This window comes from Betta splendens, chromosome 11 (genome assembly GCF_900634795.4).
Source record: "Betta splendens chromosome 11, fBetSpl5.4, whole genome shotgun sequence".
NCBI lineage: Eukaryota > Metazoa > Chordata > Actinopteri > Anabantiformes > Osphronemidae > Betta > Betta splendens.
Window position 1 is genome coordinate 609,803 of NC_040891.2, and position 60,781 is coordinate 670,583.

Consider the following 60,781-nt stretch of genomic DNA (forward strand, 5'->3'; position numbering starts at 1 on the left):
TTTATTTGAGCGGTACTATTTTCTCTAGACTCCATGTATATTAATAATCTTATTCTCCCATACATCAGACACATCACCCATCGTGGCCGTGCTCTTACATTCGAGCAGGATCTTTGTGTTGCGTTACGTTTTTTTTTTTTACAAACGGTAGTTTTCTTTTTAACGTTGGAGATGCTGAGCATGTTAGTAAAGCGACTGTATATAGAATAGTTCGACCTCAAGCGATTTCCTTGCCACAAAATCCTCAGAGCCATCTAAGAGAAGTTTCACAGGATTGCAGGTATGTGGTATTTAATTCATTTCTGTAAGGTTAATCTGAAAAATGATGATCAGTTAATAACATCTTGCTGTGACCTCTGGAAATAAACTAAGAAATGCACAGGTGCACTGACTACTCTTTGTAATTGTCAAAGACTACATCACCATACTGTCAGGCCCCGGTTCTGTTTTCAGTTTTATTTTGTAACTCTTCCGGTTTCTGTTCACGTTCACTGTTTTATTTTGTAGCACTTCCCTTTCGCGTCACGCCACAGCAGTCCCCGCTTCACCTCCGGTTTTCAGTTACGCACCTGTGTCTCATCTGGTTAGCCCCCGTTCCACGTCTCGGTCTCATTACACACACACCTGTCTAGAATCTGTAATCACTCACCTGTGTATTTAACCACCACCAGTTCCCATAGCCCCCTGCCAGACCGTTGTATGCTAGTCATCACCTTCCAGCGCTTCGTTATCCTGCCTGCATGTTCCTTGATCCTGTTTTTGTTTCGTGACTCCTGATTCCCGTCTACTCCCGAACTGTACCGTCGCCTGGAAAGATCTAATGATACCGACCTGACCGCCCGACGCCGAGATAGCCCGCTCCTTACCGGTACTGTAAACTTTGTCGTCCTGTTACCGAACCTCTGCCTGCCCCTGGACCTGATTCAGCCTGCTCCGTCTGTACCGATATCTGTGACCTATTGGGTATGACCCGGACCGTCTGTTATATCGAAAACTGGATTAAACCTTTAAATACTACTATCTGTCTGAGATCTCTGCGCTGTGCATGTGGGTCCTTTCTCTGCCGTTCCATGACAGAACGATCTGGCCAGACTTGGACCCAGCCAGCACCCAGGGCTGTTACGTTTTTTTCTTTTCCCTTTTTTCTATGTTTACGCGCCTCCGTGCATAACCGTGCACCGGAGCGATGGAGTTTTTTCCCCCGAGTTTACCGGAGGATATCCGCGGGGATTTCCAGCGACTGGCGAACAAATACGCGGAAGCGCCCAGCGTTGATGCACGTCTCCGTCTGGTGAAGCTGGCGCTCGAGATTTTGGAGGACGAATGGTGGTGGCTTGAGTATCCCGGGGTGCAGGCGTTCTATGACCGACTCCGGCAGATGAAGAGGGGTCTGGCACGCGCTCTGCGCGCATCGTCCGCCTGTGCTGCCGCAGCTGCTCCCGCCGCCGTTCCCCCGGCGGTTCTCGTTCCTGTCACCGCTCCGGCGGCTCACGTTCCGGTTCCGGTCGCCGCTCCGGCGGCTAATGCCTCTACTCCTGTTGTCGCTCCAGCAGATCCTGTTTCCGTTCCTGTCGCCACTTCGGCGGTTCACGTCTCAGTTCCTGCCGCCGCTCCGGCGCCTCCAACCCAAGCTCCAAACGCCGCCCCCTCTGTTCGCCACTCGGACCCAGCTACAGAGACCCAGCCCCCGCCGCTCTCAGCGCCTCCGACGACGGTCAGCCGCAGGCGCTCTGGACGACGTCGGCGAGGGCGCGGTTCCAGAGTCCTGGGCTCCGAGACCTCGGTCGTGGTGACCGAGCAGCTCCCTTCTCCGGCAGGGGACTCCCGTGGTTCCCCCACTGACTGTGTCACGCCTATAGCAGTCTGCCCCTGGACCTGATTCAGCCTGCTCCGTCTGTACCGATATCTGTGACCTATTGTGTATGACCCGGACTGTCTGTTATATCGAGAACTGGATTAAACCTTTAAATTCTACTATCTGTCTGAGATCTCTGTGCTGTGCACGTGGGTCCTTTCTTTGCCGTTCCGTGACACATACTGTAACTGACGTATCATTGTTTACACCACCAAGATCACATGTGATGCTGTACATATTATAACAAACGTGAAGGCCAAGTGGCCCAGCTCTGGTCATGACTCATGAATATATTGTGAGTCAACCCTAAGTAACAGGCTGCACTGTGGTAAGTACATGTATGCCCTATACACTTATTTCAATGCATGCACTACACACTCACGGGAGCACTTCTATGCAGCACTAATGTAATGTGAACTTTCTTCTAGGAGAGATTGACGGCTTTCTGCTGGAGATAGGGGTTACCGATGCCAACCCACACTACTGACCACTTACCCAGAACCTGAAGCAGGCCCCCAGCAGCGTTTTAATGTGGCACTGCAGAACAAGAGCCCGGGTGGAAATGACCATAGGCCGATTGAAAGCACGTCACCTCAGGGTAAGACCTGAGAGGCATGTGACATTAATGTGGCATGTGTTGTTCTCCACAATATTGCAATTATTAGAGGGGAGCAACACCCTGCCCTACAAATATAAGACCCTGAGGAAGACTCCTTCCATCATGGTAATCTGCAGGGTGGATGGACAGTCAGAGATGTGATTTGCCGTAATGTCTCAATCAACCATCACCACCACCAATAAAAGAAACTGAATAAATGCAAATCATAATTTATTTGGTTTTCTTCATTTACTAAAAATACAAAGGCAATTGTTAGATTTTATGATTATTCCAATAATTCACACAATTCACCTTTAACTATACACTGATCTCCAGCTTTTGTTTGAGAATTTCAATTTCTAGATCTGTCTTTTCAATCTGGCGGTCCAAGTATAACATTTCCTTGAGATTTAGTTTATACAACTCTGTAACCGGTAACTGAAAATACAAAAGATTTAGAGTTACAAAACATAGTTCCTCATTACTCTTACAGAATTGAACTCTGGCATTCACTGAACATCACTGAACTGTGTGCATCTGTGCCGCAGAATGTGACGGACCCTCCTCCTACTGTTCTTCCACAAGCGTGCAAGCGCGATCAGAGCGTTTAAGTCACTGGGCAGATCTCTCGCCGCTAGGCAGTTTTTGACGCGCCGGGAGAGGCCGCGAATGAATACGTCACCCAACGCAGTGGCATCCCAACCGGCCTCCGCCGCCAGGGTCCGGAACTCAATGGCATACTTGGCGGTGGATCTTCCACCCTGCCGGATGTTCACCAGCCGCTGTGCCGCTTCGCGCCCCGGGGTGACCTCCTGGAATATCTGTTTTAGCGCCACCGAAAAGGTGGCGAAAGTGGACACACAGGGAGAGCCATTTTGCCACTCCGCTGTCGCCCACGCCTCCGCGTCTCCCGTCAGGTGCGAAATGGCGTACGCCACTCAGGATCGCTCCGTGGGGAATGCAGGCGAATGCAATTCGAAATGGATCTCACACTGCGTGAGAAAGGCGCAACAGTCTCCAGACTCACCCGAGAACCGCGTAGGTGCTCCCAGTCTGGTCTCTGGAGCTGCAGACAGGGGAGCCGCCGCGGCCAAGATTGCTGCCGCCGGTGCGGTGACCTGGATCGGCGTCGCTTCTCCAGCTGATCCCTGGGTCAATCGGTTCACCGCCTCCGTCAATCCCGCTACCGCGTTCTCCTGCCGAAGCGCACATTCGGCTAACTTCTGGAGCGCCGCATTTATCTTCTCCTCCTGCTCGGTGAGTCGCTGCCCCTGAGCCAGGAGCTGTGCCCGGAGGTTCTCTGCACTGGCTGGGTCCATTTCTGGCCAGATTGTTCTGTCAGACTTGGGCAGGTGTCGGACCCACATGCACAGTACACAGGAGTATTGAGGAGTGAATCAGGGTTTATTGCACAAACGTTGTCAATCAGTCCAGGTCATACACGGAATGGCTCAGCATTAGGTACAGGAAAGGAACAGATGAGATCAGGTCCAGGAGGCAGGCAATCGTTCGGTACACAGAGAAACTCAGCGACGGTACAGGTAAGGGCTAGACAAACTCACTGGTCAGACGGTCGGGCAAAGGTCAATATCCAAGCGAAGGTACTGTGACGGGTTAGGCAGGAATTGGCGGTCAGAAGCAGGCAAGATCAATAACATGAGACAATCGACTAGAACGCTGGATAGTGGTACGATGACTCGACAATCTGGCGTCTGACTGTGGGCTGAGGTGGTGCTTAAGTACTGAGTATAATAGCTAATTATTGTCAGGTGTGCATGGTGAACCGGGATGAGAACAGCTGAGATGAAAACAGGAAGTCCTTTCAGACTAAAACAGGAAATGACATGAAACGTGACACACAGCATCAGCTTGATTAAGATCAAAGTCTAAGAATGTTCAGTTCTGGGTCTAATCAACAAGTGCAGAATGCATGGTTGCTATACAGAGTCAGAAACGAACACAAGAAGCATTAAAGTACAATTTTTCCATTACACCATAAAACAAAAAACAGGGTCTATGTGAATAATGAGTCCATGACAGGCGGATGCAGAGTCCGGATTTTTCCTTATGGAGGGTGGTGGCGAGGAGAGTCTCGGCCGCGCAACCGCGCAGCCGCCAGGCCGAGATGGCACATTCTGTGCCCCAAGACAAGGCTGGAGTTCTAGGGGGGCGGCGTCTTAACAAGACGCACACGGTGGTGCTTTCCAGGCGGGCGACGCTCCAGTAGACAGGGGAGGCGCACTGGTCAGCGACGACCGAGGCCGCACCATGGCAGCGCCTACCCTGCCACCGGATGCGTCCAGGGCGAGACCACCCATTGAGCAGACGAGACATAAGCCCGCGGGGTGCCGGAACCAAGGAGCAGGACAGACGTGGGACTAGAACCAGAGACGAGGGCAGGTGTGGTGACAGAACCAAAACCAGAGACGAGGACAGACGAGATGCCGGAGCCAGGACCAGAGATGATAGTAGACGAGACGATGGAACCAGGACCACAGACGCAGACAGATGAGACGACGGAACCAGGACCAGAGACGCAGACAGACGAGATGACGGAACCAGGACCAGAGGCAACGACAGACGAGAAGACGGAATCAGGACCAGAGATGACGACAGACGAGGCGTCAGGACCCGAGACGTCTCCAGACGTGAAGCCTTGGCGGACGCCGTTGGTGCTGGACCATCAGGAATTGAGGCAGTTGTGGACAGGGCAGGGGCACCAGGATTCGGACTGCCAGGGATGAACCCAGCTGTGGTCCCCTGCGCACCCCCACATCCTTCAGGTCGGAGCCCCAGGTCGGCGGACGCCACCCTGGACCCCTAGACCCTGCTGCCGAGACTGGAGCGGCCCCTTCAGGAGGGCCCACAGGAACTACAGCAGGAGCGACCCCTGGAGGGCTGACGAGAACTAGAGCAGGAGCGACCCCTGGAGGGCTGACGGGAACTAGAGCAGGAGCGACCCCTGGAGGGCCAACGGGAACTAGAGCAGGAGTGACCTCTTTGTGGTCGATGGGAACTAGAGCAGGAACGATCTCTCCGTGGTTGATGGGAACTCGAGCAGGAGGGATCTCTCCGTGGTCGACGGGAACTAGAGCAGGAGCGACCTCTTCGTGGTCGACGGGAACTAGAGCAGGAGTGACCTCTCCGTGGTCGACGGGAACTAGAGCAGGAGCAACCTTTTTGTGGTCAACGGGAACTAAAGCAGGAGCGACCTCTTCGTGGTCGACAGGAGCAGGAGCGACCTCTTCGTGGTTGGCAGGAGCAATAGCGACCTCTTCGTGGTCGGCAGGAGCAATAGCGACCTCTTCGTGGTCGGCGGGAGCATGAGCGACCTCTTCGTGGTCGGCAGGAGCAGGAGCAGGAACAACCGCTCCAGGGCCGACAAGAGCAGGAACAACCACTTCGGGCCGACAAGAGGAGTGTGGGTGCCGACAGGGGCGCAGACTAAGGCGTAGACTGTGACGCAGGAACCAATGCAGCCTGTGACGCAGGAACCAATGCAGCCTATGACTTAGGGGCTAATACAGGCTGAGGCGGAAGAGTTGATGCAGGCTGAGGCGGAAGAGTTGATGCAGGCTAGGGTAGAAGAGTTGATGCAGGCTGAGACACAGGAGTTGATGCAGGCTGAGACGCAGGAGTTGATGCAGGCTGAGACGAAGAAGTTGATGCAGGCTGAGACTCAGGAACTGAAGCAGGCTGGGACGCAGGGGCTGAAACAGGCTGGGATGCAGGAGCTGAAGCAGGCTGGAACGCAGTGGCTGAAGCAGGCTCTGACTGCGGCTCAGTGAATCCCAGGGCCTCACGCAGTGCGGGTTGTCTGATGGCGAGCGCAGTTGCTTCACAGAAGAGGTTGTCTTTGATATCTGGGTCGGACGTTGCCTCGGCAGAGTTTAAGTAGTGGGCGAACAGGATCAGGACTGGAGGTGCACATAGGGAACGGATCCTCTGGAAGATGCTGTCCGGGATGCCTGCGATGGAGGTAGGGATGTTGTCTGGTGGACCGAGGAGGCCCTCTGCTGGAGGAGAGGGTTGCTTGGTTACAGAGGCCGGGCCCTCTGGGGCCTGGTCCTTGGATCCGTGCTTTCGCCGGCGGCGTCCGGAACGCCGACGACTGGATGTGGACTCCATCTCCTCACCCGCCGTGGCTGAAGCAGAGGATGGGGCCAGGGCATGAACTTGATCAAACTGGACGGCCTCTGGGATGTGAGCTCGGCTCGACTGAGCGGCGACAAGAGAATGAGCTTGGCTCGACTGAGCGGCAACAGGAGAGTGAGCTTGGCTCGACTGAGCGGCGACAGAGGAGCGAGCTTGGCTCGACTGAGGGGCAACAGGAACGTGAGCTTGGATTGCCTGAGCGGCAACAGGGACGTGAGCTTGGTTTGCCTGAGCGGCGACAGGAACAGAAGCAGGAGCAGATTGATCAGCGACAGGAACGGGAGCTGGAGCCGATTGATCAGTGACAGGAACGGGAGCATGACCAGACTGAGCGGCGACAGGAACGGGAGCTGGAGCCGATTGATCAACGACAGGAACGGGAGATTGTGGTGATGAGACGGCAGCGGGAACAGCTGGAGATACACCGGCAGGTGCCGCGCGCAGCGTGCGTACCAGATCCCTCCGCACTGACTTGAGCCCCTCGAAAAGCGCCTGTACTCCGGGGTAATTACGCCACCAGAATTCCTCCTCCAGGATAGCGATTGCCGTCTTTACGGTACAGAGCCGACCTCTTGGGCTGGATGCCTCCGCGTATTGCTGGGCGAGCTCCGCGAAGCACCAGCGGAGGTCCCCCAGCAAGCCCAGGCAGAAAAACGCCATTGCCTTCACTTTCGTTCTTACGTGTACACACCAAAAAAAAATTCCTCAAGCAGGAAAAACAGGGTGCCGGCTGGGTCCAAGGCTTGGCTCGATCGATCAAATGATTTACCTGTGTGAAAACATTACACCCATGTTGAAAATGCTGCTGCACTGTTATACTTTGCATGCTATTTAGTTATTTAATATGTCAAATGTTAAAGTCAGGTAATCTACACCCATGGTATGATCGTGCCTTACCTGTTTGATTTATGCTTTTGGAAGTGGGATGTGCAAGAGGATTTGTGCACAAAATACAACTGAAACCAGATGCCATTCCCATACAGCAAAAGCTAAGGAGACTTCCCTTTTCAGTACGACAAGCTGTAGCTGAGGAACTTCAAGATCTTTAAATCAAGGGCATTATTGAGCGCATCGATGCATCACCCATCGTCGTGACGTGACGGAGGAAAGCCACGCATATGCGTTGACCTTAGAGAACCTAACAAATCCATTGTTTGTGACTGCTACCCCTTACCTCTATGGGGTGCCGAATGTAAAAGGAGCACCTATAACTAGTTTTCTCACATTTAACTAAATGACACAACATGTTTTCTCACATTTAGTTAAATGTGCAAAAGTCTAAATGTAAATGTTAAATGTTAAATGTAAATGTAAATGTAAATGTAAATGTAAATGTAAATGTAAATGTAAATGTTAAATGTTAAATGTAAATGTTAAATGATCACCGAGTGCAAGACTGAATATTTATGAATGTGCAAGTAGACTCCACCCCTACCCTCAAACAGCGCTGGTCTCAGATCAGAGACGCAAACTCAAACACCTTAAACAGTGCACGCAAACCCCGCCCACATCTGACCTGGAAACTTTTGTTTTTAGCCTAAACGTAACTTCGGCTAGCTAATATAGTTAGCCAACTAATTCTCCACCGGCGCCACAGAAATATTCTATTCAAACCTACTTAACTCCCCATCAATGGTGTTTACGACAGAACAGCAGTTTGAAGCGGAGCCTCAGCCCGCACACCTGCCGTTACAGCCCGTTCAATCTCTGCAAACAGGAGGGAGTCGGAGCTGACGGCCATCATGGCAGTCCCACACTCAGGGCTTCATCACCTCCTATGGGACCGTGGGTTACCCGTGACATCTCCTCAAGCCTGTCAGACAAGGCTGTCACCATATTCACCAAGTGTTCAGTCTGTCTGCAAATGTTATCCCTCAGTCTCTTGTCTTCCTCCGAACGGGCTGAGATCTTACTAGTCAGTCATGCAATCCGGGCATCCGAACGGGCTGAGATGTTACTAATCAGTACCTCCATCCGGGTCAACCTCTGATGCATATCATCCGAACGAGCTGAGATGTTACTTGTCAGTCCATCAATCCGGGCCAACCTCTGGTGTAATTCCGTCAGCTGAATAACCATGGCCCCATCAGCGTGTGTAGCTTCACGGCGGGTGGACACGCCAATGAGCCGGCCGCAGATTATCCAATCCTTCCAATCTTCCGATAAAGCAGGGCACCACCAAAGCCAATCATGAAAAGCCCTGTTATCAAAGTCCAAAATATGAATAGATTCTCTGCATCCTCGATGGACAGAGGCTCCAGACACACAGGGCACCAAGAATCCCACGCGTCCTGCACGTAGCCGGGTGGAAGAATCCCCAAGGGGCAGTGGTTCTCCCGGAGATTCTTTTCTTTGTGAGAACATTTTGTCCAATGCGCTATAACTGCATTTCTCACTCACGAGGGCCTTTTCCATTTCTGCCATGTCCCATTTGGCCTGGCTTCAGCTCCTTCGGCATTCCAGAAGATGATGTTCATTATACTGTCTAGATTCCCAGGAGTACAAGCCTACTTGGATGACATCATACGTTATGGCACCACCCAGCAGGATCACGATGTCAACCTACAGAGAGTGCAAGCCTTAAATGAAGCAGGTCTTAAATTGAACATGCGTAAATGTACAATGTTCAATCAGACTTCTCGGTCTTTCTTAGGACATACAATATCCAAGCAGGGACTTCATCCAGACAAAGAATGAGTCAGTGCAGTAGCGCATGCACCTGCTCAACATGATCCAGGATCCCTGAGATCCTTCATTGGTCTCGCATTCTGGTACAGTAAGTTCATTCCAAACTTTGCTACTGCTGTTGAAACATTACGTGCCAAGCTTAGCCAAGAGTCTACTAATCTGAACTTTTGGACTGCTGATGCTGAGTCTAGTTTTACTGAAATAAAAGACCGATACTCGAAAGTCCTGCTTTGGCACCCTGAGCTGCCTACTTAGGTTACAACTGATCCTTCAAACTATGGTTTGGGTGCTGTACTTACACAGCTTCATCCAGACAACACAGAGACGACTTTTGCCTTTGCATAATACTAATTACCACAAATTGCACATAATTGCCTTCATTTAATGAGTCAGAGGGCGAGTCAGGAAGTGAGGGATCAAGGATAGCTCTGGCTGTGCTGCGTGTGGCGCCTGGGCAGTAGTAATGCGGTCCCTGGGTCTTGGCTGTCTCTTCCTGACTGGGGGTTGTGGGGGGTGGTGGGATGGGTAGCAGAGCCAGTTGGGAACCTGCTTCCCAACTACATTTCTCCACATTCATCCACTTAGGTCTGCAAGGGGCGTCCTGCTGATGGAGGGACCGGGGCTACCGGGAAGTAGTTCTGTCCCTTCCAAGTGGGATGCTCTGCAGTTTTAATTGCATTAGTCATACACACTTGTCCAGGAATCTGGGGGCTCCTTCCGGGGGGGCCAGTGGATGGAGCCTTCACATTGATGACTCTGTCTGCTGGACCCCTCGGAGAATTGGCTATCTCCCAAAGTTCCTCATACTTAGCCACATACACATACATTTAGGGCCGGGGGTGGGCTCTTTCACTGGGGCCTGGGGCTGAGGCCAGTTGTGGCCTCGCCCACTGGCCCTGGTGGAGAGATCACCACCCAGTTTTAACTGCAAAAAGACATTTAGGGTGAGGGGGGGCACTGTCCGGGGGACACACTGTCAGCCAGCGGTCGTGCTCCTGGAGGTGTCACCCACCTTCAGTGCACTTTAGTTCCACACACTCATGTCCAAGCTGGGTTGCAGGGTTCTGGGGTACCTTTTCAGCTGCCCTCTGCCTCCCCTGGGTTGGGGGGGTTGGGCGGGGCTCGGGAGGAGCTGCGGTCCGTGCCTGGGGCCACATGGACAGCAGGCCGGAGACCTATCCTCCCCACGAATGTGATCAAGCAAATGGTGTGGGTGCGAGAATGTATCTGAGAGTGCATTGGTTCACGTATGATTGACTAGTTTGTTGTGAGAGAGTTTATGGTGTCTGTGTGTTGATGTGATGATGTGTGTTGTACATGTGGGTGGGTGTATGCGTCTGTGTTTGTGTGAGTTTGTATGCGTGTGGTGCGGTTGGAGTGTGGGGGTACGGTTTTCCGCCCAGGGTACGATGATGGTCTGCCTGGGTGGTCTCTTTTCTGCTGACCCCCACCAATTGCTGGCCTTGTGCTGCAGGCCAGTGTGGTGCCAGGGAATGAGGTCGGGCCGATGGGGTAGGCCCCGCTCCGCTCGTGTAGGGGTGGTGGACTGGGGGCAGGCCCCACTCTGGGCGAGGGGGCATCTCCCTACGGACCATGGGTCCTCGGGCTCTACTCTTTCAGGCCGACCCTCCCGCCGGGGGGGAGTGTTTGCCCCTGGCGAACAGCGTTGACCCCCGGTGGCCCACTCTGACCTCTGGTGCTGTCTCTGTGGCTGCTGCAGCTCTGACTGGGGAGCTCTGTGTGGGCGGCTTGGGTTGCAACACCTGCCTTCCTGGAACTGAAGGTGTGTGGGCTCCTTGGCTGCTAGGATTCTTTCCTCTGCTTGTTGGATGGGCGTAGTGGCCAAGCCCCTCACATCACCCTGGCTTCCACAAGTGGCATTGTTCATGCACCAAAGTCTGCCTCACCCTTTGGGTGAATATTATCAAGCTACAGCCTTACTAACCTTGTAGTGGGACACTTTCCAAATCCAACTGTAAGTATTACTGATACTTATCACTACCAATATCAATAATGTGTGAATATGGAAATTGTGGTGTTGTATGTCATGTCATTATTAAGTAGTATGGGATATGTATAACAATGCACATATGTATGTATATGATATGTATATGTTTGTATGAGTATGTGCACATACCTTAACACTATTATTGGTATTAGTATTAATCTCCAAGGTAAACCACAGTACAAAAGTTGGTTAGTTATGAATGTGTTAGCTTAAGGTACATCCCTGCTTCTTATTTATTTTGCTCTGATTGTTTACTTAACAGATTTGCTTGGTTTCAGCAGCTGGTTGCACCCCTTGTCAAACATCTTACACCCTGCAGTTATGTGCTGGATCGTCTCGGTCACGATCTGGGTCTTGGGTCTAGTTATTTCCGGTTTTATTTTGGTAGCACTCCCGGTTTCTGTTTCTGTTTCGGCTTTACTTCCTGCTATGTCACTCCACAGCTGTTCCCTGCCATTACCGGTCATTACCCACACCTGCATGCGATCAGTAATCAGCTCAGTATATTTAAGCACCACCTCTCACTCTAGCAAACTGCCAGATCGTTATTTGTGTGCTTACCGTTGTTCCCAGTTCGCTGTTCCTGTCCGTCCGTGTTTTGTGTACCCCGTTCTCTGCTCTGCACGTTACCGAACTCGTTCGCCTGCCTGACCACGATTCTCCGCCTGTCGAATTGGTACTGTATGCTGGATTTTGTGTATGAACCTTGCCTGTTCCTGACGCTGCCTCTGCCTAATACCTGGAATAAACCACCGTCTGATCACCGTCAACCTGTGTTTTGCTGTGCATTTGGGTCCTCATCCGAGCGTTCCTTGACAGAACGATCTGGCCAGACTTGGACCCAGCCAGCACTCAGCCGTCGCCCAGGTCAGTGACTGTTTTGTTTCTTGGTTTTTTTGGCGGCGAGTCTCCTTCACCTGCGAGGAAGTATGGAGTTCACCTGCGCCGAGCTACCCAGCGACCTACGCGTTTATTTTCAAATCCTCGCGGAGGATTACCGACGGGCGGTTAACCCGAGGAACCAGTGCAGCGCCGTGGAGGTGGCGATATTGACGCTGGAGGACGATGACAGCGTGTTGGAGCGCCCCAGTGTTCGTCGCCTCTATGAGCGGCTGTGCGAGCTAAGCGACGCGCTCCGCACCACGCCAGCGCCGGTCGCACCGCCGAAGGTTTCGGTTTCCTCCTCCCAGCCCCGTCGCACCGTTGTGTCTGCACCAACCTGCCCAGCTCCATGTTTGTTCCGCTGGGAGGATTTCCTGCACTCATGCGGTCCCCAGTCCCCAGTTCAGCCGTGTGTTGCCCAGTCCCCAGTTCAGCCGTGTGTTGCCCAGTCCCCAGTTCAGCCGTGTGTTGCCCAGTCTCCAGTCCAGCCGCGAGCCGTTCAGTCTCCAGTCCAGCCGCGAGCCGTTCAGTCTCCAGTCCAGCCGCGAGCTGTTCAGTCTCCAGTCCAGCCGCGAGCTGTTCAGTCTCCAGTCCAGCCGCGAGCTGTTCAGTCTCCAGTCCAGCCGCGAGCTGTTCAGTCTCCAGTCCAGCCGAGTCCTGTTCAGTCTCCAGTCCAGCCGAGTCCTGTTCAGTCTCCAGTCCAGCCGAGCCCAGTCCCGGTTCCAGTTCAGTCGAGCCCAGTCCCGGTTCCAGTTCAGTCGAGCCCAGTCCCGGTTCCAGTTCAGTCGAGCCCAGCCCCGGTTCCAGTTCAGTCGAGCCCAGTCCGGGTCTCAGCCCAGTCGAGCCCAGTCCAGTCGAGCCCAGTCCAGTCGAGCCCAGTCCAGTCGAGCCCTGTCCAGTCGAGCTCTGTCCCAGTTCAGTCCAGTCACGCGCAGGTCTTATCCCAGTCAGAGGACTCCACCTGTCGAACGGGTGCTGTGCACACCCGATCAGGCCCGACGTCTCCTCCGTCGAGCTCGGCAGCTGTAAGCAGTCATGCCGGCTCCGGAGGGGACGCCGTCCCAGTTCCTGTCGGCCATGTTGCGGCCGTTCCTGTCGGCCATGTTGCGGCCGTTCCTGTCGGCCATGTTGCGGCCGTTCTAGTCCCTGTTCCTGTTCCTGTCGGCCATATTGAGGCCGTTCCAGTCCCTGTTCTTGTTCCTGTCGGCCATGTTGAGGCCGTTCCAGTTGGCCATGTTGCGGCCGTTCCAGTCCCCGTTCCTGTTCCTGTCGGTCATGTTGAGGCCGTTCCAGTCCCTGTTCCTGTTCCTGTCGGCCATTTTGAGGCCGTTCCTGTCGGCCATGTTGCGGCCGTCCCCGTTCCTGTTCCTGTCGGCCAAGTTGAGGTCGTTCCTGTTTCTGTCGGCCAAGTAGATGCCGTTCCTGTCCCTGTCGGCCAAGTAGATGCCGTTCCTGTCCCTGTCGGCCAAGTAGATGCCGTTCCTGTCCCTGTCGGCCAAGTAGATGCCGTTCCTGTCCCTGTCGGCCAAGTAGATGCCGTTCCTGTCCCTGTCAGTCTTGGGGTGGCAGTCCCGGCGGACCTCCAGGAGGAGGTCGCGCCAGCTGCAGTCCCCGCGCACCTCCAGGAGGAGGTCGCGCCAGCTGCAGTCCCCGCGCACCTCCAGGAGGAGGTCGCGCCAGCTGCAGTCCCCGCGCACCTCCAGGAGGAGGTCGCGCCAGCTGCAGTCCCCGCGCACCTCCAGGAGGAGGTCGCGCCAGCTGCAGTCCCGCGCACCTCCAGGAGGAGGTCGCGCCAGCTGCAGTCCCCGCGCACCTCCAGGAGGAGGTCGCGCCAGCTGCAGTCCCCGCGCACCTCCAGGAGGAGGTCGCGCCAGCTGCAGTCCCCGCGTACCTCCAGGAGGGGGTCGCGCCAGCTGCAGTCCCGGCGGACCTCCAGGAGGGGGTCGCGCCCGTCGCAGTCCCGGCGGACCTCCAGGAGGGGGTCGCGCCCGTCGCAGTCCCGGCGGACCTCCAGGAGGGGGTCGCGCCCGTCGCAGTCCCGGCGGACCTCCAGGAGGGGGTCGCGCCCGTCGCAGTCCCGGCGGACCTCCAGGAGGGGGTCGCGCCCGTCATAGTTCCGGCCGCACCTGCATCGGTTCCTGGCGGCTCGGCCGCACCTGCATCGGTTCCTGGCGGCTCGGCCGCACCTGCATCGGTTCCTGGCGGCTCGGCCGCACCTGCATCGGTTCCTGGCGGCTCGGCCGCACCTGCATCGGTCCCTGGCGGCTCGGCCGCACCTGCATCGGTTCCTGGCGGCTCGGCCGCACCTGCATCGGTTCCTGGCGGCTCGGCCGCACCTGCATCGGTTCCTGGCGGCTCGGCCACACCTGCATCGGTTCCTGGCGGCTCGGCCGCACCTGCATCGGTTCCTGGCGGCCCGGCGCTGACCGCGTTGCCACGTCTGTTCTCGCTTCGGCAGCTGGACTGGTGGCCTCGCCCTCGGCGCTTCCGGCCGTTTGGGTGGCGCTGCCTCCTGCGGCGACGTCCACCTCGACCCCTCGGTCTCCAGGATCGGCGTCGTCCTGGAGGACGTCGCCGTTCGGGGGGGTCCCCGTGGACGCTGGCCCAGCCCAAGGGCGCTGGGGGTGCCCTCCTGCCTCAGCGGCGGTTGAGCAGGATCTCGCCGCGTCCCCACCCTCCGTGAGGGACTCCCTGGACTCTGTGTTTTACCTGGTCGTGGACTTTGTTTTTGCCTTGTGGACATTCATGTTGGGTTCTCGTGATCATGAGACCCGTTTTTGTTTTGGTTTTTCTGGTTTGAGGCCCGTCCTTGTTTTGGGTTTTTGGTGGGTTCTCTGGTCTGTGTTCGGGCATGGGTTTTGTTTGCTGGGGGTTCCCGTTTTGCCCTCCCCCGGTCCGCCCTCCGCCCGCCCTGTCTGTGTTCTGTGCGGGTTGTTTTTGGTTCTGTCCCTCCGCCAGTCCTCCCTCCGCCCGCCCTGCTCGGGTTTGGTTTTTTTTGTTTCGTTTTTTTTTTGTCGTCTGGAACCTGCCCTTGGGAGGGGGGTACTGTCACGATCTGGGTCTTGGGTCTAGTTATTTCCGGTTTTATTTTGGTAGCACTCCCGGTTTCTGTTTCTGTTTCGGCTTTACTTCCTGCTATGTCACTCCACAGCTGTTCCCTGCCATTACCGGTCATTACCCACACCTGCATGCGATCAGTAATCAGCTCAGTATATTTAAGCACCACCTCTCACTCTAGCAAACTGCCAGATCGTTGTTTGTGTGCTTACCGTTGTTCCCAGTTCGCTGTTCCTGTCCGTCCGTGTTTTGTGTACCCCGTTCTCTGCTCTGCACGTTACCGAACTCGTTCGCCTGCCTGACCACGATTCTCCGCCTGTCGAATTGGTACTGTATGCTGGATTTCGTGTATGAACCTTGCCTGTTCCTGACGCTGCCTCTGCCTAATACCTGGAATAAACCACCGTCTGATCACCGTCAACCTGTGTTTTGCTGTGCATTTGGGTCCTCATCCGAGCGTTCCTTGACAGTCTCAGGGGCCTCTTTGCACAGTCTACACCTTGGGTCTTGTCTGGTGTGGTTGATCTGGGCTTCTATGGCTCTGGTGCCCAGGGCCTGCTCCTGTGCAGCCAGGATGAGTGCCTCTGTGCTGTCCCTAAGCCCGGCCCTTTCAAGCCATTGGTAGGATTTGTTGAGATCAGCCACTTCAGTTATGTTCCGGTGGTATATCCCATGTAAGGGCTTGTCCTCCCATGATGGTCCCTCTTCCAGCATCTCATCCTCTGTTCTCCACTGCCTGAGACATTCACTCAGCACGTCATCTGTCGGGGCCTTATCCTTGATGTACTTATGGATCTTGGATGTTTCATCCCGGATAGGGGCTCTCACGCTCACTAGTCCTCGGCCTCCTTCCTTGCGGCTAGCGTACAGTCTCAGGGTGCTGGATTTGGGGTGGAACCCTCCATGCATGGTGAGGAGCTTTCGTGTCTTAACATCTGTGGTCTGTATCTCTTCCTTTGGCCACCTTATTCTTCCCGCAGGGTATCTGATCACTGGCAGGGCATAGCTGTTTATTGCCAGGGATTTGTTCTTGCCATTGAGCTGGCTTCTTAGGACTTGCCTTACTCGTTGGAGGTATTTGGCTGTTGCCGCATTCCTTGTTGCCTGTTCAAGGTTGCCGTTCGCCTGTGGTATTCCAAGGTACTTGTAATTGTCCTCAATGTCTGCTATTGTTCCTTCTGGGAGTGAGACCCCTTCTGTGTGGATTACCTTGCCTCTCTTTGTCACCATCCTCCCTCAGTTTAGTTTTATAGCGCCAAATCACAACAAAGGTTATCTAACGTTTAAGACCTTTCATAACTAAACTCAACAAATCACACATACAGCAAGCCTTTCATTGTAATAATTAGAATTTAACAACATCAGTGGAGAGGAAAAACTACCTTCCTAACAAGGAAGGATCCTCCAGCAGAACCAGGCTGAAAGTGGCCGGCCAACTGCCTCGACCAGTTGGGGTGAGGGGATAGAGAGAGGGAAAAGCACAGCAACAACAAACAAGCAACAACAGGACACAGGCAGGATGGTTGGACCAGGGACTGGACACAGGCAGGATGGTTGGACCAGGGACTGGATACAGGCAGAATGGCAGCTGCCCATCAAAGACACAGCTCTGAGTTCAATTATACCTGTAGATGAGGACAGAGTGGGAGAAAGGGGGGGGGGGGGGGGGGGGGGCACAACTACTGAAAAGAAACTGACAATGTTAGTTAAACATGGAATATTTATGGATAGAAGAGTTAGAAGGAAATAGAGGACCTTGTGTATAAATAATCAGCTCTGAGACTGAAGTGTTTTGCTGGGAGCATAAGGAACTGAGGTCTATAAGATAAGTAGGAGCTTTATCATTGAGTGCTTTGTAGGTGTGTAGGAGAATTTTAAATTCTATCCTACATTTTACAGGCAGCCAGTGCAGAGAAGTCAATGTAGGAGAAATATGATCTCTCTTTCTAAGTCCCATCAGAACTGTGGCTGCAGCATTTTGAATTAGCTGGAGGCCTTTTAAGGAGCTGTTAGGACATGCTATGAGTAAGGAGTTACAGTAGTCCAGCCTAGAAGTAATAAATGCATGAATCAGTTTCTATAGCTATCATAGCTATAATTCTAAGATGAAAATATGTGGTTCTTGAGATTTGTTTAATATACAATGAGAAAAAGAGATCCTGGTCAAAGATGACACCAAGGGTTCTCACAGTAGAATCTGAAGCTAATTTATGCAATCCAGGGTGGCTATCTGACTCAATAGTGTCTCTCTGTGACTTTTAGGCCGAACGATAAGAATTTCAGTTTTCTCTGAATTTAGTTGGAGGAAGTTTTTGGACATCTGGGATTTGATGTCTTTTAAACAACTTTGAATTTTAAATAGTTTATCTGTTTCATTTGGTTCTAAAGACATATAGCTATGTATCATCTGCATAACAATGCAAATTTATAGAATGTTTCCTAATAATCTCTAGAGGAGACATATAGTATAGACTGAACAAAATTGGACCAAGCACAGAACCCTGCGGTACTCCATAGCTAATTCTTGTGAATATTGAAGATTTGTAGTTAACATGAACAAAGTGGAATCTGTTTAACAAATAGGATTTAAACCATCCCGGTGCCATTCCTTTAATTCCAATTCTATGTTCTAGTCTCTCTAATAGAATGTTATGATCAATTGTATCAAATGCAACACTAAGATCTAATAGGACAAGGACAGAAACCAGACCATTGTCTGAAGCTAAGAGAAGATCATTAGTGACTCTAACCAAAGCTGTTTCTGTGGTATGATGTTTTTTTAAATCCTGGTTGAAAATCTTTATACAGGTTATTTCTACTCAGGTGGTCAGATTAGCCTATAGTTGGCTATTTCTCCAGGGTCCAGAGTAGGTTTTTTTCAATAAAGGTTTGACCACAGCCACCTTAAAAGCCTGTGGTACATATTGCCTAAATGTAAAGATTGGTTGATTTAATTTAATATGGACGATCTGATTAAAGGCAAAACTTCTTTAAGTAATCTGGTTGGGATTGGGTCTAAAAGACATGTGGACGACTTGGAGGAGTTGATTATTAAGGTTAACTCCATATGAGTTATGGAGAAGAAGCTGTCTAGGCAAGTTGATGGATTTGGAGGAAGACGCTGATCAATGTTTTCTCTAATGGTGATAATTTTATTAGTAAATTTAAAGTTGATGGGTCTAGAGGGTGATTTCTGTCCTTTTGAGGAAGACACTGATCAATGTTTTCTCTAATGGTGATAATTTTATTAGTGAAGTAGTTCATAAAGTCATTGCTGCTGAGATTTAAGGGGATACTTTGCTCAACACAGCTATGACTCTTAGTCAGCCTGGCTACAGTGGTGAAAAGAAACCTGGGGTTGTTTTTGTTTTCCTCAATTAAGGAGAAATAATATGTTTTTCTAGCAGCACAAAGTATATATTATTAGACTGTCCTTCCATGCTTTGCAGTTTAGATTTATTTTGTGGGATCGCCACTGCCTTTCTAGTTTTTGGGTCCTGTGCTTTAGGCTGCGGATCTCTGAGTTATACCATAGAGTTACAGTAAGCTCCTCTGATTCACTGACTTTTTCTTCAAAGGTCAGGGATTCCTTTTGGCTGATGCAGCCCGACACATACGCTTCCTTATAAACACAGTTTGGTGCGCCAGACAGTGACTGATACAGGAAGTGTATCGATCAGGTGACTTTTCCAAACGCAATATGTGCACCAACACGGGGTTTCGCTCTATGAGCTCAACACGTGCGCCGACTCATCAGTGTTGTCGGACCCATCACCCACACCTTTAAAAATGTCAAAAACAATGGTGAAGCTACCCAGGGACCCAGTGCTCGATAGTGCTCTAGGGTTAATAGACACTATTGTTTTTACCCAGCAGGTAAATAAACCCACTCATTGTTTTAATCATACCCTCAATCTTGTCCTACTGACATATGGGGTTGAGATTGATAATTCAATAGTCCTTGCCCCAAACCCTGTTATCTCACAATTTCTTCTTAACTTTTGAATTTGCCATAATTGACCTTGCAGCAGCTGGAAAAAAATGTTGCCATAGAAGATGTTTATCAGAGGATGCTGTTTCCAGATTCAAGCAGATAATTATTTTGCCTCATTGTTATGTAACTACACAGAGGAGAACAGTCATCTTAATGCTTATGAACAGGTTGATTGTCTTGAAGACGATGCTGCAGCCTTTCTACGTACAATATTAGACACAGTGGCTCCTTTGAAGAAGAAGTCAGTGAATCGGAGGAGGTTACTTTAACTCTACACTGAAAAAAAGGGATAACGGGGTTGTATACTTTACAAGTATGCTTCTTATATATGATACACAATATATTCATTTTTTCCATGTATCAATCTTTAAAATCATATTAAATCAAGGCAGATGTAAAACTAACAAATATCAATTATGTTAGCAAGACTGAAGGTACTTGTGTTTTGTATTGAAAACCCGCCCCCTCGTCTGGACGTTGGAGGGAGAATTACACCTGTTGATTGTCGCCGTCTGCCATCTTTTCACTCGCATCGGGAAGTCTGAGGCTGTCTTCAAGTTGCTTTTAAGGTAAATAAATGATTTATGAAATACCTTTTTTACTGAGTTTGTCGTATGCCGCATACATAAGGCCGAGCAAAAGTCATTATTCAGTATTAACAGTTGATTTGAGAATATAAACGAAATAGCGTTAAGCTAACGCAGATGTTAGCTTACTTTATCTTTGTAATGTGTGTTCTTAGTTCTTGAAATGGTACAGCATGCGAGTTTTGTGTTCAGAATTTGTGCGTCACAGCAAGTAATGTTACATGAACTTTAGTATTATTGCCATCATACGTTAAAACAATTTTGAACGCGCCCCCCGCGAAAGTTCTACAAGTACAGTAGTTAATTTCAGCGTGTATTATACACATTATTCAAGTGTACGCCATTGTAGTGGTCCCCCAGTAGAAACAATCAAGACAGACAAGGATCAGGCAGGCTCAGAGTCGGAGGTCAGAACGAGAAACACGATACACATCAAGGCTAAACTAGGAACGCTGGAAAGTGGTGATCTCACGCAACAATCTGGCAACTGGAGTCTGTGAGGGGTGAATGCTATATATCGGTGTTGATTAGTAAACTGCTAACAGGTGTGCTAAGTGATCCGGGGACTGAACAGAGACACAGGAAGTATACAAAATAAAACAGGAAGTCCTTTCAGTGTGAAGGGCGGGTGACAAGCCCGGACGTGACATCTGTAAGTATAATAAAGGTGAATCCACTGTGTATGCAGCTTTATTAGCAGAGTCCTTGTAACATAGCCTAGCAGAGACTGCTTGGTCTCCAGGTAGACGCAGCTTCTTTGCCTCCTTAGAGCTGCAGAGCGGTCTTGGCGCGTGGGAACAACCTGTCGCAATAATTCTGTGTTTCCAGTAGGACTCCCGGTATAAATGCAGCTTTGTTTTATGCTTGACTTGCCTCCTCACTGGCTCTTTTACGCTGTGCAAAGACACTTTAGAAAGACGTTTTTGTTTGCTTGGGGAGTTCAACTTAGCTGTAATGTATTACGCGTTACCGGTCTGAGCAGGAGGCGGAACGGGTTGCAGGTAAAACACTTGACCGCGGCAAGCGTCGACTGAGCCACAGGTGGATTTAGCTGAGAGATTCTGGTAATTAATATAAAACGCATTAAATGAAATGGAAATAACGTAAGTTAAGTATACTTTCACAGCCTGTTGGTTGGGAACCCCCGCGCTATAGGAACGCCTTTTGGTTTTATTAAAGGAAAACAATATAAAAAATATACTGAAATCTGTGCACAATTGATAAGATGGCAGCGCCAGCGACGCTTGTGTCAGCCAACAGCTGCTGCAGAAAGACACTGAACTGTGTCACCCTGGTGCTGAAAATGGGGAATTTATCATGTTTTCTAAAACGTTTTTAAGGGTAATAAAAAATGCATTTATGTCTCAACTTTAAATTGCATATTGTAATTTTATTACTTATTATTTCTTTTTCAGATGAATGCCGAGTTTAAGTGCATTACCATCATGCCTCTGCAGTCCAGGTTTCTCTCACAACTAGAGGTCTTATCTGACAAACTCCAGAACCTGTTTGAGAAGTGGCCAGGTTGGAAGAAAACTGAAGAGTATTATAGGCACCATGTCAGAAGTAAGAATGCATCCTCGAAATAAAGTACTCAGTTTTACATTTTGGAGAAGAAAAATTCTTCTACCCTAACTTGCTGTGTTTACCTTGTCACTAGGTGGATGATGTTGATCTTGCAAAAGAGTGTTTTCTAAAGTGACTGTGTCACAATCCGGTTCTAGTTCTGCTTTTATTTTGTAAGGACTTAGTTTGTCATCCATGTCATCATGTTTTGGTTCCAGTTTCAATTTCCTGTTTTATTTTGGTAGTACCCCCGGTTTTCTGTTTCTGTTCTAGCTTCACTTCCTGTTTACGTATGTCACAGCTGTCCCCGTTTCCACCGTTATTATCCACACCTGCAATTCATTAGTAATCAGTTCACCGTAGATTTAAGCACCACATCGCACCCCAGTACCTCGCCAGATTGTTAGTTCATGTTTGTGTGTCTACGCGCCAGCATTCGGCCAAGTAAGTCGTTTGTGTATCAAACTTGTTTCTTGTTTTGACCATGTCCTGTCTGCTCCCACTCGGTGCCTGTTGACTCAGTTATGTGTATGGAACCCAGCCTGGATTTTGACTGCCTTGCTCACTCCCAGTCTGTGCCGTGGCTATCATTCTTGCAACTCGTGTACCGACCTCTGCCTGTCCAACCAAGACCTTTAATAAATCCTCCGATACCTCACATCGTGTCTGCGCTGTGCGTTTGGGTCCTCCACCGTGTGTTTCCTGACAGACTGTAGGTCTATCTCAGTGAGGACCCACAAAATCTGTTGAGAAAGGACATGGTTCTATAAATACTATATTTCCTTATTGTAAGTTGTGATTTTGCCTTGTGTTCTCTATCATAACTCGTTCTGATGCATAACTCAACATAATGTATAAAAAAAACAACAGTGGTGAAGATGCATATTCATATACTGTACCTGACTCATTCAATAAATATGGATAAAATTAGGGTCTCAATAATGTCCTTTTAAAAACGGATAAATGAGTGGGATGGAAACCCTGAACTTCGTACAAACTATTTGAAAATAGCTTAATCTCATCCAGCTGCAAGATCAAAACTGCATCTTAAGCAGTACTAATAATACCAAGTTGTATCATCCTATTCCTAAAACAAGGACAAACAATATCAGGCTTTGGAGATACATAACACAAATGTAAGCACAAATGTATTTAATATGTTTCATAATAATTTATTTTATTTTGTGACTATACAGGTAGAAGACAAAGCTTTCACCCAAAGTGCTATTGAGGCGATCACTGTTGGACTCTGTCATCAAAGAACTACAGTACTGTACATGTTTGTGATACCACAGAGGACATTGGTATTGTTCTTGAAGGCCAGACAGTATTACAATTTGGGGGGACATTTGAATATTGGAAAATGAGAAACAGCTATTATTACTCAGATTTCAGGTTGTGATGTTGTTTGGGGACACTAAATTCTTCTCTGTCCACAGAATACTTGGTTCCTAAATGCTGTTTCACGTTCTGATGTTAAATGCGAATTGTTTATTGCAATCTTCTTATGAGATGTTCTAGATATTGTACTGAACTGCAAAAATCCTTTGACGTAATTCTTTGTTGTATAAATGCACTGAAGTGCAGTTGTATGATGCAAGGTATTTGCAGGTGGATATTGTGTTTGTGTGGACATATGTTAGAATGTACCAGATGTACCAAGCTGTCTGCCTTTTAATATAGACATTTTGCTACTAACCTTGTTTGGTGTGGTGTTGTTGTATTTATGCGGCTACATGCTGCTGCAGTTATGCAGTAATTAGAGAGAGATTCATGTGTATTTAACATAATTTGATTTAATCTATTTCATATAAATAAAAAACTTAATTTTATATGATAAAATGATGTATATTTATCAAATAAAATTAATGAGAAAATTATGTAGGTTTAACACAAGATTTTATAATATACCTAAAATAAACTAAACGTCTTACATCTACATAAATAAGTCATGTATGTTTAACATATAAAAATACAGTACTTCTAACCTAAATGTGTCATTTGAAGTAAACATAACTTAAATACGTGCAACCGATGTCCATATTTTTTCATGTAAATCCAACCAAATTTTTTTTTCAGTGTATGGTATAACTTAGAGATCCGCAGCCTAAAGCACAGGACCCAAAAACTAGAAAGGCAGTGGCGTTCCCACAAAATAAATCTAAACTGCATAGCATGGAAGGACAGTCTAATAATATATACTTTGTGCTGCTAGAAAAACACATTATTCGAGGTTGAAGAGTCATAGCTGTGTTGAGCAAACTAACCCCTTAAATCTCAGCAGCAATGACTTTATGAACTACTTTACTAATAAAATTATCACCATTAGAGAAAACATTGATCAGCGTCTTCCTCCAAATCCATCAACTTTAAATTTACCAAGTCCTTACCTAGACAGCTTTTTTCATTTGCTACGTTGGCGCCAGCAGCTGTTATCGTGTGTCTGTTGTTAATGTGTTGTCAGATCTTACATTTAACTCTTCTTTTGTGTCGTGTTTGTGACACGGGCACTTCAACCTTGTGCGGAAGCGGAGCAGCGTCTCGTTCATACGTTTGCTCTAGTTCTACATATAAGCAGCTGTGGTGGAAATTTTCCATAAAGAAGTAGATGAGAGAGAGTTGTCCTTTTGTGCAATTTATTGAAATAATAAAGAAAATAAAAATAATGGGGAAAGCAAATAAAAAGCATGGATGTTGATCGTGCACATCAACAAACCAAAAACCAGCTGGGGAGATCAGTGCACACACCACGAAGGTGTGATGCAAAGAGCCCACGATCCTCAAGTTGTTTCTGCCTTTTAGCTTCTCTGTCTGACTAGGGTGGAATGTCTTTCTAACCCAATCAAATTACATGCACCATCTCCTCCCTGTCGCAGTGTGTGTGAAGATTTTTACTTTCTCACACCTGCATCGCTGACGTCCAACTATCTGTGAGAAAGGAGCACCGAGTCTCAACAGACAGAGACACAACTCCCCGACCTTGGGTTTGGGAGCTAGAGTTGAGAGTCTATCAGGCAGAGACAACCATTGAACAATCTAGGTGAAATGTCAAATGCATACAGTAAGACAAAACATAAGATATTAATTGCAGAACATAAGTCATAACTCGTATAATAACTGCATAGAAATAAGGAAGAGACATAGAAATAAAGAAGAGACAATTTTTGCCATAACACTCCCCCCTTTTGATTACACATTAATCAACCACTAAGAAGAAAAATTGTCAACATCACATTCTGTAATAATAAAAGATCCTTGCAAATGAAACAATAAGGGTATTAACTCATCAAGATTCAAAATACACCTTCACATAAAATGCAAGTAACTTAGGGACAAAAGATTGGGAGCAGTTTTTGGTGGGTAGTTATACAAGAATAACCTCTGTATGAGCATGTGAAGAAAATAAGTCAATAATCATATTTGTATCAGATTATATTTTGTGATCAGATAGCCTAAGACAATCGTCAAAGTTATTAAGTGAATTAGAGTTGGGATTTTTGAACATAGTGCATTGTGTCATTTGATACGAGTGTTGCTGAGGTCGCACGCATGATGAGACCTCTAACCAGTGGGATAACGCAAAAACCAAACAAGAGAATCACAGCCATCTCAATGATAAAGGAAACAGCTGTGGACATGAGAACAGATTTCCATTTTCCAGACATTTCGTCTAGCCAATTCCAAGAGGAAAGAACCTATACCAGAGTTAGCTGAGATTCTGAAGGCCGTGTAGCGCCTTCGCCACAATACCATTAGAATCAGTGTTATTCAGGATGTAAGTACAACATGCGTCTCCAAACATAACACAACCGCCTTTTTTCTCTGCTAACAACGTGTCTACGGCCATTCAATTGTAATGTAATAAAGACAATTAATGTATGATAGCCATAGGTTTCCGGTGGGGTTCTGTTTCATATAATCTTAAGATAGATTTCATACTTTCGGATCTTTAATTGTACATTTGGGTCTAGAGCGAATAGGAGATTCAGGGATTTAACCAGAATGATGATGCATATTTCCGCTCGTGTTGTCTTAATAGATAGATAAAAACTAATTGTAGCAGTGAATAAAGTGATTGTGAGCAAATTAAACACCAAGTCAATAATCAGAGTAACAAAATAAGGTCTAACACAACATGGTTACAATTGATGTCTCGTAACAATCTGCTTCTTCTTATTGAACAGTAGCGTTAGATTGTTTCCAACCTGTGTGTTGATGTAATGCCAGTTCGTTGGAGTTCTTCAGGTTGTGATCAGCTGATCACAGAGACTTCGTTATCACCGCCAGGTTTCCTCCCAATGTCCTCTGAGTCACTGTCACTCCCGTGATGTGAAGAGTCTACACGTCGTCCAGCGTCGGCAACTCAAGGCTGCTCGTGTGTGTGTTTTCTCAGGAACGTGTGTGTAGATGTATGGTCTGATAGTGTGATTCATCGGCGCAGCTTCAGGCGGCGCTTGGCTCACACCTTTAGCTGAACGGTCAACGCAGCCTCGCCTCAGTGCGTGTGTGAGCACAGCGAGGGTCGTTCTTCTTAATTCTTTTCGTCAGTGGTGGTTTTCTCGTGTGGTGTAGATGTAGATGGAGGGTCGTCTGTTGGATCCGGGACCTTCTTGCAGTGGAGTGGATCCAAGTCGCTCTCTCTGCGATCTTTACAGCCGTGTGGGTCGTCAGAAGGACCTGGAAGTGGCCTCGCCACCGTTTGGAGTCCCAGTGCTTCCTCCTGAACTCCTTAACGATCACCCAGTGCCCTGGTTGGATGGTGTAATGGTCCTGTCGCCTGCTTTCACCTGTTGGGAAATCTGAATTATGGGGAAAAGGTGTTTGGGCGGCACGGCGTGTCATCAGGCCCAAACCAGACTCCATGGCTACAGGTGGAACCATGCGTCAGCCAGAGTCTGCGTTCCTGTGAGGTAGAAAATGTTTAAAGCACAGGGAGATAGGAAGGAAAGGATAGAGAGAGTTGGAGAGAGGAAACAAGGATGAGGAGAGGAAACGAGGATCAGGAGAGGGAGGGGTTCTCGTCCTTCGCAGCAGCGTCTGCAGCTGCATGTCGGCAGAAACAAAGTCGTCACTGATGATGTAAAAACAGCATTAGCTGTAGGTGGCAGGACAGTGTCCAGCAAAGCAGAACCTAATCATGATGTGAGATAGGTTTGCAATTAGACTTCAAAAAAGCTTCCTATGCTTCCACAGAGCGTCTGTGGAGTCCGTGTAGATGGTAACAGACTCTCCTTCTGCTCGTTTACTAGCTTCAGTCAATGTGATTGTAGTATATTTATGTATCATATCATGTATTATTATATAGGTAGTGAACAATCTGTTCGGGTCAGGTTAAGATGCAGTGACTGTTCCTCAACCCTTGCAGTTTCGCAGGGTCGTTGTCTGGGGAGCATCTGGGATAGACTCCAGGAAACAGACATTTACATTTACTTTTAGCAGTAAAATTGATCATTGCTTATGAGAGAAGTACAGAGAGTAGATGGGTTCGTGTGGGGTGGGGTGTGAAAGAGTTTGCTTAAACTGGGTTCGTAGAATCTGGGTTCGCAGAATCTGTTGCGTAAACTGTTTATTCGAGCTGTTCCTAAGGAAATATTCAAAATGTCACGCCGACCTGGGAAAGGAACTGGGAGGTTGATGGTGGGCCAGATGAAGCTGGAGCTGGACAGATAACACGGCCCAGCGCCAGGACTTTCCAAGTAGCCGAGAAAAACATCTACACGTCCTTATTTGGACATGTGGAAAGATTTTAGGTGGTGGTTAAAAGCAGGCCTTCACAGGCTGGGGTTTTCAGAGCGCTTCGCAGAGGGTCCGCTGGTAGCACACAGCGGACCCTTTCCGACCTCTCGGTTCTCTCTGCAGAGGAACAAGCAGGTGAATTCGGTCTCTGCCTCTCTTGTTATTACTCTTTTGTAATCATTATATGATTGTTTTAATTTGTCATGTATAATAAATTTGTATGCTATTGATTTAAACTTCAAAGTTGAGTTCTTGTGAAATCTCTGTCGTGGTTGAGAATAGAAATACACGACATGATCAACTCTGCAGCCTGAGCAGAGTAGTGTCTTAGCAAAGAGCCAGACTTCAAGACGGCCTCTTGATAGTAACGTTCAGCATGTTGAGCAAGGTGGTGTTGCATCTAAGCCATCGGGCTGTAGAAAGATGTGATGTTTTCCAAAAGAATCAAAGACACAGTATGAGGACAAAGAACAGAAGTCGTACAACCTGATCTCTCATCCACTGTTTGAGTGAAAGGTCGCATAGGGTCAGATCAGGAAGACCCAAGGTAGGAGCCAACTGAAGAGCAAGCATGAGGTCAGTGAACGTTGTTCAGCCTCAGACGTCCACGTGAGACAAGAAGTGGACGATGAAGATGTCTGCATCAGAACCCTGAGTGGGGCCTCAAAGACAGTAAAGTTAGGACTGAAGGTCCTACAATAAGAACAAAGACCTAGAAAAGACATCAGCTGTTTTTACGTGCACGGTTTAGGCAGGTTTCAAATTGCTTTAACTCTGTTGGGTGAGATGGATTTGCCATCAGCTGTAATTACAATGACCCAGAAAAATAACCTTTGTCTGAACAAACTGTAATTTAGACAGGCTCTTTGTGGCCTGTAGCATCCAATGTTTCAGTATCTTAGCGGTGTCTGCAGTAACGCCATCTTTGGCTCCTTTAAGAGGGTGGTGTTGTTTACATGGTCTGTGGTCAGATTTAGATGTGATGACCACTGGTTCACATCCTCTGATCAAACCTACATCATGTCTGTGTGTGAGCCACAGGGAAGCAGGGCTTCCTGTAAGGCTGAGTGTTGGGTCAGAGCGTCCTCTGAAAAATCAAAATAAAAACAAAAGCATGTAGTGTGTCATTAGAATGTGGAGGTACCAAGTTCACTGTTTGCTGCACATAACAGGCAGAATAAAAAAAAGTTTTCTAAAGTATGCAAAGTAGGTGAATACATCACATGGGGTCAGAAGTCGTTCACCAGTCTCCACCCCGTTGACATCTGTTCACAAAAGGACCCACGTCCTGCGTCTGTCTCCATCATGTTTTCACAGAGGGACGTGTGGAACTGTAGAATAAACATCAAAAATCTTTTTTGTTCGTTAGTAAAAGAAATCGCAAGCGCAGACCTGTGTTCATCCCAAAAGAGGGAAGTTGAGGTCAGTTTGTCAGTGTGTGTGTGTGTGTGTGTGTGTGTGTGTGTGTGTGTGTGTGTGTGTGTGTGTGTGTGTGTGAAATCATAAACAAGCTGTGATGCAGCCTGTGTGAGGGCCTCAGTTACAGCCCCCCCTCAGCAGCCAATGATAAGAGCACAGCTGAGCTGAAGTTAACACCAACAAAAGAGGGATTATTTAGAATGTCTGTAGATGTAACCTGCACTCCGTCTGGAGTGGAAATCAATCAAATACCTAATTTACACATGAGATCTCTTCCTAAAAATTTAACTGGGCATAAATTTGAAAGCAACAATAAATCTCAAGGTGTCTCGCTGTCAGATGTTGCATAAGACAGTGAAAAAATAAGTTTTCTTTAATAGTCTGGTACGTACAGTAATTATTATTACTTCTCTCTAATAGTCGTCTTCCCTTTAATAGTCATTAATAGTCTGTTTCAGTCAGTCTCAGTCTTCCTATAGTCTGTTTTGTTTTTTCTACAGTCTGTTTTGTTTTTCTACCGTCTGGCCAGACAAACCTATATTGTGCACAAGTATTTTTAGAAACATGAAGGATTTTATTACTGAATTTGTTGCAAGTTAAAATAGTTTAAACCCATCAGACTGTAAAGTCATGCAGCAGTTGTCATTTAGCTGTTTGTCATATTTTTAAAATCACTCTGTGGGATTTTTTTTTGAGCAAAAAGCGATTCTTCATTGCGAGCAGATAAGCATGAACATGAATTTGAGCGTGTATCAGCTGTAAGCGTGTTTCTTCATTGCGTGTATGAATGTGTGTGTGTGTGTTTGCGGTACCGTCTTGTACGTCACGTGAAAAGAAACCGTCACCTTCCTCCTTCCCCAACCATCAGTCTGATGTGAGCGCCAGCGGGTGAAGCCTTTCAATGGGACAGTTGTTCCTCGATGACAGACCTTTCCTGGATGCTTGGATGCAGCTCTATTGGGCCGATCACGTCTGAAGCCTCTCCTGTTGTTTCAACCAGTGTCCGTGTCAGAGCACGTTTTCTCACTCTGCTGTTGCTCTGTCCTTGTTTTCCTTTGCTGATTGTCATAAGCAGGTGTCTGTCAGACACACACGCGTGTATGACACTTTCACGGCTTCAGAAGCTTCAGACACAGTCCTTTCATGCTGGTGCAGGGCTTGTAGTAGCTGTTTCATCTGATGAGCCCAGAACGTGATGACTGCAGACGTTGTGAGAGTCGCTGAGGCGTCCATGCTGTGGTCTGTGTCCTCCAGCTGCTGTGGTGTCAGAGCTTCCACCCTGTTCTGGTTGTTGGTCAGGCGCTTCTTCTCCTTTGGTTCTTCTGCTGATGGTGGGAAAGGAGTCCAGATCCGGATTTACCCTCATCGCGCTCAGTTCTGCATTAGGACAAAGAGCAGAAACAATGGGAGCATTTGCTCTTGGCATGATATGTGTGTGTGTGGTGTGTGTGTGTGGTGTGTGTGTGTGGCAGAGTGCAAACAATTCTTCCCCAGAGTTGTTATCTCCTTTCTTTCCGTTACTTTCATCTTTTGTTTCTTTTAGGGCTTTAGTTTTGATAGTTTTGCTTTTTCAAGTATTTTCTTTTGTCTCTAATTTTTCTTTTAAGGTGCATATGTCCTTACACAAAGCGATTCTCCTTTTGAACCCATAACCAGTTTCCCACTCATGGAAACATGAAACGCACTAATAACCATATTTACTTTTTACTTTTATAATTACTTTTAATTTTGTAATGCTGCAGTCTGGTGGTGGAGACTTAGATCGCCCCGAACCCATCTTTCAGAGTCCCGGCGGTTTCCTGCCTTAGATTTTTATGTGTTCCGGCCGGAACCTTTTTTCGAAATTTCTCTTCCACGGACGTCTCCGTAGAAAGGGAACCGCTCAGATCAGCGACAGGGTTCTCGGAAGTGGTCCCTCACCGTCAGGCCCCTCTAAGACCCGGGTCCCTCGTATCTCAAAACCACTTCCCCCTGCAAACGCGCTCCGTATTTCAGAAGCCGTCTTTTATTTCCTTGTCCACACCCTTTGGACTGCGCTCAGATCTGCACACTGGTCTGTATCCTCAGTACAGACAAAACAAGCTCGGTCCCACGAGCCAACCCTTAGCAACCACCGTCTCGACCACCAGGGCAGACTTTGACCTAATTCATTTTACCCGAATATTACATTTTTTAATTAAAAAAAAAATTGTTTGGTCCTAATTATTATATTTTAGATGTTTTCAGCCACATAGTCGTTTTAGAAATATTATTATCTCTAGTCCTAGTTATGTTTTCTTTTATGTTTTTTCCCAAATTAAAAGGAATCTCTCTCACCGAGCCGAGCCAAATTAGGATTTGAGTTTGAATCTGAGTTCGTGGATCTCGTCAGAGGCGATCCAGACGGGTGAGCAGTCCTCCCAGCTCTGAATGTCTGTAGAGGTTTGGAGGCTGAGCGACCCTAGTCCTCAGGATTATCGTCCCTGGTCACACCGTCCAGACGACCTGCCGCGGGATCCTGCCGACAACGCCAATTTCTGTGGTGGAAATTTTCCATAAAGAAGTAGATGAGAGAGAGTTGTCCTTTTGTGCAATTTATTGAAATAATAAAGAAAATAAAAATAATGGGGAAAGCAAATAAAAAGCATGGATGTTGATCGTGCACATCAACAAACCAAAAACCAGCTGGGGAGATCAGTGCACACACCACGAAGGTGTGATGCAAAGAGCCCACGATCCTCAAGTTGTTTCTGCCTTTTAGCTTCTCTGTCTGACTAGGGTGGAATGTCTTTCTAACCCAATCAAATTACATGCACCATCTCCTCCCTGTCGCAGTGTGTGTGAAGATTTTTACTTTCTCACACCTGCATCGCTGACGTCCAACTATCTGTGAGAAAGGAGCACCGAGTCTCAACAGACAGAGACACAACTCCCCGACCTTGGGTTTGGGAGCTAGAGTTGAGAGTCTATCAGGCAGAGACAACCATTGAACAATCTAGGTGAAATGTCAAATGCATACAGTAAGACAAAACATAAGATATTAATTGCAGAACATAAGTCATAACTCGTATAATAACTGCATAGAAATAAGGAAGAGACATAGAAATAAAGAAGAGACAATTTTTGCCATAACAGCAGCACATGCTCGCTATTGGTTTTCTTGTCCGTGAGCATTTCTGTACGGCATCAAACGATTTGGTGGCAAAGACAGGGCGAGAATTAAAACGTCAATGCGCAGCAACGAAGGCGCGAGTTATAAAGACGCATAGTAAACGATCTGATTGTGACCAGACCGTCTATTTCATATGACAGAACCAGAGCCATACAGTGTGAAGACACTTTATAATGGACAAAAATGCAAACGAGGCTGTAAAATATTGCAGGAAAGCACCCCAGGTCTTATTTGAAATGTCCCCGTTAAACAAAACACAACGATGATATATTAGATGTGGCGGTCGCAAATTGTGAGTGTAACATGTGAACATGAATAACAGTGGCCACGGACCGCTATTATCAACACTGCACATAAGTTCTGGTGATAGAAAGTCCTCCTGTTAATGGAAAACTGGTTGAGTAGTATATCAGTCAAACTACCAATTCACCACAGCAGCAATCCCTGACTTTCTATGGAACAATCAGCCTGCGACCGTCAGCCTGCGACTCATCTGAATTCCGTTTTATGTGGGATTTGCATATACTGACTGACATTGTACCATTGGCCCAATACATAAGATCAACACCACATGTAATATATCATCGGTATGTTTTGTTTAATGGGGACATTTCAAATATGAAACCACTTTATAAAACAACTGGATTTATCGTAACATCGACTAAAAGTGGTCGCAAGTTAACCTGGCTGCTGCTGTTGTTGCGCATGACCACCTTATGCTCGTTAGATGCGTGTAATGCGAGGCGCTTAGGGCTGGGGCCCGTTTCAAGAAGGTGGTTTTGTGGAAACTCTGAGTTTGTTAATCCTGAAATGAGGAAAACTCAGGGTTTTCGGTTTCAGAAAGCGGGGTTACTTAAACCCGTAAAGCGGGGTAAGTTTAAACCCGTTTCAAGAAGCGAGGTAATCGAAACTCAGAGTCAGTTACTATGGCAACTTACTCTGTGAACCTAACCTGGTCGCGAGCAGGTTTAATTCGGGAAACCCAGAGTTTTCTCGGTCCACGCCCCTTTTTAAAGTGAACACTGTTTAAATACCTCATTTAATCTTTAGGTACATTAATAGATTTCACCTGTTTCCTTCGCGCAGAGACCAAAATGTCCGTTTCTAGAGGATCCTGTAGATGAGGACGCTGTATTAATTCACACGGCATTGAATTTACGCCGCAAGAGGATTTTAATGCCACGAGTTAATTTTCTGTCATATCGCCGTGCATATTTATTTTAGCGGTACATTAAAGAGGAGTTTCACAGGATTGCAGTTTTGTGGTATTTAATTCGTTTCATTGAGGCTAATCTGAAAAATGATCAGTTAATAATATCTTGCTGCGATCTGAAATAAACTGATAAATGTGCAGGTACACTGACTACTCTTTCTAATGGTCACTGTAACTGACATTACATTGTTTAACACCACCAAGATCATATATGATGCTGCATATATCATATACGTGAACTCATGAATATATCGTGAGTCAACCCTAAGTAACAGGCTGCACTGTGGTAAGTACATGTATGTCTTATACACTTATTTCAATGCATGCACTCACACTCACATGAGCACTTCTATGCAGCACTAAAGTAATGTAAACTTTCTTCTAGGAGAGATTGACGGATTTCTGCTGGAGATAGGGGTTAATGGCAGCCCACACTACTGACCCCTCTCCCAGAATCTGAAGCAGGCCCCCAGCAGCGCTTTAATGTGGCCCTGCAGAACAAGAGCCCGGGTGGAAATGACCATAGGCCTGTTGAAAGCACTTCTTCAGTGCCTACATCACCTCAGGGTAAAACATGAGAGGCCTGTGACATTAATGTGGCATGTGTTGTTCTCCACATTATTGCAATTATTAGAGAGGAGCAACACCCTCCCCTACAAATACAAGACCCTGAGGAAGACTCCTTCCATCACAGTAATTGCAGAGTGGATGGACAGTCAGAGATGTGATTTGCTTTAATGTCTTAATCAACCACCACCACCAATAAAAAAAACTGAATAGATGCAAATCACAATTTATTTGTTTTTTTTTTCATTTCCTACAAATACAAAGGCAATTGTTAGATTTTATGATTCTTCCAATAATTCATACAATTCACCTTTAACTATACACTCATCTCCAGCTTGTGTTTGGGAATTTCAAATTCTAGATCTGTCTTTTCAATCTTGTGGTAGAAGTATAACATTTCCTTGAGATTTAGTTCATACAACTCAATAACCGGTAACTTAAAATACAGAAGATTTAGAGTTACATGACATAGTTCCTCATTACTCTTCTGTTGTGACAGGAAGATTCACATATTACTGTCAGAATCTGTTAAGACCAACAAAGAACCCAACCCAGACTCTAAGAAATGGATATATCAAAAGTAGCCTATGGAAAAAATCAAATATATAGGTAGGCCTCTTACATTTTACACATGCACTTGTATCCTGGGGAGTGACTGGTTCTGATGAACTCCCTCCAGGATTTCCTTCAGCCCCTGCTTTCTAGTGTTCGAGCCAAGTGCCATCTCCTCTGCATGCTCTGTTGTTCTAGCCTCTGCCTCCTTTCTGTTGGCTGAGTAGAAGTCAAATGATTTAACTGTGTGAAAACATTACAGCAATGTTGAAAATGCTGCTGCACTGCTATGCTCTGCATGTTATTTAGTTATTTAATATGTCAAATGTTGTAAAGTCAGGTAGTCTACACCCATGATATGAAGGTGCCTTATACCTGTTTGAATTATGGTTTTACATTTCATTTTTAGCCATGTTCTTCTATGCCTGCAGGATTGCGGCTACATAAAAACTGAAATTAAATTCTTATATTATTACGTGTTTTGGGTAACTTTTAAAAACCTAATTAGATTAGTGTAATAATTGCTCTCCATAAAACGTATTGGATTATTGAATTATCATTACTTTACAAATCCCACATCAACCACAACAGGAATTTTAAAAATGCATAGACATAACATTGCACTTTTAATTCATACAAACATCGGTATTTATGCAATTACTGAAGTAACGCCTTAGATTAGTGAAGAATTACTTTACAAGTCCTTAATTTACGAGTGAAATATAACAACAATACTAAAATTATTTAGTATTTAGTTACGCTGAACACTGTAGGATTAAAATGTAAACTTACGCATTGACTCGACGAGCTATTTTCTTCCAAGCTAATTCTTTCTCTTTCGCCGCTGCAGCCGTGTTGCCTTTTCTACCGAATATAGACTCGTAGTCGTTATTTGCTTGAGGTAACGTATCCATTTCCGGACGTATTTTGTTGTCATGTTGCCATGGTGACTCGTAATATCTTCACTTCATTGATCAGGGCTTTGTATCGTCGCGGTGCACGCGCTTAACTCTGAGTCAGACAACTCAGAGTTGCTTAAACCAACTCTTTTCAGCTGTTCTGGAACCGAAAACTCCAGGTTTGCAAACTCAGAGTAAATCAACTCAGAGTTCCTTTTTAACTCAGAGTTTGTTAAATCTCCTTCTTGAAACGGGCCCCTGTTAAACCAGTAATATGCTTTCATGTTGCCACAACGTGATTATTAGAGGCAAAGCTTTTGATCAGAAGCTTAATTCCGCCTTATTTTAAATACACTGAGCTCTGATTTGTTATATTTACAGATGCAATACATATCCAGTCCATCTGATCTTTGTCTGTTCCTGTCTAAGACCAGTAGAACTAGCAGCATGCTGGTTTAATGTTGCCACAAAGTGATTAAAGCCTAAAGGCTTTAGGCTTTAGGCCTAAAGCCTAAATCTGTTTACTGAAAGCTTCTTTCTCCCTTATTTTAAATTCATTGAGCTCTGTTGGATTATAATAATAGTTTAATGAGCATTCACTTATCTTCTTCACTTTCTACACTAGTTTGAGATCAGTTAAGCTGTCATTAAGTTGAAATGACAGGTTTAATGAATATCCAGCTCACTTGACCACTGTCTGTACTTGTCAGAGACCAGCACAACCAGTAAAATGCTGTTTCCACGTTGCCAAAAAGTGATTTATGCCAATATTTTTAAATAAAAAGCCTATTTCTCATTTTAAGTCAGCGGAGCTGTCCTTATTAATATTAACAGATTTAAGTTAAGTTGACCTCTGTCTGTACCTGTCTGAGGCCAGTAGAACTAGTAAGATTCTGTCTTCACATTGCCAAAAAGTGATTCAAGCCTCTCTGTTTTGATGAGAAACTTATATCTGCCTCGTTTTAACTTTAAATGTGTTCTACTGGATCAAACTGAAGATTTAGTCAACATCCAGTCCATCTGATCACTTCTTGTACCTGTCTGAAATCAGCAGAAACAAGAAAAGGCTTGTTTTCATGTTGCCAAAAAGTGATTCTACCTTACAGGTGCAGAATGTAGTCAAGTGAACTTAAATGTGTTAATATAAACAAAAAGAGCTCTGTGGATTTAAAATGAGACAGAAATAAGCCTATTGTCAAAAGATATTGGCATGAATCACTTTTTGGTAAAAATTATCTTACTGGTTGTACTGGTCTCAGACAGGTACAGACAGTGGTCAAGTTAATTTGAATTTGTTAATATGAACAAGAAGAGCTCTACTGACTTAAAATGAGGCGGAATTTAGCTTCTGATTATAAGCTTTGCCTCTAATAATCACGTTGTGGCAACATGAAAGCATATTACTGGTTTAACTGGTCTCATACAGATATTAAAAGTGGTGAAACAACTCGGTGGTCACTCGTGCAATTTTAATCAGACACAAAATGTGAAGAACAAACATGTTGCAGCAATATTGGGTCGTAGATCTGAGTCCTAGCGTCATGTCATAGAGTTAAGCAGTCACGATCGACTATCGCTGTAAAGAGAATTACGATGATTATTTCCGTCGTTTACACCAAATCTAAAAGACGTGGCGTCACTACGTCCACTAGAAAACGTGTAGCAGATAATATTTACAAGTTATGGCCGTTTGAAGCTGAAATAAGCAGCTGTAGTCTTACACAAACCGAGCTAAACGCCTTAACGATGCGGTGCGCGCTCCCGCGTGCGGAAATCAATTTCTGGCAGACAGTCACTTTTTGGCACGACCGTGACTCAGAGCAACCGGGGCGGCATTCGGAAGTCGGTCGCCAGTTAACGTGGTCGCGACTTAATACGGAACACCGGAAGTAACGTGACACGTTTACCATCAGTCTGGCCTGTCTGTGGTTCAATCCCTACCTTCCCACTAACACAATGATTTGTAATAACGTTTTTATGCTTATTACAGAAAAGTACTTTGTATTCTATTAAGATATTGTGTAATTACCCTTAACAATGTTTGTACACATCCCCGATGCTGTTAATAATGGATGTCGGAAGCAGGCATTATACAGGACACCACAGCACGTGGTGCGGTGAAGGCCCCGTTTATATAATCCCCGAGCGCACTATCCTTCAGCCTCTTTGAACGCGAGTTTTGAGTACGCTGTTTTGTATGACTCACAGGTAGGTAAAGTTAACGAATTTTTAACGTAGTTTTTAGATTTTTTTACTGGTTGAATGGACGTGTTATTATAATCGGGAGGGAGAATTCTATGGGAATTAAAATATGTTAGCCCAAAGGGAGCGTACGTGAGAAGCGCTTTGGTCATTAGGAACACGGAGAGTTTTTAATGTTCATTTGGCCTTTACAATGTAATATGTTAGGTAGAAGCATTCAAGGTGAGTTTGTAATTTTCGGGTTCGTTTAACAGTAGCCTCGTGTGTGTGCGTGCGTGTGTCTGTGGACGGACGGACATGTTTTTTCTTAGACGTGGGGACCATAAACCATGTTTTTACTATCAAGGTGATGACACTGCTACAACGTAAAGAAACGTGGCAGGTCCTCACCAGTCCGACAGCTTTGAGGGTCAAGATGTTATTTAAGGGCTGTGGTTAGAATTGAGTTTTGGTTCGGATTTGATCGGAGATAAGTCGTCTGCCTTTAATTGTGATGGTTAGGGTAAGGGGCTAGGGAAGGCATTATGGAAATGGAGGTCCTCACTTTGATGTAAGTATAAGAGTGTGTGTGTGAATAGTATTCCTACACATGGATAAGGCAAAGCTTTGGTTTAGGTAGAAAGTAGCCTTAATCCCTCAATTCTGGCTTTTCCTTCCCCCAGCACGCTATTGGATAAATGTGACTTTAAACTGAAAATTCATTTTAAGTTAGAATATTAGTTAAAATAAGAGGCTAGTTGTTTCAATTAAGTACTGCCCTTATTAAAATAACTACTAGTATGTTACTGATTCTAATGAAAATGATCCTGTTGGAAATTTCAGAATGTTGCAGCTATTGGTGCCAAACTGGACCACAGCTCAGTTAGAGTGCTGCAATGAGCTGATGGTGAGTGTGATATGCCACTAAATTGTATCTTGTTACAACATATTTGTTGCTATGATGACTTCACTAGACTAGAGTCTCTGATTTAAACCATGAAGCTCTTTCACAGTGCACTGAGTGTTTACTAGTTCTTATTACACACTGCAAAGATCAAAACTGATCAAATTGTTAATGTGTTTGTTTTTTTTCCTCTCTCAGGGTGTCCATCTCCGTCTAGGAGATTGCTCCTTCTTTTAGGTAAGACTGTGATCCAAAATCATAGGTGCATTGTTTTGTGGGATGATGATTTATAGGACTAGAGTCTCTGAGAAAACATGAAGTTATTTTCACAGTGCACTGACCACATAACATCAGTGTTAAATACTGCAAATGTCTTGATTTGGTCCGTGACTTTGCATATGGTGACCCCCCCATCCCTTTTTTTTTTTCTTTCTTTTGTAACTCCTTGTAGCTTGCTCATGCTGATGGAAAGCAACAGTGTATCACTTCAAACTACTGTAAGTACAAGCATTTGTAGTAGTGCCCTGTTAAGATTAAAAGATTTACCAAGATGGGGTTTCTGAGTAATTGGCATACATAACAGACCTGGCCTGTTTATATTGTCTGAGTTGGCAATGATGATTCAGTAATTCGGTTCCACTGATACTTAACTGAAGTCTACTCGCAGCGCACTGAGCCACTCAGACTTTTGGCACTTCTGCTGAAAATTTTCTTGTCAGGCATTAGTTAAATCATTAAATTCTGTCCTGGGAACTGTGGATTTCTGACCTCAGGTGTGATTAGTTTTTGATTTTCTTGACTTGCTGTTGTGACATCAAAGATTTTCTTTTCCAGTATCTGCACCGACACTTGGGATTGTTACAAGTGTCAAAACTCTTAATACACTCGAACTGGATCTGGAGTTGTTTTGTAATGGGTTATTTTTCTATAATAAAGCTGAGTGTGCGAAATCAAGGATATTAAAGTGTTAATAAAGGCTCTCTTGAGTGTTTTCTTTTGGACCGTGTGGATATGTTGCACGCTTGTATAACACCTTTTGACTTGAATATGTACAAACCAAAGTTAATATAGGCAAGCAAAATTAAACAAATGTAAGACCATTAATTGTGACAGTGTTTTCATAAGTGTTAGACTGTTTTTGCAAGGTATAGCCATGGATTCTGGACTGGTGTACGCCATAAGGAGCATGAAAGCAAGTCGATTACGCTCATGACCTTAAAATTATTATGACTCATTCTCACTGCCATGCTGCATGTATTACTGGAGAATTGCTGAAAATAGCTGAAGCATGTAAAGCACAGATGAATGTATGTGAAGAGAATGAGTTGTTTAAATAGCTGAATGTTTGCAGAAGAATCTGAAGCAGTTGAATTTCAAATTGAAGAAAGTTGAAAAAGATTTGCTGAAAATAACGGAAGACACAATATACCTAATGTAACAGAAACAGCTAAATCGTATAGTTTTAAGTTCAAGAGATATAAGAATAGCTTGAAGTTACGGAAACATTTAATACACCTGAAAGTAGCTGCAAAGGAAAAAGTTGGAGCTTTGGAGGAAATGTGTGCAGGTAATTGTGAGTCATAATGAATAAGTTTAAGGCTAAAATACTTATATTTTTAGCTAAAAAATGTAGGGTGGTGGTCTTATTTTGAAGGAATATGGACAAAACGTGAAGGTAAAGATACTAAACCAGTAAGTAATATTTTACCAGTCAAAACCAAATTTTGAAAGTTTGTAGGTGTGTGGACAATTGCTAAACTGTAAAACAGCCTTATTAATTAGCAGTCATTACCCATTCAGAGGCATAAAAATGACTAAAAAAAGCTGATAAATTGGTGCTTTTATTTTGGAAGGATATGGAAAAAGCTTATATAAGTATTTGTTAAATTGTAAAATAGTCTAATTAACTACCTATAATCAGCTGAAAGCTGAAATATTACATTTTTAGCTGAAGATCTGGATTGGTGCTCTTATGTTGAAAGGATCTTAAAGAAGCCCATGCAGGTAATTTCTAAACAGTAAAATAGTCTTATTAACTAGTCATAATAAACTAGTTGAAAGCAGACATATTGCTATTTTTAAGATCTGAATTGATGCTTTTATTTTGAAAGGACTTTGAGGAGGAGTATGTGCTTAATAGCTAAACTAAAATAGTCTCATTAACTGAAATAGTGGTGTTAAAGCTAAAGAATTGAATTGGTGCTTTTATTTTGAAAAAATTCAGAGGAAGCGTCTGATTAATTACTAAACAATCAAACAGTGTAATGAGCTTATCAGTAATATGCATAGAGCTGCTACACTGAGCATCAGGAGTTTGACCTGTCAGTGAAAGCTGCAGCTGCGCCGTTGTCATAGAGACGAAAGGCGGGAAAAATGTATTCTGCTTTGTAAAAGCGAGTTGCACCCTTGCTAAACAGGCTTGTTACAGCAAAACCCTAATAGCTATCAAAAACATTACTTCACTCTTTGAGTCAATAAACAAATGGTATGAGTTTTATGTTTGAAGACTAAAAATTGTGGCCACAGTCGCAATTTCAAAAAAAAGGACTTATGCGTTTCTCCTAAAAAGTCTCTCAGACAAATGCATTAGACTCAATTGGAAGAATTTTGGAACGCTGTGCACGTTGAAGCGGCTACAAACTAAAGTGTAGGTCTGAGGGCTTAACCAGGCACATCATTAGAAAGAAGACAAGTATGACTACGAACGAGTGAAAGAATTGTGTTCACAGAGTGAAAACTGGCTGTCGTGACGAGTTAAAGACAAAATCTCTGGCTTAAAGAAACATGCCCTGGCACTCTAGCTCTGACATCACTCACTCTAGCTCATGCAATACACACTAATGATAAAGCTATAAATCTACCAAAAACCACACAATATTTAAACTGCTATAAATCAGAATTTTTTTGAAGATATTAAAATAGTTAACAGAAGATAAATAGTTAAATAGTTGAATATTTTTATAGTTTAAACAGTGTCTGTAGCTTAAAGTATGCAGAGGTAGTTAAAGCTGAAAGAAGACAAAGATGAAGAGTATTTGAAAAAGGTTTTCCATTCATTTCAATGGGAAAAAAATTATTAAAAAAAACTTTAAAAACTTGAAAAATATGAAAGATATGTAAAAGTTCAATGGATCCGCGCTGAGTCTGAAAAAGCTGCACGTTTTAAAATTTGAATGATTTCAACAGCTTAAAGTATGTAGGACTAGTTAAGTGCTGAAAAACACAGGGAAAAATAATATAAAATAAAATAATAATAAATAATAAAATAATATTATAATTATATAATAATAATAATAATAATAATAATAATAATAATAATAATAATAACTAAAAAAACATTTCCAAAAGAAAATGCACAGTGAATGCTTCCACGTTGAAGGTATTGCTGAAGAACTGCTGAAAATAGCATATCTGAAAGTAGCTTAACCTAAGCCTAAAGTATAGATGAATGTATCTGAACAGAACTGGGAGTTGTTTAAACAGAGCTGAATATTTTTAGAAAAAGCTGAAGCAGTTGAAATCATGGAACGTGAATGAAGGAAGTATGTAAAGGATTGCTGAATTTAATGAAATATAGCTGAATGTATCAAAATAGGTAAAAAGAGCTCAAGAGCTGAAAGAATAGTTGAAAGTTGTGGAAACATTTAAAACAGCTGCAGCTTTACATTTTGAAAGGTTGCACCATTGGAGGAAGCATGTGCAGGTAATTGCTAAACAGTAATATAGTCTCATTAACTAATCATAAGCAACCAGTCAAAAGCAGAAAATGTGCTATTTAGTCTAAGATTTGGATTGGTGCTTTTATTTTGAAAGGATAGGGAGGAAGTGTTTGCCTATTTACTAAACTGTAAAATAGTCATATAATAAAGTCATAATGAACTAGTTGAAGGCAGAAATATTGCTATACAAAGCTGAAGATCTGAATTTGTGCTTTTATTCTGAAAAGTGTGTGTGGTTAAATGCTAAAGTGTAAAACAGTGTGAATGACTAGTCACAAATGACCCTTTTATAATATAGCTGAAAGTTACTGATATATTAAATACATAGCTGAGTTTATCGGAAGGAAATCAATGTAGTTATATTAAGAACTGAATGCATAAACATGCCTCCAATTGGAATCAAAACTAGATCTCCTACTCCCGAGTCAAGGACTTATACCATTGAGCCACAGGATATGAATGGTGTATTAGAAAAAGCTGAAGCAGTTGAAAGATTTTCTACGAAAGCTAATGAGTTTGACTTATGCTTTAATTCTGAAAGGATTCGGGGGATGTGTGTGTTTAACTGTTAAAGAGTGTGGGTTTTTAATAGACTGTAAAATATTTTAATTAACTTTTTTTAATTAATCAGTTGAAATATTACTGAAACTACCTGATAAGGTAAATATATAGATCTGCAAAGAAAATGTGCACAAACAAAAACAGTGTTGTGTACACATGACTACAGACCTGTAAATCCTTTTTCTGAATTTTGATGAAAGGCCTGTTCTAGTCAGGTTTTAAAACTAGGAAGCAAATAACCCAATTTATCTAGGAAATACAAATATTTATGTTATAATGTGATTGCATAAACATGGCTCAGATGGGAATCAAACACAGATCCCCACTCCAGAGTCAAGAACCTACACCGTTGAGCTACAGGACATAATTGCTGAAAGACCAGTTAGCTGAAGAGCTTCCTTCAGATGGAAAGAAATGTTTAGTAATTTTAACACATTTATTTTATTAAACGAAGACTTGAATGTTGCAACAGTCTTAAATGTGTAAACCTAAGAGAAATATAAATATAAAAATGTAAATATTTCCATACAGAACCATGCATCGGTCATTGCAATGGTCACTCTTTCTCACACCAGCTTCTGTTAGGGTGCCAGAAATACTCACTATTAATACAACAATACAAGTATGGGTAAATATTAGTGACGGGTCCGGCAACACCGATGCGTCGGCGCCTGCGTCGAGCTCTTAGAGCGAAACACTGTGTCGGTGCGCGTATCGCGTTGGGAAAGCACGTGACCGATACAGTTCCTGTCTGACGCGCCAGACTGTGTTTATAAGGAAGCGCATGTGTCGGGATGCATCTGCCGAATGGAATCCCTGAGCGTTTGCCGTTCATCGTCAAATTCATCTATAATTCATCTCATATCGGAAAATAAGGTTTCTTTTTTGATTTAATTTTATAATAAAGTGAAAGTGTATTATTAAAATAATTAATTAATTTTAAAAAGTTTTCACTTGATCTATCTGAATTCAGATTAATTTCCAAAGTGACTCTTTACTAATCATATTGTTTTATGCAGGTTAAATTTCGACAATAGAACTTTCCTATTTAAGCAAAACCACCTCACAGTGTGTTGACCCCAGCAACACTTCTAGACCCCAGATTTAAATCACTCCGCAGTTCCTCCAAGTGTATTGAGGCCGTCAGTAGACTGCAGTCAGAACAGCAGCTGTCTGCACCCTCTTTAGGCATGTTATTCAGCATTATTTGTTTCTTGTTGTTTGGAAATGGTACACTAAAATGGCAGTGTGTTGTTTCTAGATAACCTTTGGCAAGATCTCCTCATTGCAGTGGGCAGAGAGACCAAATTTGTTAAAAAAAACAAACAAAAAAAAGGCATCTTCATTCACAACATGTTCACTTAGATTTTTACATTATGATACACTTTATCGACTGTATCTAAAAATATAAATTTTAAATGTAAATGAAGATATGAAATAATACTATATAACATACAATGGCTTAAATTATAATATTGTATATATTAAGTCACAAAATCAGTGTCAGATGAGTCCGTCAACTAGGCTGCCTGTAGGGAGTTTTAATGTCCAGCAGGTGTCAGTATTCAGTGACACAGTATCGGCACAGTATCAATACAGTTTTGCAATGTATCAAAACGTTTCATGACGCCTCATCTACCCATCACTAGTAAATATACCTATATAAGAAAGATCAGTTAGTTTAAAAAAGCTGAATGTGTACACCTGTTCTTATCAGGAATGGACAGTCTAGACACTGTGGACACTGAGCAGTAGAGAGTTTGAGCAGCAGAGGTTGACCTGTCAATCAAAGTATTACTGAGCTCAATCTCTGACCTACTGCAGCTCAGCCTTTGTCATGGAGACAGCTCTCCGAAGGTAGGAAACTCCACAGATCAGCTAAATAAGCTGTAGTGAAGCCGATTCCCCCCCTCCTTCATAGGCTTGTTATAGCAAAACCTTAAGGGTTATCACAAATATAACTTCACTTCATGAATCCCAAGGCTTCAATGAGCATTATTTTAGCACGTTATAGTAACCCATGGGGGGGCTTAAGGGTAAAGAAGCCGTTCTTGTGTTTGTAGTGTTATAGTTAAAGTTAGCATTTAAGTAATGTTATAACTTTAGTGAAATTAATTTAGCCTTTTGTTCATGTGTGTTTGTGATGTGTTCTTGTTGTTTTATGTTCTGCACCCTGAGGGAAGAGAGTGTGCGCGGGAGTGACCCTCAGGGCGCAGTGATATGTTGGATGTGTGAAAAATAAATTGGGTTTGTGCTCTGATAAGGGAGTACCCAAAAATAGACAATCTCTTCTTGTCCCTCCAAATCCACAGAAATATCTGGGGTTGTGCAGTGCATGAGACGCAGATATTATAGATAACATAGCAATTAACTGCACAATTACACAAGAGCTCTCAGCTCTCGCTGAGTATTTAGCAAAGACTTGAATGTTACAATAGTTTTAAATGTGTAAACGTAAAGCAAGTGTTAATATTATACTGTATTACAAAATCTTGTTAATTATTATGTCTGTAAGTGAAAGGACAAAGCAGAAAAACCTTATCTGATAAAAAAAAAGCTTACTTAAAATATTATCATCGAACAAAAAGCTGATATTTACAACAGATTTTAGGTTGCAAATCTGGTATAGATGTAAAGAGTCTAATGCAAAGGTCATTCAGCAATCATTGCAAGCCAGTTTCTGTTATGGTGCATTACCCATAAGGCATTAAGCTATAAATTTGCACATATATAATTTGCTTATCAGTAATATACACAGAGCTGTTGTGGACACTGAGCATTAGGAGTTTGACTTCTCAGTCAATCTGTTACTGACATCAATCACTTATCTACTGCAGCTGCGGTGTTGCCATGAAGACGGTGCTCCAAAGACAGAAACCTCCACAAATCAACCCAATAGTTGCAGTGAAGCTGATTTGCACCCCTGCTTAAGTAGCTCGTTACAGCAAACCCATAAGGGCTATCAGAAAAATACCTTCACTTAATAAACCCCAAGGCTTCAGTGTGAGACTGGTATGAGTGAAAATTGTGTCCACAGTCGCAATTTAAAAATGCCGATCCTCCGCGACTCTCGCCCGAAGTCAGCAAAACTTTTCCATTGAAGTCTATGGGAGGATTTCTGGAACTCTCTGCGTGTTGAGGCAGATACAGACTAAGGTATAGGTCTGATGACTTAACCAGACACATCATTAGAAAGAAGACAAGTATGACTAAGTCTTAGTTAAAAAAAATATGTTTGTAGAGTGAAAACTGTGGCTGTAGTGACAAGTTAAAGAGAAAAGTTCTGTCTGTAAAGTGTGCTGTCACACTTTAACTGTGACGTCACGCACTCTAGCTCATGCAATACACACTAATGGAACAGCTGAGAATTCCTCTTAACTTGCTTAAGAAATGCATTTCCTGCTTTTTTTACATTTTGAAAACGTAAATTTTCTCATCCAATGGAGAAAGACATCTACTACTCTGAGACCGTGTCCCAGGTGTCGTCACACTGGTAGGAAGTTCTCCTTGCAAATTCAGAACCACCACCCCCACAATGATCTCGAACCAAAACTGGCCTTCCGCCATTTCCCCCCCTCTCACTCACTGTGAACAGACAAGCACGGCAGCGCCAAAGTCCTCCCATAGAAATAGTTCGGTTCTTGGGTTTCTCTTCACTTTACCAAGGGATCAACAAGTGACGACTTTGTGGGTCACTTTTATTTTTAACGGACCGGTGCCAGAAACACTGTCTCAGCATTTATACCTATGTGAAAACGAGGGTGCGTACAATGCTGGATTTGTTTCACGGCTCCTGTTGGAAAAAAAAGTATCTATTCCTACAGTCCGTCATTCTTTCACTGAAGTAAGTACATGCTTGATATTTATAATGTTTTAAAATGTTAGTTTGTCTGTTTAAAATGTGTCAGGGCTCGCAGGGAGTGGACAGGAGTGAAGGACCCAAACGCACAGCTCGGGAGACAAACTTAGAATAAGCCAGGTTTATTTGGCATAAAGACGGCAGGCAAAACAGGAGTCGGGCAGGGAATTGTCAGAACCAGGAAACTCAGGATTCAAGCAACAGGCAAGGACGAGGCAAACAGAGTCAAAAAACAGGCACAGGTCAAAACCTTCAACTTACTTTGAGTTGGCTGGGAGACAGACAAATCGGGTGCTCGATAACAACAAACTGGCAGAGAACAAAGGGACGTGCAGGTGCTTAAATGCAGGGAGGTGATTGATGACGAGACACAGCTGGTGATGACATGACAGGAGACAAAGGTGAACTAGGCAAGACAGGACAGAAGCGGAAGTGCATGAAAATAAAACAGTAAGTAAACACATGACTTAGTGAACCAAACTGAAGCAGACAGGAACCAAGACCGGGAACAACAAAATAAAGCAGAAAATGAACATGACAAACCAGAAAACCACAGGAACAGCCCAGGTTCATGACAGAACCCTACCCCCAAGGGCGTATCCCAGACACCCAAAAAAAACACAAACAACCGAGCAGGGAGGGCGGATGGAAAGCCAACCTGCGTAGGACACCAACAGGGCGGGCGGAGGGCGGACTGGAGGAGGGCACAACAAGAACCCTCCTCAAAACAAGACTCACACCAGGAACAGACCAACAAGGAAAAACCCACCCAATAACAAAAAAATGGTTCAGAGTCCAACACACCAGCGTACACAAGTCCAAGGCACAGAAACAATCAGTCCAAACTCTCCCCTCTCACAGAGGGTGAGGATGAGGGGAGATCCTGCCCAGCAGCCGCTGGCCAGATCGGCACCCCCAGTGCCCAAGAGCTGAGCCAACGTCCAAGGAGGCCCACGTCTAAACAAGACGCCTCCGATGGCCCAACAGGCAGGAACAGCGATGTCTTCCAGACGGGCGAGACTCCAGGAGGCCGAGGGCTCGAGGCGATCGGTGACGACAGAGACCGTACCGTCGTCCTACAGGCGGGGAACCGCCCCAAAGGCAGGACCGCCGGGGTGGCAGACGACGCAGGAGGCAGCGCCACCCCCGCGGCAGGCTGCGCCAAGGGCGAGGCCACCAGTCCGGCAGATGAGATGAGGACCGACGTGGAACCAGCGACGAAGACAGAAGCGGCGTCAGAGCCGGGACCAGAGACGAAGACAGACATGGAGCCAGAGCCGGGACCAGAGACGAAGACAGACGTGGAGCCAGAGCCGGGACCAGAGACAAAGCCAGGACCAGAGCCGAAGCCTGACGTGGAGACGAAGCCGGGACCAGAGACGATCACAGGATCGAAAGCGATGACAGACGTGGAGACGGGGCCGGAACCAGAGAAGAAGCTGGGACCAGAGACGGAGACAGACGTGGAGACGGAGACAGACATGGAGACGAGGCCGATGCAGCCCCCGATGCAGACGTGGCCGGAGCCGGACCACCAGGAACCGATGCAGACGCGGCCGGAGCCGGGCCACCAGGAGCCGATGCAGATGCGGCAGGCGCTGGGCCACCAGGAACCGATGCAGATGCAGCAGGCACCGGGCCACCAGGAACCGATACAGATGCGGCAGGTGCCGGGCCACTAGGAGCTGAGGAACGACCCTCTCCTGGAGACCGGCAGGAACTGCAGCGGAAGCTGCAACAGGAACGACCCCCTCCTGGAGGTTGTGGGGAACCGCAGCAGGCGCGACCTCCTCCTTGAGGTCGTGGGGAACCGCAGCAGGAACTGCGGCAGGCGCGACCTCCTCCTGGAGGTCGTCGAGAACCGCAGCAGGAACTGCGACAGGTGCGACCTTCCCGAGGCCGACAGGAACTAGAATGGCGTCCTCGCAGGAGCCGACAGGAACAGGAACTAGAACGACCACTTCAGGGCCGACGGGAACTGGAACTAGAACAACCTCCTCAGGGCCGACGGGAACTGGAACTAGAACAACCTCCTCAGGGCCGACGGGAACTGGAACTAGAACGGCATCCTCGCAGGAGCCGACAGGAACAGGAACTAGAACGACCTCTACAGGGTCGACGGGGACTGTGGTCCTTACCGGAGCCGGCAGTGCTGCTCGTGGACTCCTCACTGGAGCCGGCAGTGCTGCTCGCGGACTCCTCACTGGAGCTGGCAGTGCCACTCGCGGACTTCTCACTGGAGCCGGCAGTGCCGCTCGCGGACTCCTCACTGGAGCCGGCAGTGCCGCTCGCGGACTCCTCACTGGAGCCAGCAGAAAAAGGAGTCGAGACCTGGTTTGCCGGGGGGCAGCAAAGCTCAACGGGGCAGAAGCTGGGCCTGACTGGGCTGGAGCTGGGCTTGACCGGGCAGCAACAGAGGTCAAGGCAGGTGAAGAGCCTGTGGTGTCTATAGGCTGAGGCACAGGGGTTGGCGCGGACTGGAGCACAGGGGCTGGCGCGGACTGGAGCACAGGGGCTGGCGCGGACTGGAGCACAGGGGCTGGTGCGGACTGGAGCACAGGGGTTGGCGCGGACTGGAGCACACGGGCTGGCGCGGACTGGAGCACAGGGGCTGGCGCGGACTGGAGCACAGGCGCGTTGATGAGACAGGGTTGGACGACCGGTGCAGTGGGGTTCAGACGGGGCATGGTGCTGTGGCAGGAGCAGGCTGTGGTGCTGTGGCAGGAGCAGGCTGGCGCCGTTGCCGGAGCAGGCTGGCGCCTCGGCTGACGAAGTGGCGACTGGAACCTCGGCCAACAAAGTGGCGACTGGAACCTCAGCCGACGACGCGGCTGTCCAACCTCGGCTGACGGAGCAGCGACTCAGAGAACGGTGGCGGAAGCAGCTGGTGACTCGCGGGCGGACGGCGCTCATCGAGCGCATCTCAATTCTGCCTGCAGCGTCTGGAGTCTGGCGAAAAGCGCCCTAACCCCAGGGTAGTGGAACCACCAGTGCTTCTCCTCAAGAATCTCCACCGCCAATTTCACCACGCGGAGCCGCGCCTTCACACCGGAAGCCTCCGCGTACTCCTTAGCGAGCTCCGCGAAGCACCAATGGAGATCTTCCGGTAATCCAGGGCATGAAAACGGCATGGTGAGGGAAAAAAACAAAAAGCAAGTGTCCCGTAAAAAATAACACCGGGCGAGGAAAAAAAACAAAAACAAAACAGAACACCCGTCTAATACGGCTGGCTGGGTCCGAGTCTGGCCAGTTTGTACTGTCAGGGCTCGCAGGGAGTGGACAGGAGTGAAGGACCCAAACGCACAGCTCGGGTTCATGACAAAATGTAGTAACCTATGTGTGAGGCAAGTTACTAGCTAGCTATGCTAACGGCTACAGCCAGTCGACCGAGCCTTTGTCCCCTTCAAATGTGCTCATGTGGGCTCCTGCAGCCACACACCTGTATGGAGAAAAGCTAATGATTATCGGCATCGAGCGGCTACAGGCAGGGAGTGGTGGGTCTAGCTCGCTGTAGTAAGTACGTGCTTGATACTTGCTATGTTGGTTGGTCTGTTTAATATGTAGTAACCCACATGTGAGGCAAGCTAATGGCTATCGGCATTGAGCGGCTACAGGCAGGGAGCGGTGGGTTTAGCGTCTGTCCTTTTTCTGAAATCGCATACACCTGCGGGGAACAGCTGATCGTTATCGCCTTCCAGCGGCGACAGGCAGGAAGCGGTGGATCTAGCTTGCTGTAGTAAGTTTGTGCTTGATACTTGTGATATCTAAATATGTTAGTTGGGTCTGTTTAAAATGTAGTAACCCACATGTGAGACAAGCTAATCGCTAGCATTGCTAACGGCTACAGCGAGTCAACCGAGCCTTTGTCCCTTTCAAATGTGCTACTCTGAGTTGGCGCAATCACACACCTGTGTGTGTGATGGGCCTTCGATCGGTGACAGGCAGGAAGCAGTGGATCGAGCTTTTGTCCTGTTGACATGTTCTGCCGCTCCTATTTGTGTGTATGCGTTAGCCGTTAGCATGCTGTTAGGCCTTTGCACTTTAGAGCTACAGCTGGTTGATCACTACAATAAGAAAGTGCAGATGAACGCGGTTATGTTTGTTATTACCCCGTCCTGTGTCACAGCCTAAATCAACTTGTGATTTGGGGTTATGTCATTGTTCTATCAAATTCTAAGATGATTAGTTGGAATGATAACTGTGTTGTGTTGCAAGCTTAGTTGCTAATTAGTCACATCTCTACAATAACTGCTGCTTATCTGGTCAGTAACCTATAGCTTGTACCATAGCCATTATATTTGTAGGACCAATACAATTTACAGTAAATGTAACAGTCTTTTCTATACTGTAGGGAGGCACATCCCAGTTGCCCACATGCAAGGAGGCTGTCAAACAGAGAAGTCACTGCAGACTGTTGGTACACAGACATCTGCTGCCCAGCTCAGGAGTGAAGGTATGTAAGTTTGTATGTACCAACAGTAAGATAGGCAATAGAAGATTTTAATTGGTATATACTGTTTAGATTTTATATTTGAATTGTAACAACTGTTTATCTGTTGTTTTAGCACAGACAGGCCTGTCCTCTTGTTTGGTTTAATTTTTTGTCTGGTATTGTGTGTTCTTACATTAGAGAAGGTTTTGACCTACATAATACTGAACATTTCACCAATCTACAATTCTGATTGCAGTACCTTTTGTTTTGATGAGGTGATGGTGAAGACAGCCACAGCTTCCATCTGGTAGAGGACTGCTTCCGCTCAGTCTTCCAAATAGTGATGAGAACAAGGATCGCCACATCTCCCTGTTTACCCTACTTTCATGCATTTCGTCTGCAAAAGCTTCTGTCCTCAAACCCCCAGACTTCTTAATTAACCCAATAACCTATACTTTGCACATTGGAGTGTGAAGGTAACAGTTTGTTCTAGCTTTGGAGTAGTTGTGCATTTTTTTGGTTGACAATAAAGTTGGCTTTAACTATTATCTATTTCACTGAACTCTGGTTCTGAAGGGAAAACATCATACAATGAGTGTTTTAGTGTTTTATCCATCAGGAAACTCTGTCTTCATCTACAACCCAAGCATGAAGTGATGGCAACTCCGATTCTTCACCCCAGGAATCCTCAGCACCAGCTCACTATCCTCTGTAGACTAGATACCTGTAACAATTTCAGATAGAGAGACATATTACTGTCAGATTTATCAAGAATGACAAAAAACATAATTAAAAGCAGTAAAAATACGTCAGGTCAATATATAATTTGAACCAATGCTTTTTGTTCCCAGGTAGGTCATGCAGTGATTGCTCTAAATATTAATACACATTTTATAAATAAAATTATGTCAGAGCAGCAGCACAAGTAAGACAAAAACAGTGAAATGTGTAAATGTAAAATGTATTTATATTATTTCAGTTATGCTCTCAAACTTATTTATTTGTATAATGTAAGCTAAAGTAGTGTTATCAACGAGAGTTTTCCAGGTAAGTCGTGTTGTAATTATTCAAGCTGCACAGGCCATTTAGCATACGCATTAGCAATCGCTAGTCGCTTTGCAAATTACATAAATCAATTAAATTGAAGTAAATGCGACATTACCAATGAGACACATCTTGCATCAGCCGAAATGTGGTGACTTCAACAGCCTCCTCTTCAGCTTCAGGGTCAGATTCAGGATCGTAGACGTATGGCTCTACTATGCTACCGGATCAGCTGGCTATTGTCGTGCAGTCCTGTAGTGGGTCTTCTTCTGTGAAGGATTGCGGTGGATTGCATTCTCAATGTCGCACTACTGCCACCTATTGTATCCTAACTGTACCGTGGCTCGTATCCATGAAGCCAATTAAAAAAAAAAAAAAAAACAAAAAAGGTATGCGCTTCCGCACATAGGTGTGGTGAGCAGCTTCGCTTGTGACACCCCCAGAAAACACAGCGTTTGCTGATGGGGAGTGAGAACCACATATTGACAGGGGCAGTGTGGACGATCTAAAGGGTTTTATGGGATGAAAATTTACAGAGACCTTACTGAGACATTAAAGTCTAATATTTTTTAGAATGAAAAGTATGAGTAGTTGAAGCTGAAAAAAAGATAAAGCTGAAGAGGATGAAAAGTTGTTTACCTTAATTTCAATGGGAAAAAATTAGTGAAAAACGCTTAGTAACTTGAAAAGTATGAAACATATGAATTGATTTGATTTCTAGTAGGATTAACAGCGGAGCTGACTGATGAAGCCCTAGGATTAAATTTAGCCTGGTTATTAGCCTGCCCTGGAGCTAGCCGCAAAGCACAAGTCTCCATGGTAACTATACTTGGTTTAACTTTTTTTTTTGTTCTATCCAGCAGTTTAACAAGCAGCATATCTTACACTGAATGTCATATTGTTATGGACAGCTTTGCTTTAACAAGATATATATATATATATATATATACAAGTATATATACTCTTCTTGATTTATGATTTATTTAATGTTTTATTTAGCTAATCCCAAATATGTGTGCTGTTGCTGTGTTGGTGGATAGGTTAAGTTTCTGCTTTAGGGTGTGCGTGCGGGAGGAGGGGGTGGGGTGGGGTGTGCAACCAGCTGCAGAAACCAAGCAAATATGTTAAGTAAACAATCTGTGCAAAATAAAAAGGCAGGGATGTACCTTAGGCTAACACATTCATAACTAAACAACTGTTGTACTGTGGTTTACCTTGGAGATTATTACTAATACCAACAATAGCGTTAAGGTATGTGCACATACTCATACAAACATATACATATCATATACATACACATATGCATTGTTATACATATCCCATACTACTTAATAAAAGTCATGACATACAACACCACAATTTCCATATTCGCACATTATTGATATTGGTAGTGATAAGTATCAGTAGTATTTACAGTTGGATTTGGAAAGTCTGTTCAGGTGTTGAGTGTCCCACTACAAGGTTAGTAAGGCTGTAGCTTAACATTATTCACCCAAAGGGTGAGGCAGACTTGGTGCATGAACAATGCCACTTGTGGAAGCCAGGGTGATGTGAGGAGCTCGGCCACTACGCCCATCCAACAAGCAGAGGAAAGAATCCTAGCAGCCAGGGAGCCCACACACCTTCAGTTTCAGGAGGGCAGGTGTTGCGACCCAAGCCGCCCACACAGAGCCCCCCAGGCAGAGCTACAGCAGCCACAGAGACAGCACCCGAGGTCAGAGTAGGCCACCGTGGGTCAACGCTGTCCGTCCCATGAGATCAGGGGCAAACACTCCCCCCGGTGGGAGGGGTGGCCTGAAAGAGTGGAGCCCGAGGACCCACGGTCCGTAGGGAGCCCGCCAGGAGAGGCCCCGGCGCCCAGAGTGGGGCCCACCCTCAGTCCACCACCCCTACACGAGTGGAGCGGGGCCTACCCCATTGGCCCGACCTCATCCTCTGGCACCACACCGGGCCTGCAGCACAAGGCCAGCAATTGGTGGGGGTCAGCAGAAAAGAGATCATCATCATCACAGCAAACTAGTCAATCATACGTGAACCAAAGCACTCTCAGATACATTCTCGCACCCACACCATTTGCTTCCGTCCACGTGGCCCCGGGCAGGGACCGCAGGTCCTCTTGAGCCCCGCCCAACTCCCCCAACCCGGAAGAAGCAGAGGGCAGCAGAAAAGGCACCCCAGAATCCTGTTACCCAGCTTGGACGTGAGTGTGTGGAACTAAAGTGCACTGAAGGTGGGTGTCCTCTATTCAACTTAGATCTCCTAGAAGACAAAGTGCAGGGGCCGTTGGGATTGGACAGCTTAACTGGGTTGACAGGTGTTCACATACTCGTTGCCAAAATTGCTGCACAGGTGAACATGACCAGAATGCATGTAGGAATCTATCTGCTGTGTTATCTGTACAGTGAGGGCAAATATTTGAGTTTGTGAGACCCATTTGGAACATCCTTTGTCCTGTATAGTGAGTCCTATGAAGAATTTTATATTGTATTAGTTGTAAATTTGTATTTTCTGTCATTGTGAATAAATTAGAACATATATTATTCTAGAACATTTAATTAGTGGTGATGTTGAGATCAACTTCCCATTTAGAGATCGGAAGGCTTACTGTCTGGTCTACATTGGAAATTAAGATATAGATTTTGGATACTGTCCTTTTCCCTGATATATCAATAAATCGCTCTATTACTGGTGGTGGTTGCATGTGGATGGCAGTATTCTTACTTTTTGCATTAAGTATTGACTTTAGTTGTTGGTATTCTAAGACATTGGCACTAGTGATTTCATAGTGGGACACTAATTCTTCAAACTTGTCTCTTGTGAAAACATGTTTGAGATGTGTTATCCCTTTGATATGCCAAGTTGGAAAGTGTATTGCCTTTTTGTTTTGTATGATGTCTGGATTGTTCCAGAGAGGTGTGTTTTGGCAAAGAGTAAGCGAAGACCGATTCATTTTAAGAAAATCCCACCACGCTGTCAGAGATGCTTTAATGCTAATGCTCTGGTAACAACTATGATGTTTGATTTTGGTGCTGATAAAGGGCAGATCTGCAACTTTAATATTTCCACAAAATGTTTGTTCAATGTCTATCCAGGAGGAGTCTGCTGGCATGGGTTTTATCCATTTGTGGACAAGGTTCAGTCTATTGGCAAGTAAATAGTGGTGGAAGTTAGGTAGTTCTAGGCCGCTGCAGCGTCTGGATTTTTGAAGAGTTTTTAAACTAATTCGTGGTGGCTTGGTTTTCCACAAAAACTGTGAGATGTAGGAGTCTAATGTCTTAAACCACACCTGGGCTGGCTGAGTTGGAATCATTGAGAATATGTAATTAATTTTTGGCAGGATCATCATTTTTATGGTGGCAATTCTTTCCATAAGTGAAATGGGTAGGGCCCAAAATAAACCTTCTGGACTGAACAAAAGTCTGGCCATTCACGCTGCCATCGCTACTTTTTCAGTGGGGTCATCAGGCGTCGTTCTTGACTTCTTCCCCGCCACAACTCTTCAGTCTTCTTCTTCTCTCTTGTCTTCTTGGTGGCACCCCACCCCGGAGGGGGGGGGAGACAGCGCCCTCCGCTGACCACAAGTGGAATTAATATTAACTCCGTTACATTCCCCCCTGCTGAATTCCACTTGTATTACAATAAAAAAAAATGACGAAAAGAAAATTGAATGACCAAGACGACATACCAGGCAGAGAACAACACAACTATGCACAAGGCAGACAAGGACAACAATAAATGAAATTAATAAAAAAACGCATTAATGAGGTTACGTATTGAAAATTACAGTTATAAGTGCAATCACAATCAAAAGACCATCCATCAAGGAATCAGTATGAGACAAGGTTGGCCAGACCCCATCACCACACACAGTGAAAAACATGCCCGTTACACATTTCACACAAATCACAACTGTAATATACCTCATTCCCAAGGGGAGAGAAAAAAATGACATCAGAGATTCAATAAATTCATCTCCTGAAAGATCCGGACCAAACCAAAAACAACCACATCTTAAAATCATGCAGCGTGAGATGTAAAAAGGAAAATAAATACATGAATAAAATTTGCCCCACTGCTCATACAGTATTACACTGCAATACCTGTCTTCTGTTGCATTATCTCAATGAGTCTAGAAACAGGTTTCAAAAATCTACCTGCTCTGGTCGTAACTCGGTCTCTTCCTGTCACAACAGCCCTCTCTAGAACACCATCGATTACTACACCATGACTGTCGGCGCAAGTGCTTGGAACAGGTGAAACATCAGCAACAACTAACCTGTCCGCACCATTAGAACATCCCTCACTTGTCATCACGATCATGTCACCAGTAGGGTCAGTCTGCATAGTGTTCCGGAGTGATCGCTCACTGACAATAGAAACTTGCCCACGATCATCCTGTTTGCTAGGTGAAGAGCCGGTGGCAGCCTCTGTGTTACAGCTTTGATCAACTATGCTGGAGGCCTCAGACAGTATGGTAGACACCCATTCCCTAGTGCGATAGGCTACTGAGTCGGCAGACACTTCAGCAACTGTCTCCTCCTCAGTATCAAGTTCTCCAGAACCTGATACAGAGAAAGTGTCCATCTCTTCCTTAGAGTCAGGATCCATGGAGAGGAAGGAAGTTCACTGGCATTATTAGGTTACGATGCACCACCTTTTCCCGATCCGTGGTAGCATCCTGGATCCTGAAAGTATGGCTCTCCTCATTTTAGTCCATCACAATATAGACAGTCTTTGACCACCGGTCAGCAAGCTTCCTCTTTCCACGCTCCCCTTTATTGGCCAACAACACATGATCTCCCACTTCCACTGGGGCCCCCCGCACCTTCTTGTTATAGAGATCTGTGTGCCACTTCAACTGCTTAGAAGCCGTTGCTTGCGCTATGTCCATAGCCTCCTTCAACTCTTTTCTCAATGACTGGACATATCTGTCATAGTCTGTGACCTCAGGGTTGTCAATGACAGAGCCAAAGATTACATCAACTGGGAGTCTTGGAACTCTGCCAAACATGAGCAAAAACGGTGCATAACCTGTCGTTTCGTGGGCAGTACAGTTGTATGCAAATGTCAGAGATTTCAGAGTTTCTGGCCACCTACGTTTCACTCTAGGGGGCAGAGCACAAATCATATTTCCCAGTGTCCTGTTCATTCTTTCACATGATCCGTTACCCATTGGGTGATAAGGTGTAGTGTGAGACTTTTGGACACCAGCCACACTCAACAGTTCAGCTATTAGAGCACTCTCAAAACTGGCTCCCTGGTCAGAATGCAGTCGCTGGGGAAAACCATAGATGCAGAAATAGTTGTGCCACAACTGATGCGCCACTGCTTTTGCAGATTGGTTAGGGCATAAGAAGGCGTGTGCCATCTTTGTGAAGTGGTCAGTGACGACAAGCACATCCAGTGACCTGTTAGAAGCATCTTCAGCTGTCCAGAAGTTAATGCATACTAGCTCAAGAGGCTCTGATGTTCTGATGTTCTCCAGGGGCGCCCTGGCTTCAGGTTCTGGTGACTTACTCACTACACACCTCCTGCAAGACCTGACATACTCTGCTACATGCTTACATTGCTCAAACCCTGCCAATAAAACCTCTGTCTTGCTAGGTACAGTGTCCATTGCTGCCCCTGGTGGCTGGCTTCATCATGCACACCCTTCAGCACTGTGATACGCAGTGACAGTGGGACAACATATGAATACAGCTTCCTCTTTGAAACAGTGTTCTGTGTTACACGATACAACACTCCATTCCTCAGTGTCAGTTTCTCCCAACCTTTCAGCAGCTTGATGACTTCAGCTGTTTCTTTGTCACGCTCTCTCCTTGATGGTCTCCGTCCTCTTTCTACAAAGGAGATCACTCTGCTCAGAACAGTGTCACACCTCTGCTTCTCCAAGAGCACATCATGTGATAGCACTTTCGCTTGAGCACACTCCGATGTCTTTACAGTCTGTGGGAACTGTGGCAGTAAAAGTGCATATGGACACACGTCGGGATCCTGCTGATCATGGACTTGGAGAACCGCTGCCACCTCTTGTGATGACACGGTTCCCGGTCGAGCCACAGCTGCATACTGATTGGAGATCCTCAAGGGGCATATCAGGTGGATTAGCTGACCAGCGAAACGCTTCCTGTACACCTTAATCGCACACTGCGGCAGCTTCGGCCAGTAGTTTTGCATAGGGCACCCTTGTTAGCCGATGAGATGTACTTGGCTGCACAAAGGGTTCCCTGCTCAGAGCATCCGTAACCACATTTTTAGGACCAGGTATGTATTTGATGTCAAACTGGAATGGAGCTAATTTAGCGATCCATCTCTGCTCACAGGCATCTATGCTTGCCTTGGACAGTATGTACGTCAGAGGGTTGTTATCTGTCCATACGGTGAATGTGTGTCCCCTCAGCCAGTGGTGGAATTTGTCACACACCGCCCACTTTAAAGCGAAAAACTCTAACCTATTAGCAGGATACCTAGACTGTGCATAGCTGAGTGACTTACTTGCAAAAGCAATGGGCCTGGCTGTTGACTCGCCAGTTGGGACTTGTGACAGTACAGCTCCAAGGCCATTACAAGATGCATCCACTGAGAGCAAAAATGGTTCACTGAAGTTCGGGTGAGCTAAAAGAACATGGTCTAACAGGGCCTTTTTCAGCTGGTAAAATGTCTCCCTACACTCCTCTGTCCAATCAGCAGCAGTGAGTTTCCTGTGAACCTGCTGGCGCTTTCTTCCCTTTCCACAAGGGCTCTTGGTCCCAGTTGTGAGGCCGAACAGTGGTCTGGCTATTGATGAACAGGCTTCAATGAACTGCTAGTAGAATACCACCATTCCAAGGAAGGATCTGACCTTTCTCGGTGAAGGGATGTTAGTGCCCTGCTCCATGAGATCTGCCTCAGTCAGTGAGGTGATGGCTGCTACCTTTTCTGGGTCAGTGGCTATGCCATCAGCACATGTGTCCCAGAAACCTCACTGACCTCCTCAGAAAATGGCATTTCTTAGGTGCGAGCTTGAGATTGTGAATCTTGAGCCGTTGAAATACCATCTCCAGACGCTTCAGTGCCAGGTCTTCTGTGGGAGCAAACACCAAGACATCATCCAGGTAACACAGCAGGCTAAGGGAGTTTTGATCCCCAAAGATAGTCAACATCATCCTCATTAATGTTGCAGGACTATTACACAGCCCCTGTGGCATGCGGTTATATTCATGTAACCCAAATGGTGATGTGAAAGCTGTGTATTTTCTGTCTTCCTCGTGGACCTCCACATTATAGTATCCCGAGGTAAGGTCCAAAAAAGGCATTACCACCCAAGGCAGCAAGAGCATCGGCTGGATGAGGAAGTGGGTGCGCATCTTTGATGGTTCGAGCATTGAGCCAACGGAAATCATTGCAGATCCTAACATCACCTGACTTCTTCCAAACTAACACCAAGGGTGAAGCAAAGTCACTGCTTGATTTTCTTATGATTTCTTTCTCTTCCATCTCATTCAATGCTAGCCTTAGTTTCTCATACTGAGTGGGAGGTACACGTCTGCATGGCAACCGAAATGGCTTCTCATCAACAACACGGATTCTGTGGAGATGGCCTGTGGCTTTCCCACAATCCAGCTTGTCTCTGGAGAAGATGGATTCAAACTCTCTTACGAGTCTGACTAGTTTCTCTTTGCCCTCACACAACACCTCACAGGAGTCAACATCTATGTCAACACTTTACCACCCAAAATTACGTTCTCATAAAACAAATTGTCATGGGCTTTCAGTCTTTGTATGTTTTGAAGAATGGGACATCGCCCGAGTTCTCTCTCCTCGCACAAGCTCTGATGGACAGACTCAGAGTCTTCACTACCAATCACCAGGGGATCCTCGTCAGGCCTAGCACTTCCCCCCACCCCATGCAGGCCAACTAGTTTTCCTCCTGCTGAAGTGTGGGATTAGAAGCCCTGGTCTTTGAGGTCATAGCGTTGGGACAGCTACTGCGTGGCCGTTCAGTCCTCGATACTGGGCTGAACGTCACATGTCCTCTCCCCCTACCATGTGTTCCATTACCAGCCATGTTGAGTCTCAAGATTAATGTTAATGTGCAATTATCAAAAAAAAACTTACAAAAAACTTAAAAAAATACTCTACACTGTAACAGTCAATGTGTAGACAATCAGGAAGTAAACAGCAATTGCACCTAAAAGGGAAAAGTTAAACATTCATATACAACCTCACTGTCCAGACGAAACGGGCAGGATACCGTAGCTAGTGTCTTTTCACAATTCTCTCAAAAGTGGCATAACACCACCCCCTCGTGATCGAATCCGGTACTGCACCCAAAGTCCGTCGTCGATTCCATAGCTGTGCGGACACGATGAAAACTCCACGATATGCGCCGATGAGTTCATTCGTGTCCCTGTAGATTCAGTCCTTGGTGTCACTGATGATAATTTGGAATGCAGAGCTTCTCACCAAAAGTACAGTCCCGCCGGAAGGTCCTGTCTCCTCAGTCGCGCCAGAAACCACCAGATATTAGACAAGTCCCTCCGCCGAAAAAAAAAGGGTCTTGACGGCGGGTCACGGCACCAATATAACCAACTCAATTGAACTTTGCGTCCAACCGGTTAGTTTAGCAACCCTCCTTTAGTGACTCTGCGTTGTGTTTTATATGTTAAATGACGGTCGGGAGGACGTCGTCTGTTCACGTCGTAACGTTTATTTATGGGACTAGCATAAGGTACTCATCTCCATGCAGTTAGCATCCTTGAAGTAAAACCTTTCCCAAAAAGGAGAACAATACACATGCGCAAAACGCCCAAAATAAACCTTCTGGACTGAACAAAAGTCTGGCCATTCACGCTGCCATCGCTACTTTTTCAGTGGGGTCATCAGGCGTCGTTCTTGACTTCTTCCCCGCCACAACTCTTCAGTCTTCTTCTTCTCTCTTGTCTTCTTGGTGGCACCCCACCCCGGAGGGGGGGAAGACAGCGCCCTCCGCTGACCACAAGTGGAATTAATATTAACTCCGTTACATAAGCTCTGATAGCCTAGACGACAATTCAAAGTATTTAATTTTCCCTGAATGGAGTGTGGTAGAAGAGATGTTAGTCACCTTAAGGTTAAGTTGTAGCACAACAGATTTGGTCCAGTTAATAGACTATTCTGAAAGTCCTGAGATTTC

At 45.6% G+C, this 60,781-nt stretch overlaps 1 protein-coding gene and 2 long non-coding RNA genes across 4 annotated transcripts; 2 read left to right on the forward strand and 1 right to left on the reverse strand.

Moving 5' to 3' along the window:
- Nucleotides 1-24,009: 24,009 nt before the first annotated feature.
- On the reverse strand, nucleotides 24,010-36,642 carry LOC114866288 (uncharacterized). Of its 2 annotated transcripts, none has more exons than XR_005898382.2 (3): nucleotides 34,821-36,642; nucleotides 34,099-34,247; nucleotides 24,010-29,922 (listed from the first exon to the last, which is right to left on the reverse strand). It is a non-coding gene; the product is annotated as an uncharacterized LOC114866288 (long non-coding RNA). The 2 variants fall into 2 exon arrangements; XR_005898383.2 differs by having other exon boundaries at nucleotides 24,010-31,061.
- A 366-nt stretch (nucleotides 36,643-37,008) lies between these two features.
- On the forward strand, nucleotides 37,009-39,003 carry LOC114866213 (uncharacterized). Its single transcript, XR_003787641.3, has 5 exons — nucleotides 37,009-37,135; nucleotides 37,952-38,015; nucleotides 38,211-38,249; nucleotides 38,464-38,509; nucleotides 38,847-39,003. It is a non-coding gene; the product is annotated as an uncharacterized LOC114866213 (long non-coding RNA).
- Nucleotides 39,004-46,927: 7,924 nt separating this feature from the next.
- On the forward strand, nucleotides 46,928-51,131 carry LOC129604812 (protein TsetseEP-like). The gene is made up of 2 exons (XM_055512728.1): nucleotides 46,928-50,604; nucleotides 50,840-51,131. The coding sequence occupies exon 1, from the start codon at nucleotides 47,345-47,347 to the stop codon at nucleotides 47,831-47,833; it is 489 nt and encodes a 162-aa protein (XP_055368703.1). The 5' UTR covers nucleotides 46,928-47,344; the 3' UTR covers nucleotides 47,834-50,604; nucleotides 50,840-51,131.
- The last annotated feature ends 9,650 nt before the right edge of the window (nucleotides 51,132-60,781 follow it).

Coding starts and splice junctions, on each gene's coding strand:
- LOC129604812 (XM_055512728.1), top strand. CDS start 47,345: ATGAGGACCGACGTGGAACCAGCGACGAAGACAGAAGCGGCGTCAGAG.